The following is a 72,089-nucleotide window of genomic DNA, read 5'->3' as shown; positions in this document are numbered from 1 at the left end:
GTTTCTTAACCCAATTCTTTTTTTTTCTTTTTCTTTAATGAGATTGGCCTGTGTAGCTCAAGCTTGAACTTGTGATCTTGTTGCCTTGGTCTCTGAGTGCTGGGATAACAGGTGTGTGGTACTACAACTGTTGTGATTTTATTTAATTTTTGATGAGATCAGAAATTGAATCTGGGCACTTGTGTGTGCCAGGCGGGTACCGTGCCACGGTGATTCACATCCCCACTCACCTTAACCACCTTGAGGCACATGGTTCCTCCATGTTCCGGATGTCCACATTATCAGCAGCACATCTCTACAGCTTCTTCAGTTTGCAAAAATGATACAGCCCATTGAGTAGAAGGCCTGGTTTTCTCTTTTCCTCATCTCTGGCAACGACCATTCTGTGCTCTGTTTCTGTCGTGAGGAGGGGCTCATGCGGCATTTGTCTCTTGTGGATGGTTTATTTACTCAGCCTAACGTCCCAGTGAGATGCCAAATCTTTTAAGTTCAGACTCCATTTCAGAGAACCTGACCTAAGTTTGAACTTAGGTAAACTAAGAGGCTGGTACCTAGTGTTAGTTTCCAAGTTGTCCCCCAACAAAACCTGAGCCTAGCCCCAGTCTCCAGGTTACACTCTCAACAAGACCAGTGTCTCCAGTTTATTCCTCCAACTAACCTGCACCCCAAGTTACAAGCCCACTCCTTGCCTAATGACCACCAATGCAGAGGGGAACAGAAGTTAAGTTTATGATATGACTCCCAACACCAGCCAATTATGTTAGGCCACAGTAGCTTTCCAATTAGATGTTTGCACACGTATTCCCTGCTTGCTGCTTACTATAAAGCCTTGTCCTGATAGACATTCAGGGCTCCCACCACAAAACTGTCCTGTGTGATGGTGGTGCGTTGGGGTGTTGGGGGGGGGGGCTGGAATAGCTCAAATAGAATAAAGACCCTGCTGTGAGTTACATCAGATTGGCTCCTGTGTGTGTTTTTGGGGATCATTAACATTTTCCTGGCACAACACCCAACATTTATCCGCATTGTGGCATGTGACAAAATTCTTATTTTTTCGAAGGCTTCCAGATATTTCATTTTATATGTATATCATATTTTTATTAGTTTGTTTATTTATTTTTGTTGTTGTTTTGAGACAGGGTTTCTCTGTGTAGCCCTGGCTCTCCTGGAACTCGATCTGTGTAGACCAGGCTGTTCTGGAACTCAGAGATCTACCTTCCTCTGCTTCCCAAGTGCCAGGATTAAAGGTGTGCACCACTACTGTCTGGCTTTGTTTACAATTTTTAAGTAAGCCTTTAATTTATTCTTTTATATTTTAATAGATGAATACAGCACACATGACATCATGCTGAAGGACTCTTCCACCTTCCGTTACATCGTTGAAGGCCTTTGGCCTTGAGAGGACCATCTTCCACAGTTGGCACACTGCTGCTGCCAGTTGACATGATGCTGATCATTTTGATAAAACCTACTCACTATTTTTCCCCTCCAGCTTTCCCCAAACCACCCTCAATATGTCTTCCTCTCAATGTCAACCTCCCCGCCCCCAACTTTTTTCTTTTTTTCTTTTTAAATTACCAACTGAGTCTAATTAGCATGTCTCTATACCCATTCACTAGAGCATGAACCTACCAGAGGCCACAGTCCAAAGAAAAGTGACCCTTCGTCCCTCAGCAGTCACCATTTGCTGCTAATGGTCCTCAGCTAAGGGCGGGGCCTTGTGAGCCCCTCCCATGCTCATGTTGAACTTTTCCTGGCTTGATCTTGTGCAGGTAGCCACAGCTGGTGTGAGTTGATGAGCGTGGTAACTGGGCGGTGTTTAGAAGACAGCATCTCATGGCATTCTACCCCATCCTCCAGCTCCTACATTCTTTCTGAACCCTCCTGCATGGTCCCTAAACCTTTAGCGTTAGAGGTGGGACTCCATTTATGAGCAAGAACTCAGTCACGTATTCTCAGCATTTTGACCAGTTGTGTGCCTGTGTGAACTGCTGTCTACTCCAAAAAGAAGAGCCTCAGACAGAGGTTCAGAGAACTAATGTATGTGTATAAATACAAGTTTTTTAAAAGGCGGCCTGATGACATGACCACTTAACAAATCAACTGGAGTAAATCCCCCTGGACTCACAGCCTCCTCAGGCGTGGACTGTAGACTAGGTTCCCAGAACCAGGCATAAATCCTCTCCTGTGGAGCAGGTCTCCCTTATTCAGTTGTAAACTGGTTGGCTATCACCCTAATAGCCGTGTCACTGTTATACTAGCGGGCGTTTTGTCTGGAAGGTGGACATGCTGCTTTTTGTACAGTAGAAATTATTTAAATTCTAGCCCTAGGCTTCTACCCCATTTTATGTTATTGAGTTCTCGGATTAAAGAAACACACACTGCCTTCATATTTACAATAAGCCTTAATTAGCACAGTAGCTGGGCAGCTGCCCACCCTCCATGATGTTAGGATCCACTTTCTTATCAATAACCCCAAGTTACTACCTACCTCTTGCTACGTCTCCTCTGGGCTGCTCTTAGCTCCAACTGGGCAGCCCTCAGATCCACACTCTCTTGACCCTTATCCCATAGTGGCTTCTTTTCTCTCTGGCATGTTCTTCCTCCTCGTGGTGCCAAGCCCAGGAAACCTACACTCCACCCATGACTCTTGTGCCCAGCTATTAGCTATTAGCATCTTTATTTCCCAGTCACAGTTAACTGGGGGCAGGGTCACCTTTGAAAGCTGTTTTTCTGTATATGGATGTAGGAGTATGTATATTAATATCTCACTCCAAAGTAAGCTGAACCATTAGGATGTTTTACTCTTAAAATACTGAGAAATAAGACATTCTTACATAGCCTTAATTGTATAAGAAGTTCTAAAATATTTGACTTTGAAATATTGTCATTAATATATAGTCTATATTAATATAAAATTCATCTGATAATGCCTCATACTCATTAATTTAAGATCTATGACTTTTCTTCCCCCTCCTCTCTTTCTTTTCCACAGTTCTGTGCTGGACATCAGATTTGAGGGTCCTATAAATACTGGGTCAGTTCTCTACCACACAGCTCTACCCCAGTTCTATATCTGTTCTACTTTAATTAAAAAAAATGCTTTTTTTTTTAGACAAAAAAGTTTTGAATAATCCAGACCAGTAGATTTTTACATAATGCATGATTTGTGCTTTTCTAGTTATGCATATTTATATTTCTCTAATTATCTAATTATGATTAGACCTGGGAAAAGCATTTTTTTTTGGCAAAAATTCTAAATAATTTTCTTTCTTACCCATGAGACCCAAGATGTCAATTTTCCCCATTCCTGGTTGTTTATTTGTTAGGCTGGAATCTGTCAGTTTCATCACTATTAGAGATTTATTTCTCCTTTTTATTTGTCTAGTAGTAATGAACCTGACAGATGCCAACCAACCTAACAAATAAACAAATAGAACCAGGAATGGGAAAAACTGACATCTTGGGTCTCATGGGTAAGTAAGATAACTATTTATAATTTTTGTGATTAAAAAATATGGGTGATATTCTGAGACTGAATCCCAGATACTCACCTCTTTCACTCAGGGGTCATCAGCTCTCCTAGCCTGGGGCACTCACTATCATGGGGTTCTCGGATAAATCTCATCTCTAACATCTCCAAATAAAGTTGTTTCTATTTTACTTACGTAATTAGACAGCCTTAAGGGAATAAAACATTAGTTTATCTACACACATCACACTGCTTATCCTAGCAGAGGTCTTGGTAAATCACTAGAAATAAAATGTAGAATCTATTTGACCTATTTACTGGGTGATCTGAAAGCCATGGGGGTCGATTACAGCTAATGCTGAGAGGCTCCTCAGGGGCAAAGGCTCAGCCCACTCTTCTTTTAGGATCTTTAGAACTCAGCAGGTGTCCAGTAAGATTGGAGGCAATGTAGCTCCCTAGGATTTTAGAAGAAAGTCTTGTCCTTTTCAACAAATAACTTTTATTGTGCTTTAAAAGATATACCCTGACTTGCACTTGGGCTCTGTTGTCTGAACACCTGGGTCCCTATCTCCCCCTATTTGTATGATGAAATTTTTTTCTTTCTTTTTCTTTTTTCTTTTTTCTTTCTTTCTTTCTTTCTTTCTTTCTTTCTTTCTTTCTTTCTTTCTTTCTTTCTTTCTTTCTTTTTTTTTTTTTTTTTGATTTTTTTGATTTTTTTTTTTTTTCCCGAGAAAGGGTTTCTCTGTATAGCCCTGGCTATCCTGGAATTCACTCTATAGACCAGGCTGGCCTCAAACTCAGAAATCCGCCCGCCTCTGCTTCCCAGAGTGCTGGGATTACAAGCGTGCACTACCACCACCTGGCTTGTATGATGAAATCTTAAATCCTGAGGTCAAGGTATTTTTGTGCTGCTTAGGTCCCTAGGACTGATTCCTAGGGTTATTGCCTTTATTGGGGGAGCTGGCTTGTGTCCCTTCTACCATGTAAGTACCCAATGCCAAGTGAATAATCTGTGACGCAAAGCACAACATGGCACAGTTGTATGTGATCTTTAATCTTCTAGCTTCAAGAGCCATGAGACATACATCTCTATTTTTTATAAGGCACCTAACTTAGTGTATTCTATTGGAATAGTCTAAACAGATTAACAAAGGGTTTGGAAAATATAATAGTAAATTGGAGAGGAGTCTTGGATTAATAACACCCACTTTTACTTGCCAACTAAGACTGACTTGCTGAATGTTGGGATTGTCACCAGCAGTGACCAAATAGCCATAAGTTGTATTTGTATTAGATTGTTCCATGATGGAGGAGGTTCTTAGTTTTTTTCCAGATTGCTTGTTCCAGATTTGAATTGGTTTTCATTGTACAGCAAGTAGCAGAGAATTCTCATGCAGGGGAAATGTTTTTATCTTAGGGGACATTAGTGTTTTAGTTTCTTTCTACCTTTCTACCTTTCTACCTTTCTTTCTTTCTTTCTTTCTTTCTTTCTTTCTTTCTTTCTTTCTTTCTTTCTTTCTTTCTTTCTTTCTTTCTTTCTTTCTTTCTTTCTTTCTTTCTTTCTTTCTTTCTTTCTTTCTTTGATAAAATACCCACCAAAATCAACTTGAAGGAGAAAGGGTTTATTTTGCCTCACAGTTCCTGAGCACAGTCCATCATCCAGGTCAGTCAAGGCATTAAGAGCTTGACGCAGCTGCTCACATCACTCCTACAATCAGAAGCAGAGACGATAAAAGAAATGCTTAGCTCGTTTTCTCCTTTTTGGAAAATCTAGTAATGCAAGGGAATGGCATTTTCCATTTTTAGTATAGGTCTTCCCACCTCAATTAACCTAATTTACATACTCTTTTTAGGTGTGACGAGAGGCTAAACAAATTCTTCCAGATCCTGTCAAGTTGACAATTAAAGCATCACTAGTCACAGATATTTTTGTGGGAAGAATAGTGGTCTGGAATCTCTTTTTTTTGTTGTTTTTTGTTTGTTTGTTTGTTTGTTTTGTTTTTTTGTTTTTGGATTTATTTTTTTCAAGATAGGGTTTCTCTGTATAGCCCTGGCTGTCCTGGAACTCACTCTGTAGACCAGGCTGGCCTCAAACTCAGGAATCCGCCTGCCTCTGCCTCCAGAGTGCTGGGATTACAGGCATTCGCCACCACCTGGCTTGGAATCTTTTTGAAGACACATCAGAGTAGGTTATCGTTGTCTTCTCAAACTGTGCTTTCCAAGGCAATAAAATGGAAATAATGACACCTAAACATCATAACATAATTGGGAAAAGTGTTGGGTTATGTAGCAAAGTATCGAATATAGTAACTGTCATGTAGCATTTATCTGACAAAGACTAGAATATAGTAACTGACATGTAGAATTTACTGGACAAAGACTAGCTTCATTTTCATTTCCTATACAAATTCTTTAGATAAAATTATAATCTCTGCCTTTATGGAGTTTGTAAGATGTATATTAGTTAGCAATGTCTTCTATAACAATAGTATCGAAATCTGCAATACCGTAAGCAACAGAGTTTTACACACAAGTCTGGAGGTTGCCTTTCAAAGATCATGTGCTTTGTAGATACTTGATTTATCTCTTGTGTTCCCATGGTGACATTACAAAAATACTTATGTGTATGGATGTTTTGTATGTATATGTGTCTTTGTACCACATGTGTGTCTACTGTCTCTGAAGATCAGAAGAAGGTACCTAATCCCCAGGAACTGGAGTTACAGACAGTGGCGAGCTATCATGTAGGAGCTTGGAATTGTACCTGGGTCTTCTGGAAGAGCATTGAGTGCCTTCTAATGACTAAGCCATATCTTCATCTCCAAGGAAACATTATTGATTGCCATGTCTTGGGATAGAAGGATGCTGTTATAGGCAGAGCTCTGGGATAGTGCAGTGTTCACGGTGGCCCCCACAACTCCTAGCCCCCAAAAATATCAAGAGTCAACATTTGTGGAAACATATTTTATTTTGACAACTTCCTCCTAAGATGAGTTGGTCATAACTCAGGGCCACCTATAAGAAAGGTGAGAACACAATATTTTCCTCTGTTACATTGATGCTCACAAAAAATGTGTTACCCACAAGTAAGGAAAGGGGAGTGAGTATTGAATGGCAATGAAGGAAGCTTCTTGGGTCTATCCAGGCAGGCTTGCCCATGAAACAGACTAAGCCTGGATGGTGTAAGAGATTTCAAGACAGCAATGTCAGGGCCATGGAAAAAGAAACTAGAGCAACTATTCTCAGACACTGATAGGAATCAGCAGAGAAATAGTCTGGCGGTGAAGTGGTCACTTCTGTCTGTGACTCAGGTGGCTTGTTATCATTTATCCTTGGGCTCTAGCACTGACCACAGTTTTAAAATATTCATAAAAACTATTAGGGGGTTCAGTGATTATTTGGAGATGAATTCCACTCTTTGTTGGTTTATTTGCAACAGAGTTTCTCTGTGCAGCCCTGGCTACCCTGGAACTTAGTCTATAGATCAGACTGGCCTCAAACTCACAGAGATCTGTCTGGCTCTGCCTTCCAAGTGCTGGGATTCAGGGCATGTGTCATCACTGTCTGGTATTTTTGTTAATTCTTAACTGACAAAGCAATGGCTTGTTTAAGCCAGTCAGACTCCTTTTCTGGTGAATGCTCTGTTTTTTGACTATATATGTCTTCCTTTTTTCTTTCTTGGGTAGACCAGATGGTCTTCCCAGAGTTTCTATCATTTATGTGCTCTTAGAACCTGATACATAATTTGTGCAACTTTGTTTAAAAGTTATTAAGAATGTCAACAGGGCTGGGATGTAGTGATTCTTGCATAAGCATGAGGACCTGGGTTAGGATCCCCAGCACTCAAATAAAAAAATCATAAAAAATGAGATGTGCCAGATGTGTCTGTAATGTCAGCACTGAGGGGGCAGAAGCAAGAGGGTCTCTGGGGTTTACTGGCCAGCAAGTCTAGCTGAGTCTGTGAGCAGTAGGTTCACAGAGATACCTGGTATTGACCAGATATCTTATGTGCATGTGTGTACACATGTACACATGTGAATCTGCATATATGTATGTATATTATGTATGTATGTATATATATATCACATGTGTGAATGCATGGGGGGAGGGAAGGAGGGAAGGAAGGAGAGAGAGAGAGCAAGAGAGTGAGAGAGCACCCTGCTCTTTTGGACAATGGTATACCCCTATGAAGTCAGCTTACTTGTATGTGACAAAACCCTTAGGGTATAGACTAAATGTCTCTAAGCCATTTTTAAGTTAATGAATTGTTTAATTAATTAATTAGAATTAATTAGAGGAAGTTCAGGCTTGTCTTTTTTGAAAAAATTCTTCTCTCATACATTATATCCTGACTGCAGTTTTCCCTTCTTCACTCTTCTCTGTCCCCATCACACCTCCCTTTTTCCAGATCCATTCCGTCTCCATTTCCCTTAAAACATGAAAGAAAGAAAGAGAGAAAGAAAGAAAGAAAGAAAGAAAGAAAGAAAGAAAGAAAGAAAGAAAAGGAAGGAAGGAGGGAGGGAGGGAAGGAAGAAAGGAAGAGAGAGACAGAGATCAGGCTTCTCCCAGGGATATCAATCAAACATGGCATAACAAATCACAATAAGACTAGGGGCAAACTCTTATGTCAAAGCTGTACAAGGCAACCCAAGTAAGGGGGAAAGGGTCCCAAGTGTAGGCAAAAGAGTCAGTGGGAGGAATCCCACGTGAACACCAAGTTACATAATCATATTGTATATGCAGAGGACCTAGTTCAGACCCATACAGGGACCATGATTCTTGCTTCAGTCTCTGTGAGCCCCATGAGCCCTGCTCAGTTGATTCTGCGGTCAGTGTTCTCATGGTGTCCTTGACCTTCTGGCTCCTATAATCCTTCCTGTCCCTCTTCTGCGGGGTTCTCCTGACTCTGCCTAGTGCTTGGCTGTGGGTCTCTGCATCTGCTCCCATCAGTTGTTGGATGATGCAGCCCAGGCTGACTTTCATATTGCTATTTTAGCTTCTGGAGTGATGGTGGTCAACACACGGCCATGTATCACCATGGCCACCTCTGTGGCAAGTTGTCTTTTAATGAAAACTCACATTCCATAGAACCATATCCCTTTGTGATAGATCAGATTTTCCATACTATACCCAGCAGTAACACAGACTAACACAGTTGTTCAGAATTGTTACTTTTACTTTAGCAACACTAATTTGGAGTCGCTGACACAAGGCCATTAATTATTCAAGTTGAATGTGGGAGATTGCATATGTGAATTTATATGTTACATCCAACAACTCTACAGAAATGTTAGTAAAAGAAAAAAAAAACAGTGAATAAACCCAGCTAATAACCAACCAATGAGGTATGAACCCACAAGGCCAAAGAGCATGAAGAATGCTAATCCTTCAGTCCTTATAGAGGAACAGAGAGAAGCTGGCAAGGTTTTAGGTAAGGTTCCATTCAGAACCCCAAATGACTCAGGTGCTGAGGTAGTGCTAATGGTAGAATTAGGCTGTTCCAAAAGACAGGCAGAAATTGACTGAAGAGTGATTGTACCCTACCTAGGTGCTTCTCCCGACCACAGAAAACTATTGGAGCAAGTTTTATCTCCAATCAGGGGATGAAACATGGACCTTCGGACTTAGGACATCAGATACAGTTGATGGCAGAAATCAGATGTTAGACTGATAATGGGGATCAATGAAATTGCAAAAGAAGCTCCCCTACCTAGGCTGCATACCTGGGATGGTATGTCCAGGCCTACAGCTGCCAAGGTGGAGTGTGGAATCCTCCCTAGGGACATCACCAACTAGTGGAAAGAAACCATTGGTCTCCTACAAGCATTGATATGCTCTCAAAGGCTGGGGAAACCCTTCAGGTGCCCTTGTTCATACTTACAAGCCAGAGAAGCCCTGCTGAGGTATGCCTGGCTGTGCTTCTGCTCTTTCAAATGAGCACAGAGCTAATGCCTCTTTGTGGAGAAAGTAGAGACAATAAAACACAAAACCAAGTCAACAAACAAAAACATGCAAATTCAAAATACTCTAACAGGAATTCTCAACCTGTGGGTTCCATTCCCTTTGGAGAGCAAATGACCTTTTCACAGGAGTCTTTCTTATGTGAAGACCATCAGAAAACACAGATATTTGCATTATGATTCATAACATTAGCAAAATTATAGTTATGGAGTAGCAATGAAAACAATTTTATGGTTAGGAGTCACCACCACAACATGAGGAATTGTACTAAAGGGTCATAGCATTAGGAAGGTTAGGACTGCTGTACTATAACATCATGTGAAAGACAAGGGACTCCCTGTCACTTTTTATTTCCACTCTTTGTTCAAAAATTTTTTTAAATAGGATTATTGTATCATGATAATATACATTATGTCTATTAGCTCTTTATTACTTTCTGTCACTTGTGAATGTGGGCTGTTTGAGGGCAAGGACTTGTTTATCTTTCTAGTCTTAGAACTCTTGTCCGGTATAGTGAGTCTGTTAGTAAATATTATTGACTAGATAAATACTGTACTCATAATAAGGAACAAGGCACAATTCAAAAGGAGCAGGAAAGACACTGGAGTCTTAGTAATGTGAGACAAAAATTAATTATATTACCAGAGTTGCAGAATAAAACCAGGAATTTATTCTTAAAACGTGATAAAATAATGGAAGAGGATAAAGAAAGCATAAGAGAATGAGTGAACAGATGGGGCAGGGAGGATTAATGTCAGAATAGTGTGAATTCTAGGTAGAATGCTGAAAAGATGGGAAGAATAATTATCCTTCTAATGAGATAAAGGAAATATCATGCTTTTCTGTCCTCCCTGCTCCTAGTTTAGTTCCAGGGGCTACATGAGGTTCTCTTCAGTCTGCCTGCCCTTCTGAAATCTGACTCAGAAAGGCCCTCTTTTTGTTGCTCTATTCTTTTTTGGCTGACAAGAGCCTAAGTGTGGTTGTTGTTGTTATTTGGGATTCCTCAGTTCTTCAATCCATTCAATCCCCCAAGCTAACCTAAAAAATTAACTGAAGAAAAAGAATCGTGAGTAGGAAAACTAGTAAACTGATTGAAAAGATTAGCATAGATGGTGAAGAAAAACTCACAGAGCAAAAGGATGTATTTCCAGAATTTAGGACTTCACTGACTGCAGTTACAAGTGACAACAGAACTATCTCAAGGCACATGGTGGCCAGGTTCCAGAGGACAAGGAATCATAACTCGTAGAGCATCCTTAGGGGAAACAGACAAGATGACTGTGTGAAAGAGGCTGTACTTCTTACCACTAGCTCTGATGAGCATGCAATGGAAAATGCTCTCTATATTTAATAAAACATAGAAGCGTATGTGGTTTATGCAATGGTTGAGAGAACCGAAGTCTTCTGTCAGGGCATGAACTCATAGGAGCCATGGTTGCTTGCAAAAGATCTGCACAGAATCAAGCCAGTCAAAATTCCCTTATGGAATATGGAGGGGTATGTGAACTCCATCCATAGTTGAAAAGCTAGTGGCAGTTGATAGCTTCTAGGGGAAGGAGAGTCATTCTTCTTTAAGGGCATGGCTTCTGGTAGATCTACCATGCTCCAGGGGATGGTCGTATGCCATCGTATGTGGGCTTAGATATTTCAAAACCTACTTTAATAAGTTTTCAAAAGCTTCAACCTCTTCTTCCTAGCCCACAGTCTAAAGGTAAGGGAGAAAAGATGGCAAATAGAACAAGGGGATATGGACTTGTTTAGAAGTAGTTCTTTGGGGTGATTCCAATCTCCATTATCAGGATACCAACAGTCCAGTTCAGTAGTGTCAGGATGCCAACAGTCCAGCTCACCAAACATGAATCAGCAGCAGTGGCACAATCCAGCACAAACAGCCAGGCCCCTGATGAACTGGCATAAGCCAGCTGGAATGAGAACCAGCCAAAATTCAAGAACTCACCCATGTCTCTCTCAATGAAGTGAAGATCTGCAAAGATGAGAGACCTTCTCTCCTGTGTCTCTCTCAGTGAAGTGAAGATCAGAAAAGATGTATTGTGTGACTAGCAATGCAAGTGCCCTGCTACCATCTGTTGGGTCCTACTTATACTCTCTCTCAGCCCTTGTTCTCTCTTGAGTCTGCTTCAGCAAACATTACATGACACAAACAGAAATTTCCACTTCAATTGTATATAGGAAGCATATATTAGACTCTGTAAGTTTTATATCTCTAAAACTATCTGTCTGTCTGTTTATCATCTATCTATCTATCTATCTATCTACATCATCATTATCTATCATGTTTCTATCTAGACATTAAGTTGGAATGGGAATGAGGGTAGATATAAGAGGAATTAGGAGTGTGGGGATGAATATTAGTGAAATATACTGCATGCATGCATAAGATTTTCAAAAATTGAATAAAATACCGTATTAAAAAATTTTTGCTGGAAAATAGTGATACATGCTTTTACTCCCAGCACTTGGGAGGCAGAGGCAGGCAGAGTTTGAGACCAGCCTGTTCTACAGAACAAGTCCCAGGACAGCCAGGACTACACAGGGAAATACTGTCTCAAAAAATCAAACTAAAAAAAAAATTCCCCCCACCCACATGTACTAGGTCATAAAAATGTACCTTTTAGGTCATAAAATGTACCTTTTAGGTCATAAAAATGTACCTTTTAGGCATCCTATCTCAGAGCACTGCAGAGAAATAAACTAAGAAGAAGATCTTAGATATAACAGAAAGGATTCAAAGAGGAAGAAGGAAAGGGAATTCTCATCCTGAGGGCCCAGTCCTGAGAGAGGCAGAGTGGCAGGGCCCTAGTGGGTATGCAGCTGGCAGCTAACACTGAATGAAGGGAGTATTTGCACAGAGATGGAATTTTTATTTCTGTTTGAAGATTCTTCACTAATTGCAGATACATACAAACGTAACCCAAAGCAATTAAGAAAAAATGATAAAATATATAACACACCAAATGACTTAGCTGTAAGTCACATTATTATAGCTAGTAGTACAATGTTAAATATCAACAATGAATTTTGCTGTGTCTTTATTGAGAGTATAGAGAGGGATACAGTGATTATGGTGTGATCTGTAGATTAATAAAGCCAAATCGTTGTTTTTCTGAGTCAAAAGTTAAAATCCTGGGAAGCTGCTTAGAAAATCTATAAACATGTGACCTAGAAACATGACAAGAGGGAAGAGAAATAAATGGGGGATTTGAAGGTGGCTGTGGGGATGGTGTCTGGGCTGAGGGAGGAGCAGGCTGGGGAGGATTCTTGTTTTAAACCCCATGGTATTGCTCAGCTCTTCAAACTGCATAATGAAGCCTTTGACAGCAAAGATTAACTAAATATAAAACAGTGTGGTAGTGAGGTGGTGGTATCATTAGCCGCCTCTGTAATCAGCTGGCTTCACAGTATGGCGTTCACAGGGACTGGCTTAGAGGCTGCAGGCTTGGTCAGATGGGATGTGGTTTGTGCTTTGAAGCAGTCACAAGTTTGTCATGTTCTCTCTCTCTGACAGAACAGAAGGTCTGGGAACCTAGTCTCCCACTGTCCACTTGAGTATAAACAAATATGCAAATACTGCACACATATTGGATTATTTTTCTCACTGGGAACACACACACATACATACATACATAGATATGCACACACATACATACACACGCGCACACATACGCAGAAGCAATAGCTAAAGTGGGGGTTAAAACAGCTGTGTGTGCACAAGGAGACCACAGGAAAAACTTATGTCTCATTTCTAAGTACTCATTCTAGGTGTTTTTTATCCTATCTATGTATGTAGTGTGTGCCTGTGTGTGTGTGTGTGTGTATGTAGTGTTCACATGCATGTGTATGCATATGTGTGTATGTGTGTGTTGTGTTCACATGCCTGTGTGTGCATGTGTATGTGTGTGTGCATGTGTATGTGTGTGTTGTGTTCACATGCCTGTGTGTGCGTGTGTATGTGTGTGTGTATGCACGCATGCGTGCATGTGTGCATGTGTGTGTGTATAGTGTTCACATGCATGTGTATGCATATGTGTGTATGTGTGTGTTGTGTTCACATGCCTGTGTGTGCATGTGCATGTGTATGTGTGTGCATGTGCATGTGTATGTGTGTGCATGTGTATGTGTGTGTCTGTGTGTCTGTGTGTGTGTGTGTGTGTGTGTGCGCGCGCGCGCGCGCGCGCGCGCGCGCGCGCGCGCACACACACACACATGCATGCCATAGTCTGCATTTCTCCTTCCACTCTGTGGGCCCCAGGTATTGCACTTGTATGGTTAGTCTTGGTAGAAGCATCTTTACTCAGCAAATCAGCTTTCTTGCTCTATTTACTTTGTTGTATGACACAGAATCTCTCACCCACTTGGAGCTGCTGGCCAGGGAACCCCAGGGATCTACTTCATCTCTCTAGCTCTGGTATAAGAGCTTATACCACCGTGTTCATCTTTTTATATTATTATTTTTACTACGATATTTTAATTATTTGATAATTTCATGTATGTTTTGCTCATACTCCCTGCTATTTCCATAACTCCAGATCTACTTCTGCATCTTTATCCTACCAACTTCATTCTCTCTCTCTCTCTCTCTCTCTCTCTCTCTCTCTCTCTCTCTCTCACAATCCATGGAGTTCAATTTATGCTGTCCCCGTGCTCACAGTTGTGAAGGCCACATCATTAAAGAAAGCAGACTCCCTTACGCCAGGAGCTGCCAGCTTCTTTAATGTGGGTCCTGGGGATCAAACTCAAATCCTTGTGCTTGCAGCTGAGCATGCGCCATCGCATTGAGCCGCAGTCACACTCCTCCTTGGCTGCTCACGATCAGTGTCTCTAGGTTTTTTCTATTTCCTCTGAACCGACCCCGATAAGATTTTATTCTGGCCACCCTACAGAACCTGTATCTTCCTAAAATCTTTTCTAATTGGAATTCAGTTTTCTTAAGTTAATATTATTTTAAAATCTTACTGCATCAGCAATACTTGATACAGTTGGATTAGATTTTTCTAAGACATTTTCCCCACTGGTCACCCAAAGAGTACATTTTCCTACCTTTCCCCCCTTAAATTCAGTGCTGCTTCAGTCCCTCTTCTAACCTCTCGCTCCAGTGCACAGTGTCAGGGTGCAGACACTGGCCAGGATTTCTTTTCTGGTTAGGATTTCTTGCTTCAGGTTTTCTCAGATCAATTTCCAGACTTAAATATAATCAATAAACGGATGAAATCTAAATTTCTATCTTCATTCCAAACTTTTTTTATTTCTGAGAACTTTATAGACTTACCAACCTTGATCTTTTTCTTAGACGTGTCCCAAAGGAAATCTATTAGATCTATAGTTAAACCATTGCCCTGCCCAGCAAAGCAGTTTTGGAGACTTTTCTCAACTAAGTGTCTGGCTATTCCCTCCCTCCTGGTGGTTTGGCCAGATTTTGCTATTCTTCTCATCTCTCTTCTTCCTTCTCACACGCCACACTCATTTAATAATCTCTGTGGGGACCTGACTGCCTCTCCCCTCTAAGACACTGTGGCTCCTAACCTGGCATTGCGATAGCCACCTAGCTGGTTTTCTTGAATCTGTCTTCAAACTTTTTTTTTTGATATTTTACTTATTTTATGTGTATAAGCATTTGTTTGTCTGTGTATCACATGCCTACAGTGCCCACAGAGGCTACAAGATGTCACTGATTCCAGTGAGACTGGAGTTATGGACTTTTGTGAACTGCCATGTGGGTGCTGGGGATTGAACCCAGGTCCTTTGGGAGAGCAACCCAACAGTTCTTTTATTTATTTATTTATTTATTTATTTATTTATTTATTTATTTATTTATATTTATTTATTTATTTATTTATTTATTTATTTATTTGGTTTTTTCAAGACAGGGTTTCTCTGTATAGCCCTGGCTGTCCTGGAACTCACTCTGTAGACCAGGCTGGCCTCAAACTCAGAAATCCGCCTGCCTCTGCCTCCCAGAGGGCTGGGATTACAGGCGTGCGCCACCACCACCTGGCTAACCCAACAGTTCTTAACTGTTGAGCCATCACTCCAGCTTTTGCACACGCACCTTTGAAGTCTACTTAAAATTCAATAGTCAGTGATCCTTTAAAAATCTCTCATACCAATGCTTCCTCATGTAGCTATAGTGACTGAATGAGAATCCCAATGTGGGGTATGTTCTTACCAGTTGTTGGCACGGAAGTTCCAGCTGCCCCCAGGGACTTGGCTATAGGACTTTATTGCTGAAGATATCAATCACTCGCATTGCATGCAGAGCACAGAAAGATCAAACTGTGTCAGAATTGGAGACCTCCTCCCTGCTGGATAGTGTTCATATGCTACAAGTCACTATGTTGGTTATGAAGGTAACTAATTGCTTTCTGACTCAACTCGAAGCCTGCTCTATTAGAGAGAATTCATGCCTGGTAAACCCAGCCTAGAGCTTGGTGTTGTCAGCTTGGTTAAGGCTGCAGAGGTCATGTGCCCTATAGGAGAACTTACTACTAACTTTGACTAAATGGACATGATAAACGCCTTCTGACATTCATGTTTGCAATAGATTAGTGTTCCTCCTAGCCATGGTCAGAGGAGTCTCTTAGAGTTTCAGGTGGAGGCTAATGCAGATAACTGGTCAAAGTACCAAAAAGAAGTGGATGCTGCAGTGATTGATTCTAAATAGAACATCTGTACCACCTCCTCCAAGGCCCAGGAACATGAGCAAAGGGATGGAAGCAATGCAAGAGACAGAGGAAAAGATGGTGTGTGGCACAAAGACGTCTCTGGAATGTAAAAATGGCGATTGTGTTCACCAACTCGCTGCAGCTGTGTTCCGCTCCATCCCCTCCTCCACATGGCTTCTGCACATGACTGGGCCTGTCAACATTTCATAGTGGCTGGGCCATGACGCTCGAGGCCCTGCCTATTCCTGAGGAAGTCAGTTCATGGTGGATATCATCCTACATGCTTGTGTGAGAAGACATAATGACATTCAGTAGGCCACACTTACATAAAAAGATGTAAAGGTTAAAGGGGAGCTTCTGGTGATGTAGGGCTTCAGCAGAAGAGGGATGGGTATGAGAAAGGGTAATGAAAATGAAGATAATAAAATATACTGTATACATGTATGAAACTTTCAAAGAATAAAAACATTTAAAAAAAAACATCATTTTTATGTGCTCAAACCCCTTGACTTCTCATGTGGTTTCACTTCGTCCTTATTTTTGTATATATTTATGTACATGTACATGGATGTATGGTTGTATGAGCATTCATATGGAAGCCAAGAGGTCAACCTTGGGTGGTGATCTTCAGGTGTCATGCACTTTAAAAACCACCACTTTCTTCTTCTTCTTCTTCTTCTTCTTCTTCTTCTTCTTCTTCTTCTTCTTCTTCTTCTTCTTCTTCTTCTTCTTCTTCTTCTTCTTCTTCTTCTTCTTCTTCCTGCTCCTCCTTCTCCTCCTCCTCCTCCTCCTCTTCCTCCTCTTCCTCTTCCTCTTCTTCTTTTTCTTCCTCCCCCTCCTTCCTCTTCCTCCTCTTTCCTCCTCCTCCTCCTTCCTCCTCTTCCTCCTTCCTCCTCCTCCTCTTTCCTCCTTCCTCCTCTTTCCTCCTTCCTCCTTTCTTCTTCCACCTTTTTCTTCTTCCTCCTCCTTCTCCTTCTCCTTTTTGACAAGGTCTCTCTCTGGCCAGGAGTTTATCCTGTAGTCTAGGTGGACTGACCATGAGAGCCAGGGAGCATCCTGTCTTTACCTCCTCAGTACCGGGATTATAAGCATGGGCCACCATGTTTGGCTTTCTTTGGATGGTTTCTGAGCATTGAACCCAGCTCTGCATACTGGTACATTATTTTGCTGATTGAATCATCTCTCTATTTTTAAACAGACTTTCTTAATAAAAATTTGAGTTTATATACTTAAATTCATAAGCTGTCATGCACGATACCTCATTTTGATGGAGCAAAATGATATTGTAAAATGATATTGTAAAACTTAATATCCTTTTTGGGCTATAAATCCTATCACATTAGATTATTATCATAAAACATGCTTTCTGCTTCATTTCTTTTCTGTTGCTCTATGGAGATAGTTTCAGTTCTGCTATCACAACACTCAGACCTTCAATCTCTCTTCACACAGCAACGTTCTGTGTCTCGTTCATGTGTATCTGTGGAGGGGTTTGGGCTAATAAATGCTCTGTGGCAGACAAGGGTGGAGCTGAAGGATCACTCTAGCCATAGTGCTTCTCAACTTTCCTAACCCTGAGACCCTTTACAACAGTTCCTCATGTTATGCTGACCCCCAACCATAAAATTACTTAGTTGCTACTTTATAACTGTAATTTTACTACTGTTATGAGTGATCATGCAAATATCTGATATGCAGACTATCTGATATGTGACCCCCCTTAAAGAAGGCTCGACCCACAGGGTTTTTCAATGTTTCAGACTGGAAGAGACATCTGCCTCTCCGACTTTATTATGAGAGTCAGCCCTTCCCTGTACAGAGGAAGCAGGAAGCTGAACAGGATCTAGCGGGCAGAATGCACGCACGGTGACTCATCCTTCAGGGTTCACTGTGTGAGGCTCAAAGAGAAGAAACACACCGCCACAAAATTATATCCTTATTTTGGTCATAACAGAGGGTTGTTATTTAAACCCACTTTATTTAGGTAACTCCCCAATCATCTCTCCCATCTTCCTGCTTCCGAGTTAGGGTTTGTTCAGTTTTCACTTCTGCCCTGAGGCAACCTTGCTGCAGAATTCAGCAACTCTGAATTCTCAACTCTGAAAATGGCAAAGCAAAGCAAAGCAAACTTTACAACAGCCCTGAGAGCTGGGTTTGACTATCCTCATTTTAGAGTTTGGGGGCCACAGACTAGAGAGGTGACATGCCTTGTCTAGGTCACAAAGCAAACTGGTGTGATTAGGATAGTCTCTTGGGGATGTTGGATTCTGCCTTGGCGGTCTAGCGGGGATGGGGGATGGGAAGACTTTCCCATGATTTCTAGAGTCCTTTTTGCCCCAAAGCTCTCTGCTGCCCTCTCCCTGCTTCTTTCTGTAGTTGTGATCGTGTGAAAAGTTGGCTTAAAAGCAGTGCTTTCTCCTCTGGAAGTTTTAAGGTACTCTATACTTCTTGGTATTTTACAGATCCACCCTCACTCCATTCCAGAGCACTGAACAAATAAGCAGGGACTAGGAAATATTCTTATGGATTAATATTTAAGAGTGGCCGTTCTGATGGGAATGTTAGGAGCAGTCTAAGCAACCGCTGAAGCAGTTCTTCTCAGCGTATTTCTGTAGTCCCGTGGGTGACTCAGAACAACTCCTTAACAAAGAGCTGTCAAGCCTCTTCTACATTTTATTTACATCTCATTGTGCATTCTATCAGGCAGACAGGATAGAATGAGATGGTCTCCTGGTTCACACTCATTCTGGGCAGAAAAAATTTTCCAGTCAAACACCATGTAAGATGCTGAGATAGAATTAATTATCTACATTTATCAGTAAGATGTGCATTTGAGGCTTTAACCCAGAATTATTCTGTTTGTAATCTTTTTTCTTTTAAAATTTTTTATAACATTTTATTTTATTTTTAAATTGTGTGTGTGTCACAGACACTGAGAGTAGAGTCAGAAGACAACTTGCAGAAGTTGGTTTTCCTTCCACTTTGTGGGTCCTGGGTTTGAACTTAAGGTTTGGTATCAAGCAAGATGCAGAGCCATGTCTCTGACCTATATAAAAGCAAGTTATATGGTGCCTGCCTTCTTTCAGACATTCCGGGCGCTATGTTGTTTATGAAGTTCTTCCTGCTTCTGCCTGTTTCACTCCCATTTCAGACATTAAAGCACAATTGAAGTCTTGGTTTCTGGAAGTCTTTAAAGTTATAACAGCAAAATTGAGTGCTCTGGCTTGTGGAAGGTTCCTGCAAAACTACACTTCCCAGCTTCCCTTGTGGGTTGCAAAAGTCATTTCCTGTTTGGGGGGTTTCTGTCAGTGTCACTGCCTCCGGAAACTGATCTGAATGAAACCAGGGTCAGTATTGTTTTAGCATGTGCTAGCTCAGAGAGTTCAGTGTCTGGCCTTGCGATTTATTTTTCTTACACATTTAAACACAGTAAAATTTTTGGAAAAACAATCTCCACGTGACAATTATCACAACAAAACTTCAGGGATGGCTACTTGGAAACTCCCTTGCGAAGTTGCAAAGCACCTGTGACCTATTGACTGACCAGCAGTGCCTAGGGATGAAGGATGTGTAATAATCCTGAGGATAGATTCTATTGATGCAGGATGCAAAGTACATGAGATCTCTTTCATAAAAAGTGTTCTCATTAGAGCCTTAACGATACTCAGGATGGGGGTGGGAGGCTGCTATGGGTTTCAAATTCTCCCTTCCAAAGTACCAACCTCAGCCTCTCTACAGGCTAATCTACAAAGCTCCATTTGGCAAACCTCATACCTACCTCATTTGTTCAACTCCCAAATTTGGCCTCAATATATACTGGACAACTGGCTACTGCTGGCCCAAAGTCTTTCGATTTCTAATACCTAAGCTGATTTAGATAATTCCACAAGATAGAACGCTATGGTGGTTTGAGGGACAGCCCCCATAAAACACACGGTTCACTTTAATCTTCCTCAAGGCCCTGGCTTACAAACACACTCAGGACTTGCATGTCTTCATCTTGGCTGATGACTTAACGTTTACCTTGGAGTAAATAGCAACGATGTGGCTTGTAGCAATCGTGGCTGATGACTGAGTGAAACAAAGAAATGTAAAGGAAATGAAAGGACGTGTCCCTAGGTAGTATGATGCGGAAAGTTTATTACAGACATGTGGGAGAACATAGACAGAGGCAGACACTTCTGGGAGAGTCCAGAGTGGTCATGACCTTGGGAGGACAGGAGGGGAAGGGAGAGAGGGGAAGACAGTGCATCAGCCAGGAGGGCAAATGTACGGAAGGAGCACAAGAGGTAACCAAAATGTCTGGATTATATAGGGAAGAGGCTCTGGGGGAAGGGCAGCCCAACCTCTGGGCTGGAGAGTTAAGGGAAGAAGGCAGGATATTCCAGCTTTACCCTCTAACAGGTAGGGACTCAGATGCTGGGAGAACCTGGAGGCCAGGTCCACCTTGCTGTGTTAAATAGGCACCTCAGCTGCTGGTCCTGGGCTAGCAACTATGTGGCTGGCTTGTGACCAGCTTGGCTGGTGACCTCATCAGGATGGAAGCACCTTCTTGGTTAAGGTGATTCAAAAGGTATCCCTTTGGGTTGGAAACATAGCTCAGTGGTTAAGAACACTGACTGTTCTTCTGAAGGTCCTGAGTTCAAATCCCAGCAACCACATGGTGGCGCACAACCATCTGTAATTGGATCTGATGCCCTCTTCTGGTGTGTCTGAGGGGAGTGACTGTGTACTCACATAAAGTAAAAAAATAAATCTTAAAGAAAAAAAAAGGTATCCCTTTGTTTACCACTGTATCCTGTTTCTAGACTAAAGAAGCAATATCAGGCTTACAAGATGGTTAGTTTTAAAACTGGGTCATATAAGAACTATGATATCTTTGTCAAGCTTTAGCTATTTTATATGAGTCAGATTAAAAAAACCCTAGCATTTTGTAAAAAGTGCATTATAAAAGATCAGGAAAATGAAGTTCTCAGTCTCTGTGGACTGTATTTATGATTTAAAGTTTACTTTAATACTAAAAGATCTTTAATTCAAGAATTATAATTTTAAGGGTCAGAATTAACAGGGATCCAATTATTATCCAAATAATATCCAATTATTTTATAAGATCCCGGTCTTATAAAAGAGTTACTCACTTATTGTATATAAACTGTTAAAGATAACTAAGGTTGCCGGGCAGTGGTGGTGCACGCCTTTAATCTCAGCACTTGGGAGGCAGAGGCAGGCGGATTTCTGAGTTCGAGGCCATCCTGGTCTACAGAGTGAGTTCCAGGACAGCCAGGGCTACACAGAGAAACCTTGTCTTGAAAAACCAAAAAAAAAAAAAAAAAAAAAAAAAAAAAAAAAAGAAAAGAAAAAAAAGAAAACTAAGGTTAGTTAACAAGTTAGTAGTTAGTCGTGCTAAGTGCAAATGCAATTTATATGGAAGCAAGCTTGGAGGCATACATTACAGCAGTATATTACAGGAAATTGTTGACAACTAAAATTATACTTGAGCAACAAAAAAAATCTATAATAGTTCTGTGTTGTAAAACTGTGTTTTTTTGTTTTTTTGTTTTTTTAAATCAGGCTGGAGAGATGGCTCAGTGGTTAAGAACACTGTCTTCTTTTCCAGAGGTCCTGAGTTCAATTCCCAGCAACCACATGGTGGCTCATAACCATCTGTAATGGGATCTGATGCCCTCTTCTGGTGTGTCTGAAGCCAGCGACAGTGTGCTCATATACATAAAATAAATGTCTTTTTTTTTTTTAAAGAGAGATGTGGACTTTGGACATTTTTTTATTTTTGGTTTTTTGGATTTGGTTTTTTCAAGACAGGGTTTCTCTGTGTAGCCCTGGCTGTCCTGGACTCACTCTGTAGACCAGGCTGGCCTTGAACTCAGAAGTCCACCTCCCTCTGCCTCCCAGAGTGCTGGGATTACAGGCGTGCACCACCACCGCCCGGCAAAACTGTGGTTCTTAATTTAACCCATATCTTGATTGATTTCTGCTAAAGTGTGTGTGTGTGTGTGTGTGTGTGTGTGTGTGAGAGAGAGAGAGAGAGAGAGAGAGAGAGAGAGAGAGAGAATCTTAGTAGTTTTTGTAATCATACAAGCCACTTTTGAAATCTCTCTTTGTAGTTCAGTAATCATCCCTGGGACTGGTAATTAAAAAACCAGAAAAACAGTCCTCACCCTGGTGGTGGTGGTGGTGGTGGTGGTGGTGAATGCCTTTAATCTCAGAACTTTAGAGAAAGAGGCAGGCAGATCTCTGAGTAAGAGGCCAGTTTGGTCTACAAAATGTGTTCCAGGGCAGGCAAGGCTACACAGAGATACCCTGACTTGAAAACCTAACCAAACCAAACCAAACCAAACCAAACCAAACCAAACCAAACAACCCCAACCAACCAACCAACCAACCAACCAACCAACCAACCAACCAACCAACCAACAACAGTCTGACAGAAGGCACTTGGATTCTGCATCAACAAGTTGGGAATTAACTCGAAATGTAGTCATCGAACATAATAGCCTCAGTTTTGCATCAGTGATACTGAGACTTTGTTCTCTCCCACGTCCTTGGGTCATCTCTCCTGGATGAGTTTGTGGTTTATCGTCAGATGCTTTATTTGTCTGGTAGTCTCCGGGATACTGCTCTGGTCAGATGTTTCTGAGTGGAAGCTATCTGGGACTTCATTTACCTTCTGGAAAGATACAAGTATAATCTTGAGAAGAATATCTGACACTCGCATTGATTAATTTCTAGATCTTGCCATTTAATGTATTTAGGTTGTGACTTCTTTAGGGCAAAATGCTTTTGTGAATCAGAAATATTATTATTCTTTAAAGTGAAAAAATTTATCAAAGTTAGCATAGTTAAATGTAACAGTATGTGGAGATTTAGATAGGTCTATTAAGCCCCTTTTTATTTAAAAAAAATTGCCATTTAAGTATTTGATAATGTCATTCCATGATAGCTTGCCTCTGTAGATTGTAAGGGAATCTAGCAACATGATTAATAGTCCATAAACTGTAAAATTCCTTAAAGCATTTGCTAGGATAAGTAGGACCGTTCTCAGACTTTAGTTGTAATGGGAGTCCTAGAAAGAAGAAGGTGTATACTACATGATTGATGGCACCCAAGATTGTTTCACCCTGTGACCAGAAGCAAAAATTATATTGGGAAAGGTATTTCAACTCTTACATTCAACGTATTTTGGATGTCAACATTCTGAGACATGAGAGATATGTTCGTAAAATGGCCCTAGGTTTTACCCTTGCCTCCAAACCCTTCAAAGTAATTTAAGTGACCTCGATTCATTTAGGGATTTTTCCTTGAGGTAAAATTCCACCAGCAGATGGCAGTGATGTGGAAGAAGTTATGAGATTTTTGGGCACCCTGAAAAGAAAGTATTAGGACCAAGGAAGAAGCCATCTCATCATCGCATTGAACCTGACAGAAGTCAGCAAACCTGGCAGGTTAAAATGAGCACAAGTAGGAGTTGTGGAGAAAGGTGGGTTTATTGTTGTATACATATCTGGAGCATGTGAGATGACACTTGTAGTGGGGTGGGTTTAAGTCTTGCAGCTTCTAGAAGAGAAACATACCCTGCAGAGCCAGTTAACATATTTAGTGGCTGAGAAGCATCTAAAAAAGCTGATTGATTGTGGTAAGTTCAAACTGTTAAGGTTACAGAAGGTGGTGGGTACAATCATTTTTGTGGATGATGATGTAGAATTCGTATATAAAACATGCTTCTTGTCCTTTTGAAGAGCCATCTATAAAACATTAATAAGAAATCTCTATAAGATTATTAGATGTAGAACTTTAGGTCATATGCATGGGTTTAAAGAAAAGATTTTAAAATATCTTAAAAGGTGATCATTGGGATAATGATTATCTATATGTCCTGTGTAATAAGCTAATGCTAGCTGCCAATTATTAGCAGGAAACAAATAATAAACCTGCATTTAGTTTTATGGCATGATAATTTCTATAGGCTCTTTACCAGTAAGTTGTTAAAGACGCTTTCTTCCCATCATTATCAACTCTATAATTTCTTGTAAATAAGGAGTCACATACAACTAGTTTCAGAGAATTAAGTCATGCATAAATTTCTATAAAATTGATGTAATGAGAAGGAAGGATAAGTAATTGATAAGGAAGTAAAAGATTAGTTCAAAGGGCTACCATTTTAGCAGCTGCATTTTTTTTTTACAAAGTAATAATTTATAAAAATTCCGCATCAGGTGTTTGTTAACTGACCTCTTCCACAGTGTTTCCTGGTGCTTGTTCAGTATGCAGGAGTCTGATGTAACAAACAGCTAATTACAGTGACCTTTCCTTCTACAGAACACTGGTACTTGGCCCAGCTGTCATACAACTGCATTTATTCTAATGTTAACTTTATACTTAACATTATTTAACTCATGTTAATCTTGATGTAAAGATTATAACTCACATAACTTTGTCACACAAAGCTGTACCGTTCTTACCTCCTGACTTTAGTTCTGGATCTTTGCCAGCTCTGAAGTTTTGTCATGGCTCCTTGGATGGTGCTTCTTTTGAGGTTGGTCCCTTCTTTGCTCCTCTGTCAGCCTTGAAGCAGTTACTAAGAGACTGATGGCCCCAAACTCCTCAAAGCAGTTTAGGTGACCTTGAAAATGGGACTAATAGGCCATGGGTCATCCAAGTCTTCCCTCTTTTTGCCACTCTGGACATTGTTTTTTGGACTCAGAACTAACATCTGGATTGAAGCTTCCTTGTGTCGACTAACCTCTGTGTCTCACCAGCTCAGATTATCTTAAGTCTCTCAGGACCAGTTTGGTTCCTTGACTGCTGCCGTGATCCAAAACTGAAGAGGACGAGATGTGACTGCTGGGGTGAGATTTGTGCTCTCCTTTGCAGACGGACACACTGCCTTCAGGCCAACAAATCATAATTGGTTTGAGATGGGGCCTAGAGACAGAGGCCAGAAACAATTCAAGCACAGGTCTCCTGTGTGTGGGCTCTGGCTTCCTCCCCTCTGGCCCTTCACTGGATCTCTGCTTTCCTCTTTATTACCCTCACACTTATGTTTCACCTTGCCTTTTAAATATTATATTTACTGAACTTCACCCTATACCCAAACAAAATGCTCCACATAAGTTTTCCCAATATCTCTCACCCTACAACAGCCCTGTCCATTTCTGGTACATCGACAAAAAGACCTTTTGTGTGCTGTGGAGAAACTCTAAGTAAAAGAGGCCTTCATCTCTTTCATCCTAGGCCAGACACAATTCCCTACATTGGTCGCTATTTTCTCCTGTTCCCTTCCTTTGATTCTCTGTAGCTCTCTGGCCAGCTCATTTTGGTGCAACCGTCCGGGCAATGGGAACAGTCATTGTCACCCTGACTCCACTCTACAGCCACTTTCTCCCACTGGTCCACTCTGTCTCTCTCACCTCAGCTCTTTCCTTCTCCTCAGTCTTCCTGGAAAACCTCTCAGTTTTACTCTGTAGCCAAAATAGTCTGTTTACAGCCCTCTAATAATAATTTTTTAGGTCTCTTCAGGAATGCAGGACAACATTCAAATGTTCTATTGCGGCTGATCAAGTTAAGACTCCTTGCTTCGTGATCAGAGCAAAGATCTTCAATGGGCCTTGAACCAACCACTCCGACAAACATCCTCCTCAGCAAAAAACAGCCATACCCCCTGCTCTGCATTTTTTATACCCTCTCAGAGTTTGCAATGATAGTTTCCTGCTGAAAGACTACACTTCCCAGCTTCCCTTGTGGACAATGGAAGTCATTTCCGCCCCTATAAGGGGCCTCATCCTATCTTCTTCTGAAGGCATTTTGGCCCTCTGCACACGTGAGTGATAAAGCCCTTCCTCGCTGTGAATAAACATGGTCCCACCTAAGGTCAGACCAAGCCAATCTTTCTTTCCTTCTTCCAGCTCTCTACAGCTGCCTTAAATACTCTAACATAATCTAACAGCTTGCATGTGCTTTGAGCATGTGTTTTGAGCATGTTTCTAAAGGTTCATGTGTTTCATTCTTGTGTGTGAGGGGATGCAGTAAAGAAACTGCTGACATGATTGATTCATGATATGGTTAAGTTTTTATTGTAGGTATGAGAGAGAGAGAGAGGGGGAAGAGCCAGAGACATCTGGAGGAGTTCATAGCAGAGAGCAAGAGAAGTAGACCGAATATGGCTAGCAGACTTGACATAGCCAGGGCTAGCGAAGCCGGAGAGCAGGAGAGAGACTCGTGGAGATGGTGGGAGATGGAGAGAGAGAGAGAGTGAGAGAGAGAGAGAGAGAGTGTGTGTGTGTGTGAGAGAGAGAGAGAGAGAGAGAGAGACAGAGAGACAGAGACAGAGAGACAGAGACAGAGACTGGTCTGAGGGCTTTGAAATGCGCAACAACTACTTGTGAGTAGGGCTGGAGGCAGTTTGGAGGTTCGGCATAGGCTTTGATATGCAGTCATAGGTTTGTGTCAACGGAGCCATCTGTCACTTCGGTCAGAGGTAAGGGAAAGGACAACTTTTGGCAGATGGGAACGGCTTTCAAAAGTTCCCGAGGCATGGTGGTTTTTATTTATGCTCCAGAAACCTTTGTATAGGTCCAGCCTGAGATCATTTCTGTATATTTGGACAGCTGAGAGAACTAATATTCCAGTCTTTTGTTGATGATAAAGGGTGATGTAGTGTCTCTCTTCTGTAGCTGCTTCTTAGGCAGGGAGGGTTGTCCTGGCAGTCTAGGAAGGCTGGAATTCCGAGTTGAAGACTGAGATGGGGTGGGTGTGGTGTGGGTGTGGAGAAAAGGATCTACTTTACTGAGTGAACCTGGAGACACAAGGAACAATTACATTGGCTTACAATGGCAAGGGATCTCCTAGTACTTTTGAGCAGCAACAGATGGAACCCCTGAAGTTTACATGAATTGTTTTAAGCATAGAAAAAGAGGTTTAAAGGTTTAGATAGAACTACCACTGTCTGTATGCTGCACCGAAGTACTCATTGTAGAAAAGCAGTTAACAAATGTCTGTAAACAGTCAAAGTAGACCTTTGAGCCATAGCAAAACAATGTTTGTAAAGTTATTGGTATAATAGAAGCATGGACATTTATTTATCTGTAATAAGACAGAGATTTCACAGCAGGGAAGAGAACAAAGAGACAGAGGGTTTTTTGTTTGTTTGTTTGTTTGTTTGTTTTTTGTAATCACAATCAGAAGCCCCTTTAAGGCTTTTAAGGAAATTAAAATGTTTGGGCCGGCGACTACGATGTTTTTAAAAAGTTTAGTAGCCGGTGTTTTACCAGGGCTAGATTAGCACATCAGAACTCCACTGAGTGAACTTTGAAGTCTTCACATCGTATATCATCTTTAACGTCTCATTTTTCATATACCTTAAATCATTTTCACATATTTTGAATCCCTTACTCAGACCTTTGCAATTTGCATACATTTTAAACCTTCCTTTAAAAAAAAATCTGGAAATATCAAATACAATGAGGCATAGGTGTTTGATTACTAAACAAAGTCATTGAAAAGTAAGCTCTTTTGAATAAAGGAATAGTAAAAAGCAAGTTTTGAGTAATGGCGGCTTGAGTTTCCTTTGACATCGAAATCTGTTTTCGTGAGTTTATCTTTCTCAGCAGGAAGCCTGTCTTGAGGTAAATGTGTCTGTGAGCTGCCTTTCTCAGCGGGAGTCCTGAGCTCTGGAAAAGGCAAGGCCTTAGGAAATGGTCTGAGTAAGCAGCTGTATCCTTGAGGTGAGGGCTGAGGTCATTGTGCTGCTCCTAATCTGATAAAGCACGCAGTCAACATCCCCACAGAGAGCTGAGGGTACATTTGAGCAGGAAGTATAAAACCAAATGGCCTCTGTGTCAATTAAAAATGACAGATTTACCTGCCACCTGGACAGCCAGAATCTTCATCTTCATGGCTTTGCTGTGAGCAGAAGTGTAACAGAGTTTTGCAGCCCACACAGGCAGCGTTAAGTGGGGGGCAGTCAGCCCTCAGCCGCCAGGCCCAGAAGGTCTAAGAGATTTTCCTGTAGAACTTGGGAAAACTGTCTTGGAGAGGCAGAGTAGCCAACCCCACAGCGTCCAGTTTGGGTAGGACGCAGGCCTCGGGTGAGCCGTGGGGCAGTTCTTTGCTCCAGGTGGAGTCTGTGGCCACCCATCTTCTTTCCTGTTACCAGAAGCTGGTATTGTTGTCTATCAGGGTAAAAGTGGGACAGACTTCCTGGTAGGCACCAGACTGGGAGAGAGGCTGTGGCTCGCTTCTTCACCTACTGACTTTGCGACCAAAGCCTCCAGGGGAGAATCCCTGCTGAGGGCCTGGATCAACAAGGTCAAGACCTGTTGAGGACGCGTCACGTCACGTTGTTTCATGGTTTCGTAGTTACGGACCAATCAACCTCAAACTGACCAACCCTAAAGTGGGGGAGGAAGACTCTTCAGATGCTTTAAAACCCCAGGACTCAGAGAAGAGACTGGGGTTTTTGGTTTCCCGAGCACCCTCTCTGCTTTACTGAGGAGCTTTTTCTCGGGGTGTCTGGTGCGTGCGGTCCTCACCCTACGTAGACGCTTTCCTTTAACTGCTGGTTCTGTCAGTGGTGCTCGAGATTTCTCTCCTATCTCTCTCTCTATTGTCCTTCTGAATTTTCCTACCGTTTATTTCTTTAACTGTCAGAGAAACTGAACCCAATTAAGACACCTAAACTCTTATCATTTTTAGACTGTATCATTTTCGGGACCTGTCTCCGGAGTTCTTCTGAAGACGGTATAGTTTTGAGACCTCATCTCCAGATCTCTTTTAAGGACTACTGACTCATCACGGTAAGGAATTCAAGGGAGAGGGTGGCAGTGGACAAGGTGTCCAGATGCATTACTCAGTGTCAGTCACAAAGTCACCGCAGCTTCTAGGCAGAGGTGCTCATTCTGGAGATGGTACAGAAGCAAGAAGCAGACTTCTGCCTTGGCGTTCCTCGCGCCCAGCCGGGGCATTCCCACAAACGCCCGTAAATACGGTGCCTGTCCACCCTCACCAGTGTTATCCCTTGTCCTCAGCACAACCTCAAACAGAGAAGAAAGCCAGAGGCTGTGGCACTCCGGTGATCCTGGCCCTCCGAGGCAGAGGGAGGAGGGTCTGGAGTTTCAGTCAGCCACGTCTACAGTGAGACCAGCCACCGATAAGAAATGATAAGAAATGAGGTTGTGGTCCAGATACTCCCTCCCACCCTTGAAATGGTTTCTAAGACTTCTAATTCTTGGTTTACCTATAAATATGCCAGAATATTTCAGATACTTACGAATTCTCTCATCCCTAGCAGTACCTATTGAATAACCACACCTTCGTTAAAAAGTTTTTTAATCGTTTTAACATCTCAGTTCGTCCATGCTATTTTGTTGCAACATAAGAATATTATTCTCTTTTTTTCCATGAGGTGATTTCCACTTTTACTTTGTTTGTCTTTGTCTTTTGCTTTTTTTTTTTTTTAGTGACAGGGTTTCTCTCTGGCTGTCCTGGAACTGGTTCTGTAGACCAGGCTGGCCTCAAACTCAGAGATCTGCCTGCCTCTGATTCCCCAAGTACAGGGATTAAAATCTGTGGCCACCACCGCCCGGTCCATTTTTACTTTTTAAATTATGAATAAGAGGTTAGAGCTGCAGGATCTAAATATTTTAGCATCTTTATTCCAAGAGGAACCTTATTTGCTTTATAAACCCATTTGTGTCAGCTACTTTGTACCTTAAAGAAAAAAAATCATTAAAATGGTTACAGTTTCAAATATGGACATATTATTACATCAGGGAATTTTATATTGAGCAGTTCTCCAGAAAATTACACCCTCTGTAATTAGAGCCAAATCCAAAACAAGATTCACTATTGGATTGGTCAATTTCTCAGTAAGTAGATAAACCAGAGTCAGGAATCATGTGCTTGCATGCTTTGACTTCTGTTTTGTCTTAAAATTGCTCCATGTTCTAATATTCATTCTTCAGGCCCAAAATGGTTTGTTCCATTGCTCCCCAGACTTAATTTTTGACCTGAGGAGTCTTTAAAAATATGCTCAACTGGGTGTGGCCAGATCTCTGAGTTCAAGGTCAGCCTGGTCTACAGATTGAGTTTCAGGTCGGCCAGGACTATACAGAGAGACCTTGCCTTGGAAAACTAAAAAAGTAAAACAGGTCAACTTGTAGAGTTTAGTCTCTCCTTCTACCTCTCTAAGTCCAGTTAATTTAGACCACAGTCCCAGTGTATCAAGTGCCTTTATCGGCTGCGGCATCTCACTGGCTTGCAGCGCAGTTAAAGGAAAGAAGACTCGGTTAGGTGTAGTGAGCTATGTAGTGCCAATTGTCTCACACCTTAAATGGTGTGTAACTAAAAATGTTTTTACAAATTGGTTAATAGCTTGTTTATGAAAGCACAAACAACAATTGTCCAGTTATATTTTGTTCCCAAAAGAAAAATAGCCATGCTAGTTAGAAGCTTAAATCAATGGGGCAAGTTAGTTATCAGCCCCTAGTACTCAAAACACAGGAGGATATTTCAAGACCGGCTGCCTCAGCAAGAATTCAGGCTCTTTCCAGAACATTCTCACCGTTTACCGTAAATCAATGTACTTAGAGCCGTCTATCTTAATATCATATGGCAGCTGTTTGAGTCACAGGTATGACATCATAGAACAAGTAGACTGAGTGGATCTTTCTATATAGTGCACTTAGATGAAGAAGCATTGGAAAAAAGCACCCCATCTTTGACCAAGCAAGATAAAAATACATCCACACAGATTCACCCCTAGACTGGTGGTTCTCATCCTGTGGGTTGTGACCCTGGGGTCACATATTACATATTTACATGATGATTTGTAACACTAGCAAAATTAGTTATGAAGTAGCAATGAACTGACCTTATGGTTGGACATCACCATAACATGAGGAGCTGCATTAATAGGCTGCAGCATTAGGAAGGTTGAGAACCACAGCCGGGCAGTGGTGGCGCACGCCTGTAATCCCAGCACTTGGGAGGCAGAGGCGGGCAGATTTCTGAGTTCGAGGCCAGCCTGGTCTCCAGAGTGAGTTCCAGGACAGCCAGGGCTACACAGAGAAACCCTATCTTGAAAACAAACAAACAAACAACAGAAAAAGAAAAAAAAAAGAGAACCACTTCCCTAGAAGACAGAGATTATCATATCCCAACATCTAAATCAATCATCAATCACTATGATAAGTGTAGATTAAAGATTCGTTCTTTGGATAGGCGTAGGCTAGCCTCAGTGAGCCGATCTGTGATCATATTGATTGTGGAGAGTGTTAATTAATCACTGTTTCCATAACCAACAAACAAGATGACAAAAATAACATTTAAGAATTTAAAGAAAAAAAAGACAAAACTCTGTCCACATTCTTACAAAACCTTGTATCTTTTCTTGTCAGACCATGCATCTCCCTTGAACATCATTCCCTTCCTCCCCACCAATAATCTTCAAATACACATTTTGTTGTGATTGTGAAGAGCTTTAAAAATGAATATTGTCTTGCTTATTTCCTGCATAATCACCTCTTTGTTGTCATTACCAAGCAGCTTCAAGCTTGAATACATGCATTGCTTAGGTATATAGCATTATTTTCTTTTGCTAAAATAAATATGAATGTATAACTGGTCATTTTTGTAATAATTACTTCATAAGTATATTTTTTGGTTTTTAAAAAATTGTAGGTGTTTCTGAATAATGAACACTTATACATAGGACAATGGGTGACTTAGTGACTATATTGCAAAGCAAAGTCCTGCCTATTTTGTATATAATAATCACTGTCTTGTTAATAAAATTTGTCTGTGAGGCTAAATCAAGTGTTTAATGGGAAGCATTACTGACCTTTAAGGCAAACATTATCAGGAATTGACTGGTTGAGTTCACCACAGCTCAAGAATTATTTAATGAGAGATTGTTAATACTTTGTTTTACCAAGAGAAAACATCAAACCGTCAAAGTTTTAAAAGTTCGCTACTACTTATCATTTTGAAAAACTCTCTTCTTCCCCCCTTTTCCTTCTCTCCCCTTCCCTTTCCCCCTTCCTTTCTTCCTTCCTTCCTCCCTCCCTCTCCTCTTTTTCTAGAGACAAAATGGTAACATAATTTTCTGATAGTTTCAAATAAGTATACAATGTATTTTATCAAATCCATTCCCAACTCCCTCTCCTACAATTTTCCCATAAATCACTGAGTCTCATTAGGGCTGTCAGGATACCCATGGATATAGGTTCCGTCCGACTCCAACTAGAGGTTGGGTATCCTACTGATGTGGTGCTGGGGTCATTCAGAGATTGACCAGTCTCACTCAAGTTTTGGTTTTAGTTAATTAGACTATTATTATTATTATTATTATAAAAGAGACTGGCTGGAGAAAATTTTCTGGGTAAGGCCCCAGCTATTGTTAGCCCAAGGATTATAAAGGCAAAACCCATAAAGTAAAAATTTGGGGGAGCCAAATTAACTCATATCCTGTTTGGATGCTGGCAAGGCTTTGTTTTGTAACAAATGTCCAGCAGGTGCCTCATCCATCCAAGGAAGCAAGCGAGCGTTTAAGTCAAAAGTAGGTTTAGCAGTTGTCTTGTATAGTCTTGTGATCCATTACCTTGTAGGAATAGCTGCTGGGCAGTGGAGGTGCACGCCTGAAATCCCAGCACTTGGGAGGTAGAGGCAGGTGGATTTTTGAGTTCGAGGCCAGCCTGATCTACATAGTGAGTTCCAGGACAGCCAGGACTACACAGAGAAACCCTGTCTTGAAAAACCAAAAAAAAAAAAAAAAAAAAAAAAAAAAAAAAAAAAAAGAATAGCTGAGGCAGTGAAATATTTTGCAACAATCAACAATTTAAAAAAAAAAAAAACAGTCCAACTGTACCAGGAAGTGCTCCATCAGGCCAGCTGATAGGGTACATCCAAGGTAGGAGCAACTTCCTTGCGGCTTAGCAAGCTAAAAACACTTTTTTTTTTTTTTTACAAGCCAAACACAGTAAATTTATCCTGTAAACAGCATTCACCATCACATTACCATTAACTAAAACCATGAAGAGAGCACCCCCAGCAGCCATCAATAACAATACCTTTCAGGCTGAGGCAGGGCCTCATGAGTTTTAGGTTGACTTGATCTTGTGCAGGTCTGATGCAGGCAACTACAGTTAGAGAGGTTTTGAGTTTGTGAAACCCTTGTCAAGTCCAGAAGACTCTATTTTTCAGCATCCTTCCCTGAGCTCTGGCTCTGATGATCTCCCCCCTGCCTCGACTCCAGGCGGGAGCATGTTGTAATGTAGATGTCTCATCTAAGGATGGGCGTACTCCATGATCAATTCCTTTCTGTACTTTACCAGCTGTGACTCTTTCTAATAACAGCAGAGAGAATCTGCTCTGATGGAGGGTGAAAGTTCACTAATCTATGTTTCTAAGTATAGGTATTTAGAAGGTAGTTTGATATTTAGCAAAACAGTAGTAGTGAGTTCTCCACGAGCCTAGGCCTGATCTCGGCCACATGCTCTGGGAGAAATTTACAGTACTAGGCATGTGGTTCTTCCTGTGGAGTGAGCCTGAAAATTCCAATTAGAAAGCTGTTGGTTACCCCTGTAACATTCACGATTATATTGCACAAACAGGCATCTCCTGCCAGGCTAAACATGATTGTGTCTCATAAAGCATTGAGGTAAGACCACTGGTGACTTTTCTCCCACAGCTGCATGTGAAAAAACTGAAAATCTAGTTCAGCAGGTAAAGCTTTTGTAAGCAAAAAGAAGTTTGAATCTCCCATACCCATATATCAGTGAGAGACCCTTCCCGGACCCTGAAGGTGGAGAGAGATTGAGGAAACACCCAACATTAACTTGACACTTCTATACACATACACTTATAATTCCCGCACGTGACACTCACATACATATGAACATGCGAAAACTACATAGATATACATACATATGGAGCTATTTTGTTTTCTGTGTTCATCCTACTTTCACAAGGCAACATTTGAAGAGAAATTTGACTGTGAAGCAGTGTTTTCTCTGTGTTCCAAAGATTAAGTCAGGACTAGATTCCAGGAGGCAGTGAGACCTAGGCAGGGGGATTGATGAACAATTTCTCTTTATTTATTTGAAACATCTATTTAGGAAATATATATGTACATACCAAGAAGAATCAGATCAGGCCAGAGGCAGGGAGGTGGGGAGTGGAGATAATATGGACAAACTAGAAAGTATTTATACTCCTTATACCCGTGTCTTCTACATCCTAGTAGGAATATGATGAACGCTGTTCAGCCATGCCCTAAGTCTCACAATGCAGGAGTAAACAGAACTTGGAAATCTGTAGCTATGGAAAAAGAATTGGTTTAAGAAAATAGACTGTGGGATTGCTGATGTATTGCTGTTTCCAGGCAACTGATAAAGATCAGTGGCTCTCACTTCTGACACAAATTCCTACTATAGACTGACTTACGTTCTCTTCACAGTTGTGTGTTCGAACCCAGCCTCAAGTGTGACAATATTTGAGAATACATGCTTTAAGAGTTAATTAAAATTAAATAGAAGTAAGGTAGTGTTTCTCATCCCATGGGATTATTTTCTCTGTGCACACACAAAGATGCCAAATGAGGACTTGGGAAAAGGGAGCAGCTATTTGCAAGCCAGAGAGCGCCCTCTTGAGGAACCAAACTGAGAAGTATTAATACAGGATGCAGCAGCCTATACTGTTACACTTCCTTGCTGTTCAAGCTATTCACTGTGTGGTGTTTGTTTATGACAGCCCTACAGTACTAGATCAGCTTCTATGGCTTTAGCAATAAAATCCCTCCGTCTTTACCTATGAAGATGAACTTTAAGCTATGATATCTGGTTTAGGATGATGTCAAAGGAAAGCTTCCACCCTTGCCACAGACTAAATCATCAAAGTTGTATATCTTAAGTACTGAAAGTGCTATGCTATGTTTTACATCAACATAAATTTTATCCATAATAAAAAAGCCCTGTAACTTGGTTTGGAATACAATTCCAATGGAAAATTATGACTGCCTTTTTTCAGATCTTTTCTCCTCTTTCTAGATTTTTTTTTAAAAGAATTATTTATTTTATGTATACGAGTACACTGTACAGACACACCAGTAGAGGGCATCAGATTCCATTACAGATGGTTGTGAGCCACCATGTGGGAATCTGAACCAATATTTGTTTCCTGTATAAAACAGTGATAAGATGATCCCCCCTCCCCCTGGTAACATGTTCAAGATACAAATGAGAAAACCAAGGTGATGCTAAAGGCTCTATAACGGAACCTGTTATTTGTGTCACCTCCATTTTAATCAACAAGCTGTGGCTTTAGCATGATTAAGAAGTGCACCCCAGGAGTCCATCTAAACAAGCTTACAAGCTTAACATACAGCACTCAGTGAAGCAGTATTCAGCAAAACCAGAACGGGGAAGTGGGAAGGGGTGGGTGGGAGGACAGGGGGAGAGAAGGGGGCTTACGGGACTTTCAGGGAGTGGGGGGCTAGAAAAGGGGAAATCATTTGAAATGTAAATAAAAAATATATCGAATAAAAAAATTTTTAAACAAAAACAAAAAAAACAAAAACCAAACCAAAACAAAACAAAAAAAAACAAAAACAAAAACAAAAAAAAAAAAAAAACAAGGCTAAAGCCAGACGAGGAACCTTGATAATAGGTAGGTGTGCGAAAGAGGCTCAAACCCAATGGGATTTGCTCTTTCCAGCTCTTCTCTTCAGCTGATTCCTTAATGTGTAAATTTGTGGTTTTCTTCCCACCGAAGTTTAGAGAAAAGAGAAATTATGATACTTGGCACATTTTCTAGTTTCTTAAAGACATGTTTTGGGGGCAGGCGGTGGTCAGGCTTAGTGCTGTCTATTTATCCAGGCTTATTATTGGGCAAACTTCACCATTTCCATGGAAGTAGGTGAGGAATTCTCACATTTTCTTTGAATAGGACTGAAACTTGATTTTCTGTGTATATTTGCATAGATTGGTGGGAAATATTTTTCACTAATAAGTGTAATTGTATAAATAAATAAATGTAAACTCTAAAGCATAGAGTTTAAATTAGAAGAATAAAATATTTCCTCAGTTTTAAAAATTATAATAATAACCACTGTATAATTTATATTACTTAGTACATTTTACTTATAGGATTAGCATATCAGAGAAACCAGATTTCATTCTGTTGTAAAAGATACTGCCTAAGTTTCTTTTGCAACAGGAAATTTAAGATAATATTTCAAGAGAAATAGAGACATAAACAATACATTTCTTAGTTTTATATTTTCCTGTGTTAAAATTTGGTACCTATTCCATCCATCTTGGTTCTTTTAAGAGTGCTGCAGGCAAATGCAGCTCTGGATGCCTTCTGCTTCTTCCTAGTCATCTAGGCATTTAGTATTGCAATGTAAATAATGTATAGCAAACGTCAACTCAGCATGCCTGCTTGGTTAGTTGCACAGCATTATTGTCAAGATTCAGCAACTTATCAGGTAGGAAATCTCTCTGAAAACATCATTACAAAAATGTACAATGTTTTATAGTAAACGTTTTTGTGCTTCTAATATGATTTTTAAAGTTAACGTTTATCTGTATTTTATAGCCAGAGTGCCAATTAGCTTAATTTACATTTTACGTCATAAACGAGCCTGATGCTCACACCTTGCTTTAAGCGATACCTGTGTGCACTAGGAATGTGGCTCCCAGGGAAGTTAGAAGGAGATAAACAAGGCCCTGTGTGGACTCATTACACTGTGGTATGTGGTAAATGTGCAGCTTCTCAGTCATGCTCTCTGCTGGAGAATTACCCAAATGTTTGCATTCCCACAATATATTTTTTTTTTCAGAAAATCAGTCTTTTCCTGAGAATACAAACCTGCTTCACAGATCTCTTCCTGAGGCAAGCCATTCCTACACTAGAGAATACGTCTTAATGATCTCAGAAAAAATTACTGCCAACAATTCATTTACAGCACCTAGTTATTATAGATGTTCTGGAATTTTCAGTTGAGAATACTGCTTTATTTCAAATAATTTCAAAACATAGAAAAGATTTGTCAAGACAGCCTCTCTGCAACAGCAGCAGCAGCAACAACAACAAGAAGTGAAAAACCCTGAAAACATAGAGGAAGAAAACTTGAGACAATTATGAGAATAGCTATATAACCTGCCTCCCTTCTCCCGCTGTAGTTTTGTACTGATTTCTTTTCTTCATTCTCATTGGCATTAGTGTGCTGCTAACTCACCAAATTGAGAAGCAGCTAACAAAAAGGCACATAGTTTAAGAAAGCAGACTGCCGTGGTTTAGTGGGTATGACCCCCAGGCTCAGCCGAATTGTGTGGATAGAGTAATAAACAAAGAGGAAACAGCGTTAGCTACTGCTGCTGAGAAGATCGTGTGAATCCAGAAGATGATTCTCCAAAAAGTTTTCCCCTTTCTAGTAGTCAGGTTTGTTTCTCATGCCTTTCATCCCAGAACATCAGTGAAGAATCAGCCAAAGTAAAATTTCTCTTCTTCTAGATATAGGAAAGTACTCACTAACATATATTTGCCATGCAACTTTTTTCTTTGTTTTTGAGATAGGGTTTCACTATGCAACTCTGGCTGTTTAGGAAAATCACTATGTAATGCAGGCTGGCCATAGAGATCTGCCTGCCTCTATGACTGAGATTAAAGGCATTTGCTACCATGTCTGTTCAGCCCATAAAAGTTTTTAAAGGATCAATGATAGCTGTAAAGTGAATCTGCACCAGGAAGCTCAAATTAATTAGCAGCAAGCTTGTGATACACCTACTATCCCCACCTCTATCCCCAAGACAGGGTTTTTTTCTGTGTAGCATTGATTGTCCTGGAACTCATTTTGTAGACTAGACTGGCCTTGAACTCATAGAGATCTGCCTGCTTCTGCCTTAATTATATAAGATATATATAACATCTTATATCTTATATAATTAAGATATATAAGATTAATATATGAATTTTCTAGATAATTTTTAGATGAGAGTGTGTATGCTGTTTCACTGTAGAGATCTTGGACTATTTGTATTACACCTCTTCACGAGGAATGATTTCCATGAGGAATGCATTAGAAAGAGTATTCCTCAAATCCCCCCTCCCACTTCCATGAGGAGCCCTTGCTCTTGGGAGGGCCTTGATATAGATATTTCATTTAGAGCTAAGCACTCTAGAGTCTTTTATTCTTTGTACCAGTTGTGGGTGCCTATATTATTCATCACCTACTGCAAGGAGAAGCTTAACTGAGAGCACTAAGAGATGCTATGATCTCTGGATACAGTGATAAGCCATTAGGAATTGGTTTAATATTTTGTCCATTTAGCAGAATAGCAGTATTAGGTTCACCTCCAAGGCTAGGAAGGAGTTTTGGCCCAACTAACTGTATCAGGCAAACTTACATTCTATGTAAGCCAGCCAAAACTTCAGCACGGATGGGGAAGGGCTCATGAGAATTCCATTGGCTAGTCACAAGTCCTATAGCAGATAATGCTTTGCAAGTATTTTCTATTATTCTATAGGATTTTTTTTGGCATCTTTCTTCATTAACTGTATTGTAGGATAAGTTTCTAATACTAACTGAATACAATTTTTTTCTCATTTGTTGTTTTTGCTTTGGATTCCACATCTAAGAGATTTTGCTCAACATATGACCACAAAAGATTGAGTCATATTGTAATACATTTTATGTTTTAGTTCTTTCATTTAGGCCATTGACTTATTTTTAGTGAAATTTTGGTATTATACCAGGTCAGAATCTAGTCTGCTTCTTTTGGGGGAGGGCACAGTTCTAAGACAGGTTTTCTCTGTGTATCTTTGGCTAACCTGGAATCCACTTTTTAGATCAGAGATGCCCCTGCCTCTGACTCCCGAGGTCTGGGATTCAGGGCGTGCATCTCCATGCCTGGATGTCTCATTGTTTTGAAACATGGCTGCCCATAGTTGCCAGCATCTTTAGCTGAAGAGATAAACATTTCCCTACTGAGTAGTCTTGACATATTTGACATTGTCAGTTGATTGTAGACATAGATCTGTTTAATGATTCTCAGCTCTCCATAAATCCATGCAGCTACCAAAATACATTCATTGCTGTAGCTTTGAGCTGTTTTCAGTGTTTGCATTTGATTAGATCACACTGAGTATACCAATGAGTGGAATTTTGTCATTTTGTCTACAGATGCCAACGGTTGATTCAGATCCTCCCTCCTCACAACTTTCTGTCCTCTCCTTAATCTTCCTTCCCCTTTCCTTGTTTGCCAATCCTGCTCTCAGACCGCCCTTGCTATTTTCTATGCATTTGTTTGGCTTGGTTTACTTAGTGCGATGGTTTTCATGGGAATCCATTTTTCTTGGGACTGGCTTGATTTCATTCTTCTTTGTGGATGAAGAAAACTCCGTTATGCATATAGGGCATCTTTTCTTCTTTATTTTTTCTCTTTCTTTCTTTAATTTTAGTGGATCTGTGTCCGATCCTCTGTAACTGGAGCTACAGACTGTCATGTGCTGCCCTGTGGATGCTGGGAATCAATCCCTGATCCTCTAGAAGAGCAGCACCCAGTGTTCTTAATCATTGAGTCATCTTTCCAGCCTTGTGACGTATTTTCTTTATCTGTTTATATGACAAAGGCACCCACATATATCAGAAAGTATGTCTTTCAATCTTGCTGTTCCATATGATTGCTTTAGCTGTGGTAAATAGCTAGAATCTCCACATGAATTTTAAGATTTCCTTATCAATGTTGACAACAACAATAACAAAAAAATCACCTGGGGTTTGTACAGAGGTCACATGAAATATGTAGACTACATTGAGGAATATTGTCATCTTAATAGTAAAGTTTTTGTTCGGGGGACAGATGGGTATATTTTTACCCAATTTAGGTCTTGAGTTTGTCTCTATTTTTACTGGGTTAAATATACATCCCTGAATAATAGCTCAGACACTGGCAGGCCTCCCATCCTCTCTCACTCTGCTGTTGGCTAAAATGGATTTAGATGGGAGGAAGTGGAAAGTATAGAGGAATAGGAATCCAAAGAATGTCAATCCCCCCACATCCTTGGCATGCGTGATTTCGTGTGACAGTCAGGGGTGTTGGTTTTGTGAGGATTTTTGAGTATTTATCATGTAATATTCTGAGAGAAAGTTTCTTCAATGAAACAGCATATTTAAAAATCTATACACAATGCATATGCAGAGTATCACGGTATGTACATATGTAATAGCATATGCAAGTTGTAGATGGAAACAGCTGCTTTCTTCCAATGGTGAGTTATTTCTGGAGAGGGAAGTCGAGGGGGTGAAGAAGGAAGAGACTAGGGCTTTAAGTGCATTTTTTTTCTGTAATACTGTTTTCAGGTATTTCTGTCATAATTTTAAATATGAGGTATTTATTTTGTCAACATCTGTCATAATAAGACTAAATAACATACTGAACGTGAGATCAAGGGTGGCGTTGAAAGCTGGTTGAAGGTGAGGTCACAGCAGCAGGATGGGTATATTTAATGTTCTTTCAAGCTTTTAAAGATAAACAGCAACAACTATGGGCATGGAGAGGTGTCGTGGCTTCAGGAGCTTGTAAAGATCTGCTCCCATGACGCCTTGTATTATAGGTACATTTAGGTTTTACTGTCTGATGGCTGACACTCAGTGTCATGGATTCCAGTCACAGTCTCTCGACTGCAGCACAGGGAGATTTTTTATCTCTGAGTCCTCTGGCCATCAGTGTGATCACAAAAATATTCGTCTTGGTGATAGATATTCAAACTGTTAGCATAGTCTCTTTTGAGATCCTAGCAACCAGTTAGTTGTATCGTTTTGGGCAAAGCAGCACACCATGGGGATTTGATAGAACAAAATTGTTCAGTTCACCTCAAGCAAGAAACCAGGACATATTGATAAACTATGTATCTGATAATGGGCCAATTTACAAAATAATCCCATCCTTCTAGGGACAAATATTTATTCTCTATGTCAATAGACACGTACTTTTATTTTAATCCTGGCCATGTTGGTTTGGGGCTGCAGAGGTGACTAAGCTGTGAAGAGTCACTGATGCTCTCTCAGAGGATCAGAGTGCGTCTTCCAGCGTCGTTCCAGGCCGCTTACAATCCCTTTAACTCCAGCGCATTACCCCCCTCCACGACTCTCTTCACCACTCCCACCCCAGCCTGCTGCTACAGACACAGATACGTATGTTCTCATTAAAAAGATCAGTCATGGTTTGGATCCTGCCTTTGCTTCCGCCAGATCCTTCTGGCTCTAGCATCATTTGAGTCAGGTTTGGAGTTCATGGAATCTATTCAGGGCCCCGGGATGCTGCATTTTAAAGGAACTCTAATGAAAGGCTCCACTTTCTACAAATTGAAATCGCCAGCATTACTTACTGGCTGTTTGGACCCGGTGTATGAAAGTAGCCGAACTCTTTTGATGGCCCAGAATCCAGGAATGGTGAGGATCATATTCTATGCTGTGTGGAGGGAAAAAAAGGGAGCAGCTGTTCCGAGACAGAGAATAAAGCAGCTAGAGATACCCGATGGGGCTCAGCCCCTCGGTTCTAGTTGTTTCTGAGATTAATATAAATCAGACCTTCTAGGCCCAGAAGCTCCACATTTTCTGGAATGCGGTTAGTGACATTTTGATCTAATTCATCTAAGCTGGTTTTGACTGTTTGGAACCAAGCAAAGACTAAATGACTAAATAAGCAATGTTTTTAAGTTGCAGCTTTTAAGTAGGATTAACTTGATAGATTTAGAGCCTCCATTCTTGAGTTGTTAGCAGGCATCTTACCTAAGTAAGCATTCTGAGTCAAGATAGACAAAAACCCTTCCTCACAGTACATTCAAAATGCAGCTGCAAGCTGGGCGGTGGTGGCGCAAGCCTGTAATCCCAGCACTCTGGGAGGCAGAGGCAGGCAGATTTCTGAGTTCGAGGCTAGCCTGCTCTACAGAGTGAGTTCCAGGACAGCCAGGGCTATGCAGAGAAACCCTGTCTCGAAAAACAAAACAAAAATCCCCAAAATCCAAAAAACCAAAAAAAAAAAAAAAAAAAAAAAGCAACTGCAACGGACTTTGCATGGAGTCAAATGGAATCAAAGAGTCTCTGAAAGAATTTTAAAAAATGAATGAAAACTTAGATGTGTAATAGAAATACTCTTTATAACCACATGTGTGTATCAGACTCTCATAATGGCATGGGGTATGCTGTATGAATTATAAATTTGTAACATTGCTGGTGACTAAAATTCAGCTATGTTTCAGCATTTTTAGTGGGTCACGAGAAACCTGATGATTTAGTTTATCAGTGATTTTAGTGGTGTTGAATGAGAAACGTGCTTATTACTTTACTATTGATGTATTTCAACCCACCCATGCCTTTCTATCTGTTTATTTTCTATTTGTTAGTATTCTGATTTGGCAGTTTCTGGATTCCAGAATTATGACATAAATTTTTATAAGCTAAAAATTACAGTCTTGGTTATTCTGTTATAGAAGTAAAAATCAAGACAATTGCATATATGATATAAACGTAGGCATTCGAAGCGGCAGCTGCGGATCGTGCGTTTACTCTGACGCTGCAGCGTCCACGTCCCACGGCCAATGTTTCCTTTCCCCTTTGAGTGCAAAGGGGAAGTCGGTTTTTTGTTTTGTTTTGTTTTTGTCTTTTGTTTTCTAAACCTACATGTTTTCCAACTTCTTTTCCTTTTAAGATCCAGATCTTTAAATCATTCTGAAACAGGAAATGTCTCACGTCCTACGGGACTCCATTTCCCGCCGGCTGCAAAAGGGTTGGCTCATCACTTCTGTGTGTTTGAGTCTGCCGACTCCACAGACCCGGGAAAGGGGGCTTGAGGAGCTGAAGGGAGGAGGGACTGGCGGGGGTGAAGGATACGGCCATTGTGTGCAGTTTGCTTATCTCACAGAAAACCTGTTTAGGAAACGAGTTCTCAAACAAATACCACAAGAGACAAGGAGGGATTTGCGAAAATGCTTCCTTCTGCAGGAGGGACCAAAGCAAGAGGAAAGAGTAGGACAACGTTGAGAGTTGCCTTCGGAACGTTAACAACATCAGCAACAAAACGCTGGAAAACAAAAGTTGTGACTAAGAAATCAGAGTTGCTGAGTGACAGGGAAAGTGCAACCTGTTTAGACCCAAACCAGTTTTTAAAAAATATTAATATAATAAGTATAATAAGCAGGTATTTTATTATCTTAGTGCTTAGAGTATATATACACACTAAAATCATATATGTATAATCTTTAATCTTTTTTTTACAGTCCAGTTGTTACCCCCTCCCGACCTGCCTCCGACAGTTCCTCATCCCGTTCCTCGACCCTCAAGTCTCTCAAGGGTTATGTGTGGCTTCTCTCAGAGGCCAGACCAGGCAGTCCTCTGCTGTGTATGTGTCAGGGGCCTCGGACCAGCTAGTGTATGCTGCCTGACAGACAAGTTGTCCTTTTAAAAATGACTTTATTGGAATAGAATTACATCACTTCCCCCTCTTCAAACCAGTTTTTATTTATTTATTCATTTTAGGTTGCATTTAAAGCATCAAGCCATCACTCTGTCATATCCTCCCCACTGGTATTTAAATTTAGATTCCACACATAAGAGATAGTACCAACTCATACTAACCTGCATTTACACATCTCTCAAACATTTCCCGCTTACCTTGTCTTTTCCAAGGCTAAAGATGGCCTCCTGTTGAAACTATGAAACGTTCAGATGCAGTTGTAGCCCTGAGTGCTTCACGTGCACATCTGGAAGGTGAGCTTTAGACTGTGCTGACGGCAGCTCGTGAGACTGTATGAAATGTGACGCATCAAAGTCACTCGGAGGTTTATGAGATTCCCGCCCTCCTGCAGACACATCCACACTGGTGACTTATTCGGCATGTTTGTGTTCTGCTTTTCAGACATGACTTACAGAATGAAGAACGAACGCGCCTTTTGGGCCACTGTGTGTCTGTTGCTCAGCGCTGTTCCCGAACTTCTTAATGCTCTGCCTGAGGAAGCTGACTATGCAGGTAAAATATTGCAAAGACTGATTTTCCTTTAGTTTGTCAAAACTCTCAATTTAGTATAAAATTCACTGAACTAGAATTTTTATTTTTTTAACTTTTGTCTTATTATTTTACGTGTCTGTGTGTTTTGCCTACATCCATGACTGTGTGCCATGTGTATGGTGTGTCCCCAGAAGACAGAAGATGGCACTGAGTCTCTTGACACTGGAGTTGTAGCCTGTTACAATCCAGTAACTGATAGATAAAGGACACAATTTTAATATTCAGAATTAAAATGTTGTGTGCCGGGAATTGAACCTGGGGTCCTCAGAAAGAGTGCTCTTAGCTGCTGAGCTGACATTCCAGACCCCGTAGATTATTATTTTTTTTTTTTTTAAGAAAAACAAAGTGGTATGTTTTCTTAAGACAATTCTTGTATTGAGTACGTTAGTTTTTAGACTATCCAAAATCAAGTCACTTCAGCAAGAGAGGCATCTTATGAAAGCAGTAAAGCTCCGAACTAGCTCTGAAATACCGCAAGAAGTGAAGATCTGAAGGAGATTCTTGCTAACACGGCTTATCTCTGAGCTAGAAGAGAAGGAAAAGAACTATATACCAGAGCGCCAGTGCCCTCTCCTTTTTACCAGGATTTCCAAAATAACAATGTCTGAGATGAGACTGATTCAGGGATCTGGCTGAGCAAGACATCCGAGGGACTGGTGTGGACGCGAGTTCCAATTCCATGAAGTGTGAGATACGAATATTAAAAATTAAAAAATGTGTGCGGTTATCATTGTAGGTTTATATATTTCCCCCAAAGCAACACTTTGTCTAAAACTATTAATAGAACTCAAATTATTCGTAAGGGGAAATATTAACAACTTGACAGTCTCAAATTATATTGTAGTTCTGACATTTATTAGAGTCTCATATATACATTCTCCTTCTGGTGAGTTCGGCCAGTGCATTCCCGGTAACAAAGGTTGGGTAGGTTCGTCCTCTGAGTCTGACACTGTAGTTGATGGGAGGGAGGGGATAACAGGGACCGAGTCTGAATTCCTCACAGCTTCTCAACTACACGGTCCAGGTTGACCTTATACTCACAAGTGAGCCTTTGCTTCAGTCTCAGGGCTAGGAAGGGAGGCCGGAGCCCTGCAGCTAGCTAGATACAGCTTATTTTTATGTTTGTAGACTTGAAGTTCTTTTGATCAATTAGTTGCACAGTCTTATCTAAGTTTGTTTTATTTCTGTTTAATTTTTAATTAATTTTATAATACCAGAGGCACACAACATGTGGACCCTTAGACAGTAAGTGACCTGTTGGCCCTAGATTCACAAACATTCTCCAGGCGAGTGGTATTCTAAGTTAGGCATCCCGTGACCTTGAGAATTCCATATTTTGCCGAGCTTTTTATTTGACACCCAAGACACAAGGAAGGAAACCAGATTGTTATCCTTAGACTAGGACTTACAAAATATAAACACTCAATTACAAATACTTAAATATAAATTATAATTCTATTTTCTGCTTACATCAGATCAGATTCTTGTTATATTATTCTGCAAATTTTCTAGTTTCATGGGTACAAAGAGATATTCCTTATTTTTTTTTAACACATTATCCTTAACTCTTCCAAGTGTAAGAAAAAATTATCCTATTCCTTCCCTGAGGTATTCTACTGTTTGCTTTTTAGAAAACTTTTCAATAAATGATTATTACTGTAATTACTACAAATTAGCTATTACAAGCTTCGTGAAAGGGGTCTGCTACCCGGTATATTGTTGTATCTGCAACATAACCCAGTTCTTAATAGATATATATTCAGGACACAAGTTTAGTACTGAAAAATGTTATCCCAATAAATGAAAACCTAGACAGGCATGTACCTTTCCCAGAGTGGTTGGCCGTGTCCGCCAGAGATTAGCCTGAGCTTTTCCTATTGTCAGGGGTGTCCTGCTGAGGCGTGAGTAGTAACAAGCTCAAGGTATAGAATATATAAAATTATGGTAACTTCATTAATATGGAAACACTAAGAAGAATAAGCTAATAACAAAATAAAAAGTTGATAGTGCTTTTGTCTTTAAGCAGTTGCTATGAATTTAGCACTAGATTTTCATCAGAAATGATTTCCAACTTTATAAAGCAACTTTCAGGAAGCTGTTAAGTAGAAATTACATTATTAAATTGAATTGTTTAACCCAAATACCATCTTGGGAATCCCAGTCATACAAATTTGTGACAATTTTATTATTGTGAATTATACCTAATATGATAGCATATGAGGCTCGGTTCTGTCATTTGTGGGTATAAGTCTGAGAAATCTGATAGAGTCTGCAGTCTGCATCACAAAGAACATCTACAAAAGGAGATGATCTGGTTTTTTTTTTTTTTTTTTTTTGAGACAGGGTTTCTTTGTATAGCCCTGGCTGTCCTGGAACTCACTCTGTAGACCAGGCTGGTCTCGAACTCATGAGATCTGCCTGCTTCTGCCTCCTGAGTGCTGGGATTAAAGGCATCTGTCATCACTACTGGGAAATCATTAAATGATTTTTATAACAAAGTAATTAGTCAGAAGAAAATTTACCCGTTGTTACTGTAACTATATGAACAGCTTTGAAGAGACAACTCTTTTGTGGTACACTGACCCCCTCTTGTGGTCAGATCATTAAATGGCAGGCCGAACTTGGGCTCTGTCTTCCTGAACACACACACACACACACACACACACACACACACACACACACACACACACACACACACACGAGATTTCAGTAAGCAAGATCTTATATAAGTCATCCAGAGAGCAGAAAGACAGAGTCTGAGCTCAGTTCTCCTCTGGTACACTGTCTAGTTCCCAGCCCAGAGAGTGGGGGCCAACTCCAGTGAATGGGTCTTCCCAGCCGAAGAACCTAGTCAGCCTCTCCCCACCATACCCTAGGCCTGCTCAGGAGCCATCTCTCAGGTGACTCTGGATTCAGTCAACTTGACATTTGACCCCAGCCAGCACGATGTCTGTGATTTTACTAGAACTATAAATGATTGGGTCTGAGGAGACAGGAATGAGCTTAATTTGTAAGACCAGTTTTATTCCAGAACATTTGTAAAAATACGCTGGACCTTGATGGTGCCTTTTTGTAAGTCCAGTAGTGGGAAGCCAGAGAAAGGACCAGTGTCCCCAGAGCAAGCCAGCCAGCCAGCCAGCCAGCCAAGCTTCCGAGTTCCAGGGTGGTGAGAGATAGTAACTGAAGAGAGACAGTCAGGGAGTACGTGTGCCCTCCCGCTTATGCATACTTGCAGGCATGCTCACGAACAAGTCATACGCAAAAAGGAAGAAATAAATGGGGGCATTCCAATTTCCTTGTTAGAATCTTAACTCTATTAAAATATGGCTAGAGCATATTAATTTAATATTAACTTTAATAAAAATTGCAAATGGAAGGAGACAGTTGAAAGCAGCCTAGATCAAATGTATATAGTTCTCAAAACTTCACATTTTAAAATTGTAGGGAATTTAGAAAATGGATTCACTACTAGATTATCATCTATGTAAAATTTATACTTTGTTTAAAATAATTTTTATATGAGAACATTGAAGTGATATCCGTTCATGTTTTAGCATTTAAAATAATTTTATGGTGAATGAAGCAGTGTTTTACAGTGTGCTTAGAGCTTGTAACTTAACAGCACTTCTGCCCTCTAGCGGACAAATAAGTTTGTGCCATTTAAAGCCTCCAGTGCCTTCCTTACAGATCATATATAAATTATCAAATACGTGGAACGTATATGCCTGCCCCTCAGGCCATTACTTGCACTGAACACATGATAAATGACTTCAGTTTTATTTCTCTTATTTAAAGATTGATGATGAGAATTGTAAATTTGACAAAACAACAGCAAGGACATTATGGTAGTGTTGGGAGAAAGCTACACGTGTGATGTTTTATAATTTACCTTGTAGATTCCGAGCTGCGGCCGATGAAACCGCTGCACACATTTTGTGCGATGAAGGTAGAAGACGGTCCATGCAAAGCGATGATAAGGAGTTATTTTTTCAATATGAACACTCGTCAGTGTGAAGAGTTTATATACGGGGGATGTGGAGGGAACGAGAACCGGTTTGACTCCCTGGAAGAGTGTAAGAAAACATGCATCCCAGGTAGGTTTCCGGGAAGCCTGCGACACGAGAGTTGGTGTGGCGATGAGGTCTTGGTGCAGGTTCAGTAATTTTAGGAGAGCAATGTGATTTCCCAAGAAGTCTGCTGTTTACATTTCTGTTTCTAGCTCACTGTTGTTTCCTGATTCCTTCCTTCAATTATCATAAAATTATGAAGATTCCTTTATTATGGGCCTCTCTATAGTGGAAGGAAAGAAGCCCATAAGTCCACTGAAGTGTTTCGTAGGTACAACGAAATTAATGCAGCTTACCTACCTGGGAGCCGCATTGTCAGGAAACAAATGTTTTTCAGATAGACCTGGCTGCACCCTTTATAAACAGTGTGTTCTTCCAACACTTTTCTCTAAGGATAATGAATCAGAGAACTGACTGTTAGGCTTTAAAGAGAAATGTATTAACACATACATTTCTATTATTTGAGGAAGTTTAGCGCTTCTGAGACTGTCCTAGAAATGAGCCATTTATATTGGAATTTTGTAATACTACCAAAAAACATCAAAATTTTATCCCTTTCACATAAATGTTACCTGGTCTGGCTTTGGTATTGAATTTATGGCTGAAAGACTCTAAAGCATGTAATGTGTTATTACATTTTTTTTGGTATTCTTACTTTCAGTCACATCATAATTTTATAATATTTTAACAATGATTACCTGTCTTATCATTTGTAATTCTACCTGATGTTAATACCTAATAGGGGAGCTACAGGCAATGCAATATTATACACTCCAAGAGCTGCATGGAAAAGTTTTAAAAGGTTCCAACAAAAAATTGATATATAATCGAGGGGTTAGATATATCTGGCCTCACTTAAACATTACTCAGTATACAGTGGATTGAAATATGACATAACACCCTATTACTATGTATAAGTCTACATTTTTTTTATATCACTTAAAATAAGTTTTAAAAAAGGAGGCGGGACCTGGAGGTTCAGCTCAGTGGTAGACTTTCTGCATAGCATTTATAAAAGTCTCTGCATTTGCTAAACACTAACATAACAAATAATAACAATAATAAAATAAAGAAACAAAAGTGACTGGCTATAATAATGTCTCTCTATAAAACAATTCATTAAGGCATTCTGTACGAAGATAACGTTAGTGGGATTATGTAATTGGTCTACTTGAGGGTCAAGTTCATAATATTACATTGTCCATGATGGCCACTAGTTCACATACGTCCCTTTGCAGGTTATAAGAAGACAACCGTAAAGACAGCATCCGGAGTAGGTAAGCTTTCACTTACATGTAAATTAATAGTGTTTATCTAAGATCGTCCTTATATACCTCTGTTGGGGGTTGACTTTAAATCTGCATGGCATCAGAGGTAATGGTTCTTAACTGGATACAGTGAAAACTTAGACACAGTTCACTGGGAAGGCCCCATGGGCCATGGACTTTGCATCACAGTAGAGCATCGGCTCTTCATCTGTGGGTCGTGACCCCTACAGAGCGGCCAATGACCCTTTCTCAGGAGCTGCATATCAGACATCATACATAGCAGATATTTACAATTCGTAACAGTAGCAAAGTTAGTTATGAAGTAGCAATGACATCATTTTACGGTTGGCGGTCTCTACAGTATGAGAACTGTCTTAAAGGGCCACAGCATGAGGAAGCTGAGAACCACTGTCCTAGAGCCACAAGGCTATTTTAATAACATGCAGATAATGATTTAGCCTTTGATTGTCCCATTCTTCATTTACTAAGCCATTGTTAATCTCGGCACTGTGTGACTTTAGTAAATGTCATCGAGAAGATGTAGGCCCCTGATGTGTTAGCAGCTCTGTGTGCAGAAGAAGTAAGCCATTGTTAATCTCGGCACTGTGTGACTTTAGTAAATGTCATTGAGAAGATGTAGGCCCCTGATGTGTTAGCAGCTCTGCGTGCAGAAGTGGGTATAGGTAAACTAACAATAATTGCCTCCATCGTTATTCGCTGTGCACACATCCTGTTCTATAAAGATTTTGTTTTTACTATAAGTAACTTTTCCAAAGGACTTATTATAATCATAGTATCATTGTATTAAGAAAACAAAGCTCCGTTTTTTTTTTTTCCTTTCCTTTTTTCAGTTTTGTGTTTATAGTGCTTATATACTATGGCATAGTCCAGGGATGGGCCAATCACCAGGTTCAACTTGCTTTGAAGAGAGGCCTAGAAACAGATTTAATCCAGTTACCATTTATGATATTTGAATCGAATAGAAAAAATATCCAAAAGATCAAGCTGTTCAACTCAAAATCCTGAAAATTCTGAAAAGATTAGGTCATTTAAAGGACGTGAAGATGCAGAATCTAGGGTACGCTTGGAAGCAGCTGAATATATCTTTCACTAATTGGAAATCTTCAGACCTAATTTACCGGAATTCAACTTAAAAATGCCTAAAATAGGCCTTTAATCCCAGCACTCGGGACAGAGGTGGATCTGAGGTCAAGGCCGGCCTGTTTTTTTTTTTTTTTTAAAACAAAATCTTAATCGATTTTACCAATGAAGGATTGATTGGGAGCCAGATGCTGGGATGGAAGCCTGCTAGATCAGAGAGGCAGAGTAAGCGCCCAGCTGAACATCCCTCCTCAGCGGATGTTCCAGAAGCAATGCCCTTTTCTCTCCGGGGGGAGGAGGGGGAATTCTCTCTCAAACTGGATGCTTCGCCTCTGTTCTACCGACTTGCGACTTGAGATGCGACTCTAACCATCCTCCCAACTCCCACTTACTCTCTATGGTTTTTCTTAATTATCCTATCTTCACTTCCTGTCAGATGGTTCCTTGCTCCGCCTCTAAATGTATAGTTGACTTTATTTAATCCTGTTTACAATATCCAAGCGTGGCTGGAAGAAGGGAGCGCCCACCCAGGCTGTCGGCGCTCGTGGCTGCCCGGGCGAGGTGGTGGCCTGGGTGCCCGCTCTACTCCGGGCCTCCTAGCCGGGATTTCAGGCTGGTCCGCTCCAGGTGGGCCAAACCACTTGGCCGGTTTACTCTTTTTCTTGGGACCTTTTCTGTTGATGGTCTCTCTTTTTTCTTCAGACATTTCACTAGTCCAGTGGTCTCCAGCTTCCTTAGTTGGATAGTTTTATTCTCCTGGAAAGATAAAAACAAAACTTTACCCCAATCCTAACTCTGGGGGTTTCTCTTTTTGGCCGTTATATCCTTCCCAGGACAAAGTGTTTTTCTAGCAACATAAAAAGTATTATCTTTCAATTGAAATGAAAATAATTCTCTTGAAAATTTGAAACTAAATACACTTTAGTATGTGTGGATAAATATACCTATATTATGTATATAAACTCAAGGTTTAAGTGCATTTATTTTTTATATCACAAAGGACATTCACTTTGAATTTCAGCCTGCTTTCGAAAGCAGCTTTTACATTTAAATCACTGTAATTCTTATGTGCCTGCTGTTGACTCTCAAGTTTTGGGATTAAAGGTGTGTGCTTTCCAAATTCTGGGATTAAAGCGGTGAACCACCACCTGGCCCTGGATTCCTTATAATAGGTATTCTCGAAGGGTTAGTCTGGTTTAGCTTGGTTCTCCAGTTCCCCTTATTTTTTAGTGTTAGGGTAAACTTCCAAGTTTTCAAATGTGCAGTCTACCATCCCTGCTGATTTAGTTCGAATTTTTTCCCTGACAAATTTTAATATTCTAGTCTTAATTAAACATGATGCCATTTTGTCCACCATTTCATTATTTTTCAGATGTTTTATCTGTCTGGCCTACACATGCTGCTTAAAGTTTGGTGCCTTTGCTAAGTTTTACTAGGCTTTGCTATTTCCATTCATGCCTCCCAGGACCCGATTTCTTTGTCCTTTATACTGCCAGTTAGTGGTTTTCCATTCTGTTCCATTCCTTACCATGTGGTACCTTTGCACCCACCATGAATTGGAGAAATCAGAGATTTCCCTTTTGCTTTCCTAGTTGTTTGTCTCAGCCAATGGTACTGCACTGATTTTGTGGTTCCTTCCTCCGTACTGGCCATTCTATCCTCCAGTCCATAGGCTGCCACTTTCCGTTAGCTTTGGTTCCATCAGTGGTTGCTGAACCGTCAGTAAACGGTGTGTTAGCCAAATGTTGTGACCATTCTGTCAGTACCCACAGTTCAGTAGGTGCCTCTTTTGGGGGAGGCGTGAGCCATGGAGGCAACTGAGCTATTTCCTTAGTGTGGGAAGGTGCAGACCCCTTTGCTACCATATCCCGGTCATGAAGGAATTCATGTAGGTACCAGATCCACTGTAATAACGTTCCTTCCATGGCTAAGCCTGTGAAGGACTCTGTCTTTGAACAGATCCAATCTGTGGGCTGTCCAGTCATTGTCAGGGGCGCCCTTATGACAATAGGGTGGTTGGCAATGACTGAATATAAGATTCTCCGTGCCTCACAAAATGTGTTTCTCAAAGAGAGGATGTTTAGTCTCCATATATGGAAAGTATTTACAATAGAAGCCAACAGGCAAATGTTGGTGGAGAGTTATGAAGAGACTCCAGTTGCCAATTCACCAGTAGGTATGATATCCATAATGAGGGTATTATCTGGTTCAGTCTTGGTCAGGGTTGGTTGCATGGAGATGAACTTACCGGCAGCCATAGAAGCTGCTCTTTGTTCCTGTCCCCAACGAAATTTGGACGTCTTTGTAGTGACCCTGTAGAGGGTTCTTATAATAATCTATAATATGATATGTGATTTCTTTAGTGTGCAAATATACCAATTAGGAGCTGCATCTGAGTTTTTCTCTTAGGTGATGGGATTAAAGATTTGTGCCACCACCACCTCGTTTCCTGTAACTCTGTAGTTTAGAAAACAACTATTTATAGAGATCTACTGGGAACATATATTTTATCTTAGCTTCAAATCACTCCAACCCTTCCTTAGAGATTCAGAAAAGAAGTTGCAACTGTAGTAACCCTTTGGATTTACTTAAAATATTTTAAATCTCTTAACTGTGTTTTATTAAAAACACAAACAGCACAAATATCCTTTTTTATTTAAGAACAAAACTCAAAAACTAATTTCCAAGATGGTGTGGGCCATGTGGAAATCTACAGTCTAATATTCTAACATGAAATTAAGACACATGGTTTAAGAAAACCCATTTTTCACTTTCTGCCAGTAAGGCAAATGTGCCTTCGGTAAATTATCATACTTTTCTGATGTCAAAGGCTATTGTTCCATCCATATAGGTTTGTCAGTTAATTATTTTAAAGGTAGAGCACTTGCTACTTTTGAAAGAACAACAGCTGTTGGGTCTTGCATAGGTACAGCCTTAGTGGTCTGTGATAGCAACTTTTAATATTTTTCTCAGAAGCATTCTTTATTTATGGTTTGTTTCTGAGACTGGAGGAGTGTTAATCTGTGTTTTCCATTGTTGCAACAGATCATGTCCCCATAATTTTCCTTTTGGCCCTATACACCGGATCCATCTTGCATTATGTGTCAATGGACTTTTGATAAATGTCTGTTCCCTAGAAGCTGAATATTTACCTCCTGAAGAGGCCAATTTGGATGGCAAGATTTTGGTGAAATTATTGTTACATCTCCTCCTGTATTTACTAAATCTTCAATTTCAATGCCATTTATAGCTTTGGTTTCTGATCATTTATAGCAGTTTGCAGAAATACTTGTTTTCTGTTCTTCTTGAATTTTTTGTTTTATTTACTGAAGATTTTCTTCCCTGATTATATTCAGAAGAGTGTTTTTTTTTTTTTTAAAACAGGCATTAAGTCTTTTGCCTGTCAATTTTGATACTGGGGCTTCCCAGAGGTCCCCTAGGGCATTTCCTGATCACAAAGGGTTATGTTGTCTGTCTTTTGTTGATCTGCATTCATCCGATCCAATGCTGGTCTTTGCCACACCTGCATACTCCAGAAGCCTGGAGCCTTCTTTTTGGGCTACCTTTAGAAAAAGCATTGCTTCTAAGAACACCTTGTCTACAATCCCTTTGCAAATGACCTTGCTTACTATAATTAAAACATCTGACATTTTGATTTTTCAAAAACTTTCAGAAATTACTTCTCCTATCAGAGTTCCTTTGTAAATGTAAGATCCAACAGCAGTGGCATCTTCCATCCGTTTATCTATTCATACTGATCTTGCCTTTAAAGACCTAGGCACCTGTTTAAATTAGCATTCTGAATTAGCAGTTTAAAAAGCCAAAGATTCAATTAATATTTGTCTAACTTCTGGATCTGATACTATTCTATTTACAGCCGAAGTCAATCTTTGCAAAAGGCTGGACTTCTTTTGGGCCCTGTATAATTTTAGTATATGACGCTGGCCTTCCTTTTGAGCCAGTGTCCCAGAAGGAATGCCTCCCTCTTCTGCGGTCTCAAAAAGTGTTCTTCAAACTAAGTGTCCCTATTTTTCACTCCATCCTCCAGACTCCCTCTTACTCTCCAGGGTTTTTCTTTATAATCCTGTCTTTACTTCCTGTCACTGGTGGCTTACTCCACCTTGACCTATGGCTGACTGCATTTAATCTTGTTTACAGTATTCAAGGTGTGTGCTAAGGCTGAGCCACACCTAAAACCAGTTTTTTTTTTTAAGTAAATAACATAATCTCTGGGTTCACAGTATGACCAAATATCCTGCAACACCAGTCTGGTCTATAGAGCGAGTTTCCGGACAACAAGAGATTGACAGAGAAATCCTGTCTTATGCTTCCTAGCATTAAAATAGGACAAATGCATTCCCAGGCTTGATAGTGACATTATCACAAGATATCAAAAGGAAATCAAAAGAGAATGAAGATTCAGGACAATCACTCAGAAAAAACATCAATCTTAAGCAATTTCCTGATGTGTAGGCATGACAGATATTGACATTATAACCTCTCTGCCATCAAATTTTATTTAATGTTTTGGTTTTCCAAGACAGAGTTTCTCTGTAACAGCCCTGGCTATCTTGTACTGTCTTTGTGGCCAGGCTGACCTTGCGAACTCACAGATCTGCCTGTTTCTGCCTCTCCAGTGCTCGATTAAAGGAGTGTGCCACTATACCATTGTATCAATATTCTTTCACAATTAAAACTGAGGACCATTTACCACAAAGGTGTACATCAGTTCAACAGAATGAAACTGTAATGAATATGGAGAATTAGCTTATTTATAATCCTGTTTTATTTTTTATTTTAATAATATTTTAAATAGTAGACCTAAGAATTATATAACACTTATGCATTCTCAGCTTTCTTGTTTTTTTGTTTTGTTTTTTTTTTTTTTTTGCTTTTTGTTTTTTGTTTTTTGTTTTGTTTTTTCGAGACAGAGTTTCTCTGTACAGCTCTGGCTGTCCTGGAACTCACTCTGTAGACCAGGCTGGCCTCGAACTCAGAAATCCGCCTGCCTCTGCCTCCCAGAGTGCTGGGATTACAGGCGTGCGCCACCGCTGCCCGGCTCTCAGCTTTCTTGTAAAATAAATTCTTGTAATTTGGTGGTGTCTCAGGTATAAAATGCTTCCAAATAGAATGTATTAATCATGATCATTAGCATAAATTATTATATATTTGCCTTTAATATGCAATATTCCTCATTAACTTTTTATTCATAAACTTTGTATATTTTAAACATTATTTAAAGTTTCATTAAAAGCTTTATACTAAAACTAATTCAAATGACAATGGGATGTATTTGGTTTTTTCCCTTAAAATATAAAAATTTATAAAACTTTTTCCCTCAAATATCCCATAACATATGTGACATTTTCCAAATGTTACATATCATAAGGACACTCATGTTAAAGGACAAGAAAATGATAGGAAATGATTACACAACATTAATTATCAAAGAAATACAAATTCCATCTCAAACTCCTGTACTAATGGTTGTGACCAAGAGAGAAGAGCACTGATAAATTTTATAATTATAAATTAATAATTAATACAGTTATAATTATAAATTATAAATTTACATAACAATTAGGGAAAACAATATGATGCTCTTCATCAGAGTTTTAAATTAAAGATAGAATCCCCACTTAGAGTAGCCATCAATACCATCACTCGGTACATACAAAAGGAAGGGAAATCAACAGGTTGCACGTCCTGTCCAGTGACGTATTATTCCACAGTAGCCAAGAAATGGAATGAGCTGAAGCTCCAATCCATGGATAAATTAATAAAGAAAACATTCCACACAATGTAGAAACGATTCAGCTGTGGAAAAGAAGGGAATCCTGTTATTTATACCAATGTGTTTGGACTTGGGGAGCAGCAATCTGAATGTGAGACACAGCATGATCTCAGTCATGCAACCTTACAATGGCGATGTGATAGTAGCATTGCCTTTAACTGAGATGGGTGGTCGAGAGATGACTGAGGAGACAGGGTCAGCGGGTAGGAGGGGACATTTAAAGTTCTGTCTGTCATGGTGCTTGGAGATTACAGTCATGTAACATTAATGTGCCATGCATTTAACTCCTCTGAAAGCTGAGAGAGTGGATGTTACTTGTATGCTCAGCCTAAAAATGTTACAGTGATGTGAGGTTATCCAGAATTAACCACTGCGTAATGTATATACATGAAGCCATCATTTTGAACACAATACGTTCAATTAAAATTGAAAAGGGAAAAACAAGAATGCACTGACATGCACTTTAAGAGTCAGTAAGAAACAAAGTTGAGTTTCAGTTTGCATTTTGAGCAGCTCTAGAAAGTAGATTTACTAAAATGGTATTTTAGTAAAAACTTTTGGATTGGGGATTTATCTTCAGATCTGCAACTACTGTGTCTGTCTCTAATCTCGTTGAGATCATGCTCTTGTTTAATTTCTTTTGTTGACACTCCAATCGCACGTTCCCCTTCTCTTTCCTCCTTCCAAACCCTCCCAGATATTCTTATTCGGTCTCCTCCAAATTCACATCTCTTTTTTCCCATTAATTTCCGATGTACACGTATGTCAGTCATGTTGCTAAGACTTTATCAGTGTAACTTCTGACCTTTCTAGGAGATACAATCTCATAGCAAACCCTTACAATTTTATAAATACGTACGTACATACATACATACATACATATATATTACAAATCTTACAAATACATACATACATATATATTTACAAACATGTATATGTTCCTAAACTTATAATATATGCTCTAAATACATACTATATATTTCTAAATATATCTGTACAATCTGATCAATTTGTATAATGTAACATATGTATATATACACACATATATTTTCAGGGCTGAACATTTGGCATTGAATGGCTCATTGGTACACTCCTCCCTGGAGACTTTCTCCCACTCAGCTCCTCTCAGTTGCCTGTAGCTCTTTGTGTGGTGAGAATTGTGCCCCTCTGTACAGGGTTTCTCTGTATAGCCCTGACTGTCCTGGAACTCACTCTGTAGACTAGGCTGGCCTCGAACTCAGAAATCTGCCTGCCTCTGCCTCCCAGAGTGCTGGGATTACAGGCCTGTGCCACCACCACCCGGCTGCTTCTGACTTTCCTAAGAGACATTTTTTTTCAGTTATTTATCCACTTTTTCACTTTACATCGTTGCAGCCCCCCCCCCCTCCAATTCCCACCCTCACAAAACCCTTCTCCCATTATCCCCTCCTCTTCTCCTTCCTGGCAAGGGTTCTGGAAAACATGGTTTCTCTCTTGTTTGCTGGTTAAGTCTAATTATAGAGTTGTTGGTTACCATCAAGCTATGTGTGTCCCTACTGCACTCTTTGGGTTACTGTGTCATTCTGGTCATTGCTGTTCACAGATATTATAGCTGGCTAGAACTGTAGGTCACCTCCCTCCTTTGGAAGCTTCAATGACCCCTTCTGGCACTATGAAAACTAGTCCTCAGGGAGGGGAGCTTTTGTTTGTTTGTTTGTTTTTGAGAATAGAACACTGTGAGCATCGACTTCCTGATATAGAAAACAAGGATGCACTGACATTCACTTTAAGAGCCAGTAAGAAACAAAGTTGAGTTTTAATTTGTATTTGAGATACAGTTGTGCTTTAAGACACAGTAGGTATTATAGTTCATTTTACTGCCACAGAAATACATTTTCAGGAGAAAATGGAAGAGTTGCAACTTTGTTTAAAATATTCCAGCTTGGCAAGACTGTTGATTGAAAAACATTGGAACACTAACTCAGTTCTCTAAACAGTACACAGGCCGACAGAGATTGTAATGTAGGTCATAATATTACAAATTTTGTGACAGCTATGTTTGGCCTGATTTGGAACATGATCAAAGGAAGGGTTTTAGACTTTGCAAAAGCCCTTCTAATCCCTGAACATGTATTTCCTTTCTGCCTCTGCATTGTTGGTTCAGTCCAGTGCTTGGAAGAAGAGAGGGGGGTGGGTGGGAAGGGAGGGAGAGGCGGAACAGTGGAGGGTGCCATACTGGGCACAGATTAATTCCAGCCTAAGAATTCAGGAACTTCCCAGAATAGCCAGGGAAGCTTCCGTACCTCTCAGACTCCTTCCGAAGTCTAAAGCCCCTGCAGCATTCTTAGTGAAATAACACAGTACTCCTTCCCTAGTGATTCCAAACACTGTAGTAGACAGTTTTTTAAAAATAAACAACAGAAATAATTAAAGCAAAACTTACCATCATACTATGTATTTCTATGGCAAGGTCAGTGCTTTATCAAATAACCCAGTATCTTTATTTTATTGGTTTATGAAAATGCTGATAAAATCACCTGTAATCTAATATAAGAAACTTAGAGCTAAAATACCAGATTAAAAAATGTAATATTTAAATCACCCAAATAGCTAGATGGATAATGATTCAGTTTTTAATAAAGTCAGTTTGTTTTACTGTTAAATGAGATACTAAATACCTTCTGGTTTAGTTTTTAAACTTTTTAAAACTGAATTTTCTAAATAAGTTAACTATGAATTTTATTAAAATAACTAAATGATTTACAAAAATGAAAATATTTCTTTCTGGCATACTTTGCAATTTTTAGAAAAGCCAGATTTCTGCTTCTTGGAGGAGGATTCCGGACTCTGCCGAGGTTTCATATATAGGTATTTTTATAACAACCAGTCAAAGCAGTGTGAACGATTTGTGTACGGTGGATGCCTGGGCAACAGCAACAACTTCGCAACTTTGGATCAATGCAAGAGCACCTGTGAGGACCCAGGTACCTTTCCTTCTCGTGTCATTTGGGTACATATGCAGGTGTCGTTCAATGTGGGGATTCCATGGGCATGTACGCAGATTCTGTTTAAGCCAGGCAAACAGAAGTTAGGTTGGAAAGAGATTCACCATTAAGTTTAAACAAAGAAACAGAAATAAATAGAAAATTAACATATCTATACAGTTACTCTGAATCTCAGTGTTTTCAGATAAAGTACCTAACTTTCTTCAGAGTACTGCAGAGCGTGTTTAGCAAAACAGTAGGAATGCTGAAATCTCTTATTCTTATAAAATATAAGGGTTAATAACTACTCATAAAAACTAAGAAAAAGGAAACCTTATGTATTAACTGTTGCCGGATTTTTGGTCACTAGCTACAAAATTACTAATGGGAATCTTACCTTGCACATGTATTTCAAAGTCCTTGTTGCTCTCTTAGAGCAGCAGGGGAACTCAACTGCAACAACTTCGCTGTTTATAACACAACATTACATTTGCTTGTCTGTGAAGATATGAAATTTTGTTGTGTTTTCAGATAGTAATTCCTTATGGTTTCTCCTCCAACCCCACTTCCCTAGTGAGTGACTACATAACTGATCGAAATACTGTAATTGATCGAACTACTGTAAATAACATTCCTCAGTCTACCAAAGTGCCTGGGCATCAGGGTAAGAATATTTATTATTATTATTATTATTTTACTATATTATATTAATAGAGGTGTGTATATGTTAGAATTATCTTTTTTAAAATAATGATTTTATTATTTGAGGGCATGTTAAATTATAGACATTTGATGAATTTAAGGCATTTAAAAGGATCATTTTTCTTAATGTCTTTTAGAATGTGCTTTGCAGTAGGGTATCTGTGTATGTAGCATGTAGAGAATGTGTGCTTATGTATGCTTTGTTTTATTTTAGCTTTATTTCTCAGTTTGAATTTGCCAACGTTTTCAGTTAGCTTTTTCCTAACCCAGATTTTTAAAAACTAGCTTTTAAACATAAGACTTTTCCCATTGAAATTATTCATAATCATGTTATTCATGTTCATTCCACAGAATATTCTGTGTTTTCTACCCCCAAACTGGTCTTCACTGGCCCACTCATCTTATCTATGGACTCAGTACTATACAGAGACCTCCTTCCTCTGCCTTTACTCTGGCTACCCAATCAGATTCATTTAATATGGCTCTCACTTCGTGTGTTTGTTTTGCTTAAGTGGTTATGCTATAAGATTTTGGGTATGACAGTTAATAGCCTGTCTGTGCTCCAGGGTTTATCTCAATGTTAAGCATATGGTAGATGACTTATATTTTTATTTATTAATTTTGTGATCTGCAGTTACAAAGGAAGAAACAAATGGTGGTTGGAAGAATGCTGATTTTACTTACCAAGGCTTTCTGAGTTCCTTCTACATTCATGTATTCATATTTTTTTGTCTTTAGGATTGAGTAACACTCTTCTGTTACTTGCTGCCTTTGGTTTTATTTAATAATATTTACCTAGTACTTGATACCTTTATACTTGTTATTGATTAAGTTTTAATATTAACATTCATAGTTAGCACAATCTTTTACTCTAACTGGTAAACTTAAAGCTAGGAAAGAAAGACCAATCATATTGGTTTAGGGTCTTTGCGGGTAGACCTACCTAATCATTCTTGGAGAAAAGTTATTTTCCAAATTCTCATAGCCCACTTTGCTTCTATACATCATCTCTTAACAGTTGCCTTGGGACTGTATCACCTTTATGTTATTTTGAAAAAACTCATCTTTGGTTAGACTTCAAAAACCTACCGCTAACTCAGTCTCCAGCACTTGGTCTTTGAATGAGAAAAGGAGCCCCTAAGTACTGAGCCCGGGCCATGCTGCTTCAGGCCAGCCTCCAGGTCCATGGAGAAGGACTAGATGTAATAAAGAAGACCCTGTTGTCACTTGAAACTCTTTCCTGACTCTATTGAACACATGACCTAGGGCCAAACTCCACATTCATAGAGAATGGTGGGAAAGAAGTAAACATATGTAATTACATACATGACCATCGGCCTTCAGGAAGAGGAGCGATATTGGCAGAGAAACTATTCAATAATCAAATGTCATCACCCATGTGCTCATGTTAGAGATCTGCAATAGAATGCTTTCACCTATACGCTCTCTTGGGAGATATTGATTACATGCAGAGGAATTTCATAATCATCTAAGTTTTCTGGGAAGAAAATAATCCCCCGCCAACTAAGGAATTGCATACTTAGATGCATACCCCAAGAAGTCACGAGCACTGTGGGCAGTGCTATGAACATCATTTCGTCAACAAGTATGGTGGCCTTCAAATGTACTCTCACTGAGAAGCATAGGCTCTATCTCACAAGCTACGTGCTCCTGCAGAGTAAATCTGGTAGCTTGGGCTTTGACATTCTGGCAAGTTGGCTTTCCATAAATAGACAGCTTTAGCAGAGCTCATCTCAGGCCTCTACTTCCTGTCAAGAATGCTGGCAAGAAACAAGAATGTGGCACTTCCTCTGCCAAAATCCCAGACAGCACCCTACCTACTTAGTAAAGCTCCTCACAGGCAATCTTGAGTCTAGTCAAAGATAATCATTGTCCTGGATGCAGAGCTCTTCAGAAAATGCCTCTTAGACATCCACAGATCCTTTCACAAGAGATGAAATGGACAACTTCGCTGTTTCAACCAATTATTTTAAATTGACATTTGTACTGAATAAAATAATAGACATTTAAGTTTGTGACAATTATAAAGTTATGGCCAAAACTCACTTGTATATTAATGCAGACGAAAGCAGTAATTAATACTATTAGTTTGTTAACATTTCTTTTTCTTAAGGCAGCAGGAAAATCCATATTGGAATATGAATTTTGTATTGACAACAAAAAGACAGACTAAGGATAAGAATTAGTTTAGGAAAATCTATACTACTATAAGCCATAATTCTCTGAGTGCTGCTTTTGTCTTTAAAGATCAGATGATCTCTACAGAAATGAGGTGAGGATTCCTCAGTAAGGAGCCCCCAACTCTAACCCTCACAGCACCACAGGGCTATGTTCCTCCTTTCCAACTGGATGATTGCCAGGAGTGTGGTCCCTGGTGTGCCTCTCATTCCAGAAACCAAAGTCCAGGGTTTGCCATCTCTAGAATGAGGCCAGGTTGAACATGCCAATCAAATGATTCCTGCCTTAAGACATTGGAGAGTTATTTGGCTCACCACTGTTGCCCCCAAGGCTGGTTTCCAACCTCTTTATTAGGTTTTCTGTTTCAATTAGGTCTCTTCCTCTTGTTTAGACTTGATGAACACCAATCCTTGCATGTGGCGGTGCATGAGGTGTATTCAGGTTGTTTTGATTAGAGATTAAGGGATGAAGGGATTTGGAGATGAGAAATAAGGAAGTTTTACAAACCCGACCTGATCAAATATTTGCCTAGTTAGTGTAGAAGGATTTCTTACTTAGCTTTGGAGCGAGGCCTTATACTGGGCACGAACATTAGCTTTGTGAATGGAGTTGGAGCTTAATTCCGATTCTTTAGTTTCCTGACTTGTTTTGTACCCTTGAAAATAAAGCATTCAGTTTCTCTTAACTTCCAGTTCTCTCTTTGCTACACATAAAATCTGGTATGTCATAAAGTATTTAAACACTACAACAGCACGTAGTATTTCCTTCTGTGTTGCCATTAACAAGATTATTGATTTTAGTAATTTTTGGTGGTGATGATGGTAATTCTGGCTCACCTTAGCTTTATAGGCATAAAAGATATTGTGGCTGAGAGATATTGTTAATGCATATTTATTATAGTCTCAATACAATTAACGTTGTAACCTTAGATTGAGGAATCTTAATTCATTATAGTTATCTGAATTAACTGAATTAACATTCAGTGCTTGCAAAATTCAAGCATAATTAACTAAAGAAAATTTCATCTTTTGTGTTTTTGGATTTTATTTTTGATCACTGGAGGCATAAAACACTTGTGTATATGCCTTTAGGACCTTAAGTATACATTTATATGCTTTCTAACTTAAGTGAGATTTATCAAAGATTCATGATCTGGCTCATAGGAATTGTAATCGATCCTGGAAATGGAAGAATGAAAATAGGAGGATTTTTTTTTTTCCAGATGTGATTGCCAGATAGGAAAAGGATTCAGGTAAGCAACTGGCTTCAGTAACGAGACCTTACAGACAGTATGGCAGGGCAGAGGCAGAGTAAACTAAGTTGAAATTTCAAATGTGAGTACCAGTTTTCCAGGTGACAGGGTAAAGGTCCTTGCTGCCAAGTCTTCCCTGGGGAAGACCTTCCCACCACCAGCTTTCCTCAGCTGCCTATGGTTTTGTGTATATTCTAAATCATTTTTACAGTCTACCTCTTTGTTGTGTTCTGTTCTCTAGGTAGTCTAGACTTTCTAAAATACCCCCTCAATAAACTGGAACTATTCTGTTTCTCTCATTGTTAGAATCCCATTCTTTGATTAAAGCTGACCAACATATTAAATAAACATTGGCTTTTCATCTTGATTAGATCTAGTATTTTTTTTTTATTTCACACATAATGAGTTGCATCAAATGTATTCAGACCCAAAAGTATCTTAAAAAAATTATATCGGTAGTCTAAAAAGATTTACTCTTGGTCTTGATGCAGAAGACAAGGACTGTTCTGCTGCCCAGGTGACAAGGGTCTATTGGGTACACATGTCAGCAATCGCGAGCGAAGGCCTTTCCTAGATGGGGTGCTCAGTAGAATGTTTTACACTTACTTATTTTGTTGTATGTTGCATGGGAGTTTTGCATGCATGTATGTCTGCGTATGTCCGTGTGCACTGCATGAGGCAGCCGGCAGCAGTTCCTGGCCTGGAAGTGCAGATGAATGGCCATGGGGGTCTCCTGTGAGAGCAGCAGGTATCCTTAACTCCTGAGCCAACTCTCCAGCCCCTCTGCACAATAGATGACAATGCCAGCACTCGTGTGATGGTACCGATTGTAAGTACATGTTCCCCGAACATATATTTTTTCTAATAAGGCAACTTAGTTGAAAAAACTATGTTCACGAAAACTTCATAGTTGTCACTATCTAAAGCCATTTTTGTTAAAAAAAATTCTTGGATACAGCTCCCTTAGTGAGCTTGGGGAATGGATTAGTCAACATCTAGACATGAGTTAACAAATAGCTACTTAGGTTCTCTCTCTCCTCATTAACCTGGGTAGCTTTCCTGCCCAGGAAAGATTTCTTACAGTCTGTTCTGTGACCTTTCAATCTCAAATTCCCTGGCTGTACAAGGTCCACACTTCACCCTCTGCCCAGTACACACAGGGAAGGAAAAATAATCCCCTAAGTAACTGCCCAGTGGTCCTTGCTCCCTTGTAGCGTTGAATGAGTATCAGTTTCTGCTGGTTCAGTGACTGCTCCTCTGCGTTCACACACTCAGTGAGGGGATGTGTACTCTCTGTCAAGCAGAGGAGCCGGGGGCCCTACTGTCCCTTACCAATCATGGCAGCTTTCAGTCTGCTCTGGTTTCCCCTTTTATCACTTTAAGGAACTGGACTTATTAGTTATTAATAATCTAGACAATTATTTTTATTGCATAACAAGCATTAGAATTTAAAAACATTAAACATACAGAAAAAAGGGAACAGCAGTCAAAATTGACCATAATCACATAGACAGGAAAAAAAATCCCCATTGAGTTGTCAATAAATTTTATTTTACTTAAAAACTTATTATATGGCAAATGATTAAAAGACTGTGAGTTTCTGCTGAAGGTGTCCAAAAGCATACGATATGTTCAGCATAAACATTTCCTCTGTAGAACTTTAGCCTAACAGACTTCTCAACTTACAACCTGATAAAACTCTGTTTACAGAAATCATTTATAGCATAGTATCTCAGTGCTTTACTCAATGGATAACATATATAATTTTCATTTTTATGTATGTGGTTCCATATGTATGCATGTATGCTCTCTTGACATGTAATACAAATTAATATATTTTCCTAATTTTAAGTTATACATTTTCAACATTTAATACGATTGTAACCATGATGAAGCCTGTCATTGATAGTATACAATAATATAACCAGTTTTTCCTTATTAGCAGTACACAAAATAGTTCATCTTAAAATCAAAGGCATTAGATTCTATGTAAGTGATGTTTAGTAGAACAGATGAAATATGCATATATCTTAAAGGATGTATAATTGTATAAGATACAAATATGCATTCACAAGCCACTAAGGATAGTGATAATATGTAGAGTAGTATATAGAGGATAGTTTATATATGCAAAAGACATTTACCAAATCATTGATAGTAACAGCGGGGGAAGGGAATTATGCAGAAGTTTTGTTTCCTATTTTTCTGTTTTGTATTATTTAAATTTTATAAGAGTTGTAATAAAATTATATTTCTTGTTAGTACAACTTATAGGATAAAAAGGAAGGACTTGTTATTCAATTCTACCTCCCCAAAAAAGAACTCAGAAGAAAACAAGTTCATAGGCCATGCAATGGTTCATAAACACTAATTTTCTTGTTACAATAAAAACATACAGTAGAAAGTATTGTGGGGATAAGGTATTGCAATAAAGCCTTTGTGTATTAAATATAAAGTTTACTGTATGACTTACAAAGTAAATCTACATAAAACATTTTACTTTAAAAGTAGACCCTGGACCATACCTTGTATTTTAGTAGTCTCCCTAGACAGTAATGTTTTCTAGCAAAAATATGGAAAAGATTTGGCGTGAAACCTTTCGAAAAAGCCTAGATGGAATCCACTCAACTTGGTTTTGATGGTGGGATCAAGATAGAATACATGTGACTATTAAAGTCCCTTTGGAACATGAACAGAAACCAGCCAGGTTAGTTTCTTTTTATTCTATCTTAAATTTCTGTCACTGATCATAATGTAGACCAGAAAATCACAGTATGCAACTACTTCAAAACATATTTTCTTTTATTGTAGATATCAATATCTGGAATTTAAATAGGTGAGTGTGTACTTATGTCTAGAATAAATTTGTTAATTGAACATAGGCAAACTTATCTTTTCATGGGGTACAAAAATATTCCATTTTCTCACCTCTTGAAATTCAACTGGAGTCAAGGACTCCAAACATCCCGCAGAAACTGTCTGCTTTTTTTTTCACCTATGATGTATAATAAAGTAATTAAATATTAGTCAGAACGAAAATGATCTTAGAAACAATGAATCGATTTCAATTTAATCTACAGATGATGTTCTAGGAAAACAAATACCTTATAGAGAAAGACTCCCAAACTGAAAATCATTCTGTATTTTTTAATACTTAACTTTGAATAGTACAAAATAGTTAGTGGTAGATTTCGAATTGTAGTCTACTCTGAAAATAGCATTCCTTCCAACCTTAGGAACATGATTATTGATGGGGTCAAAGGTATGCTGTATTGGCTCTGTGTAGACAGGGAGTGGTATCAGGACTAACAGTGAGATAAGCAAACAGCGGCCATGGGTCATTCTTGGGAAGACGCAGAGGCATGGGGTGTGTGTGCACCCTGACCTCAGCCGCCAGAACTATGAGGGACCCTGTGCTGTGCAGAGCTCACGGCGCACAGGCAGCCGAAATGTGACGTCTTGGATGGTGAGGTCGGTACTGAAGCTTCTCCCGATTCACCCGTGCTCCCGAGTGCTTGCTTTCACACGGCCCCTGACTTCTGCTGTGCTGCGTTGCATTAAACCCATTTATTTCCACTGGCTTCTCACTTCAGGCCATTAGTAAATATTTCTGGATTATTAGGTGGTTAGAGAAAGAGAGAAGCTAGAGCCAGCGTGCCCATTATATCCTCCTGTAGTATATCCTCCATAATTTGTATTCCCCTGGAAATGACTGTCCTGGTTCTAGTTTTTACCTGGGATATAAGCATTTGGTTTCTGGTAACATTCCAGCTTCTTACCTCCAGTGTAGGGGCAATAGTTGAATGAGCTTTTTTCCACTTTTTTTTTGTTTTTTTTGTTTTTTTTTTTTGTTTGTTTTTTTGTTTTTGGATTTTGTTTTGTCGAGACAGGGTTTCTCTGTATAGCCCTGGCTGTCCTGGAACTCACTGTGTAGACCAGGCTGGCCTTGAACTCAGAAATCCACCTGCCTCTGCCTCCCAGAGTGCTGGGATTAAAGGCGTGCGCCACCACTACCCCACCTTTTTTTTCACTTTGAAACATGCTTGATTTTGAAGCTAAACTTGCATCAGGTTATATGCTAAGTGGAGAAGGAGTAGTACTCAGGGAATGAAAATTTCTTTCTGTCCTGACATAAGGGACCTTAGCATGGGTACTATTAAAACGTCATAATTAATGTTACAGTTATAGATATCACTATATTAACCTACACTCTCTGCAACTTACTATGGACTGACTCATCTTGTATAGAAAACACTAAAGTCAAAATAATGTATATATTACATATCATTCTCCATAGAACTTGTTATGAAATATATGAGGTGTTTGCTGGGAAAAAACAATAAACAAGCAATACATTCCTCTGTTTATCAGTTTTGTTCACTTGCTTCTAGCCGGTCACATTTGTCTCTGAACCTGGATGGTGGCTTTGGAGCTTCAGGACACCAAGGTGCTCACTACTCAAATTTAAACTGGGGCGTGGTGAGCAAACACGGGATGCTCCTGGAGCTATTCGGACAGTAGTAGGAGCCAACTGCAAAAGGCAACTGCAACATTTCTCTCCTGCCTTCAGGATTCCTTCCTCACACTGTTCGTGAAAAAGAATGCTAGCACGTGGGTGGTGGGAGCTCTAGAAGCTATTCGCACCACAGGTTCTTAACCTGGGTTTCCGATGGAGCACATACAGGTTCAAGGGTGCACAGGAGCAGAATGTAAGACCAGCAGACTAGATACGATGCGGACATCGCTTTAAAGATCTCACGGTTTCCTTTCAGAAGCACTGTCTATGTATTTACCAACGACCTAAATGAACCTAAACATTCCCCATCTGATCATAACTTACATTTCACATGCATAACCTTTATGTCTTTTTTTCCCTTTTTTCCTTTTTTTTTTTTTTTTTTGGTTTTTTGGATTTGTTTTTTTGAGACAGGGTTTCTCTGTATAGCCCTGGCTGTCCTGGAACTCACTCTGTAGACCAGGCTGGCCTTGAACTCAGAAATCCGCCTGCCTCTGCCTCCCAGAATGCTGGGATTATAGGCGTGTGCCACCACCGCCAGGTTTTATATGTCTTTTCTTTACATTATTCCTTCATCCCTAGTCCTCCCAAATCTTCTTGGTTTATACTCAGAATGTCAGTTTCTGTAGCCAGACATTCTGGCTTCTACTTACTGGTCTAGAAGATTGGCGATGATAAAAATGCGTTTATCAGATTAAGTTTCATCTTGCTTCTTTTCTCTTACGGTATTTTTCAACTTAGGGTTTATGTGCCAAAAGGCTGCCGCTTGCTTTCTGCACAGCCCGCTCCCCTTTGTTGGCCACTGGAAGCTTCAGCCATATTTCCTGCTCATGAACTTTTATCAGTCTTTCCCTGTATGTGCTGCATGACGTCACGCCATCTGCCAAGGCCACTAAAGTTTTCCTCCGTAGTTCAACACCATCCAACACATTACATTCAGCTCCACTTACAACCATCAGTCACGGCTGGACCCCTGACGAGTGCCGCTTGTCCTTCCTGAGAGAAATCACCGAAGCCACTTAAAAACGATATTACTAAGCTCCTCTGATTTTTTTTCTCCTCAGACTTAATATCACCGCTGCTATTGTCCTTACTACCCTAGTTGCACGTTCTTGGTTTATGAATGTTTGCTGGTCCCACTGACAGACCAAGCTATCTATTCCAAACCAGTGTCCTACTATGTAAATATGTGAAATTTAGTTCATATAAACTAATTTATATGTATTTGTAAACACATAGTTTCAGAAGGCAAATGGTTTTAATTGTGTATAACTAGCTTGTTCACGTAAATACTAACCGCAGGTGTTCCTTTTATCAAAAGTGCTGTGTTTTGTTCATTGGAGAAAAATCATGGTATTGTGGGCATTTTAATTTGTTTAACTATATTCTGGGAATTGAAACCCTTGGGCTTTGCAGTGTTTTAATCTTTGTGGGATTCTGCTTTACTCAGAAGGCATGCCCTAAAGCTAATCTGCATGGAATACACAGTAGGAAGTCTCGGATTTACTATGCATAGAACTTACCATGTTTTCTTGATTTTTAAAATTTTGTTTATTATCTATCTATCTATCTATCTATCTATCTATCTATCTATCTATCTCTTTATTTATTTATTAGACTATTGTGCCCCTTCCTGGTGTCTTGAACCAGCAGACAGAGGATTATGTAAAGCCAGTGAGAGAAGATTCTACTACAATTCAGCCATTGGGAAATGCCGTCAATTTAACTACACTGGATGTGGGGGAAATAATAATAATTTTATTACCAGAAGAGACTGTCTGAGAACATGTAAAAGAGGTATGAAAGACATGCTTCCCTTTAAATCACTGATATTTGGAATGATAATTATGCTGAAATTATGAAATACTTTAACTTATGAAATGAGTATTTCCTTACTTATAAGAAGTAATATAATGACTTAATGACTATTCTCTCACCAAGTAAACTTAGATAATACTGGTAGGTACGCTAGCTGTAATTGTTCTGCATATGCATTATAGGAAAATTATCCATTTACAACAGATTCAAAACTTTTCTTTTTAAAAGATTTAAAAAAATTTTTATTTATGTGTATGTGGGTGACTCTGTGTATGGGTTCTCTGTGTGTGCATGTGTTTGCTGAGTCTAAATAGGATATCAGATCCCCTGGAACTGGAGTGGCAGGTGTCTGTGAGGTCCCTAAAGTGAATGCTGGGGACTGAAGTCAGTCCTGTGCAAGGGCAGTGCACACTCCTAACAGCTGAGCCATCTCTCTGCCCCAAGCTCTTCTTCTTAAATGCTTAAGAACTAAGAATTTAGTTTTAAGAAATGTAACAAAATTCTTGTAATCTCTGTCTCTCTCTGTCTCTGTTTCTCTGTCTCTCTGTCTCTGCTTCTCTGTCTCTCTGTCTGTCTCTCTCTGCCTGCCTGCCTGCCTATCTCTCTGTCTCTGTCTCTCTCTGCCTTTCTCTGCCTCTCTCTCTCTCTCTCTCTCTCTCTCTCTCTCTCTCTCTCTCTCTCTCTCTCTCTCTCTCTCTCTCTCTGTGTTTTCTTGAGATAGTCTCTGTGTAGCTCTGGCTATCCTGGAACTCTGAAGACTAGATTGGTTTCAAACTTAAGAAATCTGCTTGCCTCCGTCTCCTGAGTGCTGGGATAGAAGCACAAGGAACATGGGCCCTGAGGCAGGAGAGGGTGGGCAGATGGGGGAGGGGAGAGGGATGGAGGGTTTGTGGAGGGAAAACTTGGAAGGGGATAACATTTAAAATGTAAATAAATGAAATAGTCAATAAAACAAAACAAAACAAAACAAAACAACAACAACAACAACAACAAAACCCCAAAACAACCCAACCAAACAAAAAGCACGAGCTACCATGTCTGGCTGAAAGTTCTCTTTTAATACACAAGATCTTAACATCTTCATTTTGTTCCTCCTGAATATAATAATGATATCATAGAATAAAAAGAACATAGAAATTAAGTAAAATATTACTTGAATAACCACATAGTTACTACACTTCTGTCCTTTTATGAAGGTGATCGTGTATTTTTGCCTGAGTTGTACTATATTTACCCAGTTTTGGTGACTCTTATACATGCAAAATGACTTTCTGAGGGTGGGACTGGGAAAGAAGGGAGGGAGGAGGGACTGTGGTCGAGATGTCAAGTGAATAAATTAAATACATATATATGTATATATACATAAATAGATTATTTTATAAAAATATGGATACAAATTAATGGCTTTAAGGAATTTTAGAAAAACCCTTATGTGTTCTCTTCTTACTATTATCATTTATTGTTTTTTGTTGTAGATTTCGTCAAAACAGGGTCAAAAGGAGTAGTTAAGACCCAAAGAAGAAAGGTACCTTTGGTGATAGTCGAGTATGAAAACATTAACTAGTGCTAAGATATAATAAGCACGCTACATTTTTGCATTAGTTTCACTAAATGTTCCTATACAGTGTTTTCACTGTGATTTCTACTCATCTATGAACAAGTCTCTTGTTCCCATTGGTGACCATCTATTGCAAGATATATTTTCACCGGTTATGATTACAAACATTATGTACCTTCGACAGTCTAAACCTTCTCGAATGCTTTTAATTTTTAACAATGTGAGAAATAAAATCTTTTATCCTGAGCAATAAACTTGACTGTTACACTTAGTGTCCCCTGTGTCACTCTGCATTTGCTTCCTTATTTAGAACTTGTTGGTAATCTCTTTCAGTTATTAAAGTGCAATCATACATCCTGATTTTTTTTTGTCAAAGAGAATAGAACACAGTTCCTTAAGAAACCATGAAAAGACAGAAAAGATGGATGAGTAGTTAAGAGTATGTACTTCTTTTCCATAGGACATGAATTCATTGTCCAGCACTTATGTTGGGTAGGTAACGGCCATCTGTGAATCCTGCCCCAGTGCTCTGATGCCCTCTTCTGGGCTCCACAGGCACCAGCGCGCGCGCACACACACACACAGCCCCACAGCCCCCCCCCCCCCCCCCCCCGATACACATGTACACATAAGTTAAAAAACTTAAACTTTCTATATTT

At 39.8% G+C, this 72,089-nt stretch overlaps 1 protein-coding gene across 9 annotated transcripts; it reads left to right on the top strand.

The window, feature by feature from the left end:
• Positions 1-25,862: 25,862 nt before the first annotated feature.
• On the top strand, positions 25,863-71,706 carry Tfpi (tissue factor pathway inhibitor). Of its 9 annotated transcripts, none has more exons than XM_052182806.1 (10): positions 25,863-25,948; positions 28,822-28,922; positions 43,814-43,894; positions 44,043-44,153; positions 48,089-48,286; positions 49,498-49,536; positions 59,209-59,385; positions 59,960-60,049; positions 69,672-69,851; positions 71,348-71,706. In XM_052182806.1, exons 3-10 carry the CDS (start codon positions 43,840-43,842, stop codon positions 71,434-71,436), a joined length of 939 nt encoding a protein of 312 aa, XP_052038766.1. In that variant the 5' UTR covers positions 25,863-25,948; positions 28,822-28,922; positions 43,814-43,839; the 3' UTR covers positions 71,437-71,706. The 9 variants fall into 9 exon arrangements, with proteins under 9 accessions (XP_052038766.1, XP_052038765.1, XP_052038768.1 ...); XM_052182805.1 differs by having other exon boundaries at positions 25,927-25,998; XM_052182808.1 differs by lacking the exon at positions 25,863-25,948 and adding an exon at positions 26,583-26,605.
• The last annotated feature ends 383 nt before the right edge of the window (positions 71,707-72,089 follow it).

This window comes from Apodemus sylvaticus, chromosome 5, assembly GCF_947179515.1.
Source record: "Apodemus sylvaticus chromosome 5, mApoSyl1.1, whole genome shotgun sequence".
In the NCBI taxonomy this organism is placed as follows: Eukaryota; Metazoa; Chordata; class Mammalia; order Rodentia; family Muridae; genus Apodemus; species Apodemus sylvaticus.
The sequence above is the reverse complement of the archived record's forward strand: the minus strand, read 5'-3'. Positions and strand labels throughout refer to the sequence as shown.

Excerpts from the sequence above, each read along its gene's own strand:
- Tfpi (XM_052182806.1), top strand. The coding sequence starts at position 43,840 with ATGAAACGTTCAGATGCAGTTGTAGCCCTGAGTGCTTCACGTGCACAT. Across the intron at positions 48,287-49,497 it reads TAAGAAAACATGCATCCCAG|GTTATAAGAAGACAACCGTA; the intron begins GTAGGTTTCCGG and ends GTCCCTTTGCAG. Across the intron at positions 59,386-59,959 it reads GAGCACCTGTGAGGACCCAG|TGAGTGACTACATAACTGAT; the intron begins GTACCTTTCCTT and ends CCACTTCCCTAG.